Here is a 72089-nt window from a genome sequence, read left to right as displayed (position 1 = left end):
CATGGGTCTGAAATCTAATTTTTCTGAGATTAACTCCTGTGCTGGTGAGTCTGGTTGCAAATTCGATTTGGGGAAGATTTCAGTGTCTTTCCTGTTCCCCTGCAGTCTTTTCTCACTCCCAGTTCATTTTCTGCCATCCTGCTATTTGCCTGGTGTCCACTTGGGATTGGTATGTAGGGTGTTTAGTGTTTCATCTCTGACAAGAGCAATTCAAGTCCATTTGCTGCCTGTTCTTGATTCTGTATCTCCGACTCCCATCCGGGTTTTCTTGGCGACACCAAGGTTTATTCTGGGAGCTGTAGTTCTGTATGTGAAAAGCGAGCACACTGACCAGAAAAGTGGTTTGTAGGTATTGTGTGAAGGAGGGTAGTACCATAATCAACATCAAGGGCACGTGAGGATGTTTGTATAATGGCCCCTCTCCAGCTCCCTCATCCTATTTCTGGGTGGGGCCCCATTCTTCCAAGACCAGATTGTGACCATGACCATGTGACAATGGGTACCCCTTGTAAGTGTATTACACTGTTCCGTACTGTCCCATATCAAGACTCGACTGTCTCAAAAGTTGAGATATCACGGGGAGGCGCTTTGAATTTTGCATATCGGGTTCTATTGCGCTTTTCATACTGAGGTGTGCCTTTGAAAGTTTCCCATCTATTGTGCTCTATGACCTTCTCAGCACGGGATTCCTAACACAAGGCCTTGCATTATTTTACGCACTTTTCCGCGTCTGGGTATGCCCAATATTTCTGTATTCTGTGTTTATGGGGAGACTGGATTCCAGATACGAGTTTTGTGTCATGGAAAATTGTTGCTACCCCATTTCCATCCAACAGATGAAAGAGGCTTGTATTCCATGTTGGAAAGCGTGACAATCGGGGGGAAAGACAAGAAACGTTTGTTAAGAAAAAGAAGTTGGGCAGGGCCCCTTAAACATAATTTTTTCCGCACTGTACATGCTCCTCTTTTCCTTAAATATATACAAGACCTAAATATTTATTGCAAATGTGTGCAGTATTGCACGGCTGAGCACATGAATGCAACACAGAGTAAATCCACTTGCATCCTTCCATTTCTATAGTACTTGTTGAATTGCTCGGTATGCTAGATGCTGAATATCAATGCCCAAACTCAGAGAGAAATATGTTCAGAACAAAAATGAGGTTGCACACAGAGGCGTTGCTAGGGGGTGGGGACGCTGAAGGGGTCATATCCCAGGATTTTTTGGTTATAGCCCCGGATAGAAGCTCAGGGGCTCCAACCAAAGGGCTAGCTATCCCCGAGTCCTGACAATCCCGACATTAGCCAAGCCCCTGATTTTCTCCAGACCTGCAACACTCACTCCTGGTTGCACAATGATCCAATTTCTACTTCATTCTTGTTCAACTTTACACATCAAACAAATTCAATGTTTATATATCTTGGATTCAGCTAATATCCTCACATGTTAAAAACTGTTATCCCTGTTCATTCTGTATGGTTACCAGTTCTACTCAAAGTCTGTAATGTGCTAACACATGTAATTATATCTGTATCTTGAACAATAAAAATTATTTAAAGAAAAAAAAAGAAAAGAGAAAGAGCTTCAACAAGAAGGTCTGTTCATGAGCGCGAGAGGACTGTCAGATCAACCCCAATTCGGGCACTTAAAAATAGTCTTGGGTGCCCTTTTAGCAGCGTTTCATGTCAATTCTGATTCCAAAATTACAATCACTAATTTAAATGCTGAATTCCTAGTTTCCAGCCGCAATGCCATGATACTTACTGGAGCTGCACGTATGGGCACTCCTGGCCAGGGAACCCAAGGGCATGGTGCCATCAGCTCATCGTTTTAACACACAATTGGGCATCATTATGAGTATGGCGGTGTGGGTAAAGCATGGAAAATTGGTGCTATTTCCATTACTGCCACTTGACCGATGCCTTACTGCACCACTGTACGAGTTGTGTAGGTAAAATGTGGGATGCACATGAAGCAAAAGCTGCAGGTAAACCATCCATTTTACTGCCACAAACGGCACCTTTACCGTACAGAATTACCTCTCAGGGTAAATTCCCCCAAAATCCCTAGGGAGTTTTATGTACTCTAAAAATGGGGATTTACACTGTAGTGCCGCCACTCGCAATAGGTTCTGAGGTAATGCCTCAGAACCTATTGGCGGTACCGGTAAATGATTTTGGTGGTAAATCGGCAGACAGGTGGTCAGTTAGTGAGACAGTGTGACTCACCAGCATCTGAGGTTCTGCCTCTACACCTGGCAGTCTATCCTTCACATGTAAAATCAAAAAGGCCAGGAGGTTCAGCAGTGCATAGGTTTTAACAAAAGTACACATTGGCAGAACAATGTGCATTATGATTCTGGGGAAATAAGCGAAACGTGGCATGGTGTACAGAAAGGCCAACACACTGTCATACAGTTATTATCGCGTGCATTCAGTCTTTTGATGTCCAGGCTGCGCGTGCAGCTTTAGAGAAGGTGTGCACAATTCTTCATCCCTGACCTAAGTGATGCTGCACCTGAGAATGATTGCAAAGTAGGTCAGGCAGTGCCCACATCGAATGTAGAAAACTTTATCCCTGTGCACTTTATTTGATAATAAATTAATAATAGTTATGTTTCCACATAGGAAACATGTTAAATAGTATTCACAAATAAATAATAGATTTTTCCAGGTGTCAATGCTTCCATTGCTGCTGCTTTATGGGCCGTGTCCTACTTTAAAAAATAATGAAGCTCGCTGAAGACTGGTGTGCATTATGTCCCCAGTGCCGTGATTAGCATACTGGGACATTTTGTTGATGCATTTCAAACAGGCACTGAATTATATATTGCCCAAGTGTCTTTAGCATAGGAAAAAATATACTTTCAGATCATTGAAAGGGACAGGAATCGGTGAATGCGGACAGCCTTAACATGTGATTGGTGGGAGGGGGTTTTACGGCAACAGGCGATTGATTGTTGCTGTCATTCGCCCTTAAAGTCCAATCAATGCCCTTCCCGCGAGAGGAGGCTGTCATTACAGAACAACAGTTTGCTCAGACGCCGAGCTCGCGTGAATCCGAATTAATGAGGAGAAGGCCCCTCTTTATGAAACGGTCAATAAACACTGGTGAATACACATGAAGAACGGGCAAAACGTCCATTTCACACAACAGCCCACGCTTCTCGTAGCAGAAAGGGCAACAGGCGCATCACTACATGAAAGGCCGGGATGTGTTTCAATGAACGGATTTTCTGAGAAAGTGCAAATCCAGTGAGTAAGTGAATGCTAAGAAGGTAGACGCTACGCGTGTACATTAGCAAGGTTCCATGTCAAAACATTTGGCATCAACGTAAAAAAAGTGCCATATTAAATATAACATTTGGAATATTGAGCTGCTATTAGGGGGCCCGTTTTGAGATGATGGATTATCCGTTGAAAGGAAACATGTCCCCACTGCTTCGAGGGATTCTAGAACTTTCTTTTTCATTCTCTTCATGACCCAATATTAAGCATGGAAACATGGGCTGGGTTACCATAATTAACACTGATCGTTCAGTGAATCTTCAGTGAATGTGTCCATGGGCACATAGCAGTACTGCGCAATCACTGCTGCTATATAAATACATGTGATGCCGCCATTACCACAGATTCCTACAGACTCCTCATTCTCTTTTCAAACACAATGATGGAATGGCAGAATCTGCGAGGCATTATGCCTCTACACCGGCATCAAAATGTTGGCGCCGGCAGAGATGCCGGTCGGTCGGTTTCTTTCATGCTGGTGTGAACCACACAGAGCATCGTTCGTGCTGTGGTCCCACTCCCTGAAAGGAATCAACATGGAATGGGTGCAGAACAACCCACAGGGAGTTTGTCTCCACAGTTGCTCCTGTATCATGCCACTTCATGACCCCAACAATGTGTGGCCCGACATACATTGAGAATAATGGACACCTATAGATCTCTCGTCCATTTGAATGAAAATGGATGTAAGGTATCTCAGATATATTTTTACTAGCGATGCAGCATTCATTCGGTAATACAGCTGGGCATCATTTTTTCACATCTTCCTGGCATATTTCAATAACTATAAATTATTAGAAATGTACAAAGTAATTTGTAATCAGTAAATGAACAGTTTTCCTTTTTTTTTAATGGAACATGGATTTATGAATATGCAATGTTTGTAATTCGAGCCTGTTAAAATGGGTTTACACTTATGAAATAGATCCATGTATGGATTGAATAGCAAAGATATGTGGGATCCGGTACCCCCTCCTGTATGTTGCAAGTCATAAAGGAGATCCATGGCCCAATAGTGCAACACTGCTGAAGGCCCCATTCCTTTGTCAGGTCCATGAACTCCGCGCCCACACAATAAACATACTACAGTAATCAGTTGTTTTAATCAATTCATGACTCTAAGGCGTAAGGGAAAGCTATTTGACAGAAAGGAATTAGAAAAGCGTTTCACAGATTTAATTAAGTGCTGCAGTGACAGCTGGAATGCTGCTCTGTGATGTAATTTTCGTGTTACATGTCAGTATCCTATAATAAAAAAAAATAATTTACATTTACAGGTTTTCCGCCGTCGATGTTGTAGGCTGCCATGTACTATAGTGGTATTCAATCAAACATGTATTACTAGCATGCTTAGAAGAGCAGGAAACGCAGCATGACGGCGTATATAAAAAGGCGACATTTGCGTTATTTCTACTTTGAACAAACCACATTTATAGTTTGACAACAATACGTTTTACTCTATATTTTTAAGTAACTACTTCTTTTTTAAAACCCTTTTATTGTTCCACTTACGTTTCTGGCCTGTCATTAGCTGGGCATGGCATTAGCTTTCAAATGGTGGCTGCAAAGATGGGGCACATATTCCCTGGTTCCATTAAAGGATGGCATGCTTTTTTGAAGACATGTTTAGCGCACACAAGCAACCCGGGAGGATAGCACAGCGGCAGCGTGCGCGTCTTCGAAGCAAGACGACACGAAGCAACAACAGGTTCGATCCCCGGGTCCGCGCTTAGAAACCTCTGAGTGTTTAAGCGTATAAATACGTAACTAAGACACAAATTACGCAACTAAGAAAAAGAAACAATTCCTGTAACAGCAGGCTGTGTGAGCGCTTTATAAATGTAAAATAAATAAATAACCATCTACTGCAATAGAAAATGAATATGTGCCGGTTCCATTGAACCCACAACCCTGAGAAACATGCAATTCACCACAAACTGTGTAAACCCCATGATGCATGGCAAAGAGCATAGTGGGATGTTTTTATCCATGCATCCGAGCCTTACCTCAAAACTGTACAGTACTGACATGGAAAACATCATGATGGCCAGAGCTTCCCAGAAAATGCCCAGGGAAATGCATGAAGAATAGGCTGCCACTCATTTTTGCCGATGCTATGGGCACAGAAGGGCACTGCCTAAAACCACCATTGGACTACCCACACAGTAGTCTGAAACCATTGGGAATGGCAATGCTGATTGCCAAAAGCACCCTAGAATTTTGGGGAATTTATTTTCTTAAATCCCAAAAATGGTTGCATTACCAGTACTCACCACTATCAGAAAGCCGGCGTTTTTAAAACCACCAGACTTTGTGTAAAACTGAATAAATGAACCCAAAGCAGGCCAAAGAAAGACTTACTGAGAGGTGGATACAATGTAAAGTTATATTCTGAAGTGACTTGAAGGTTTATAACAAGACTGGCTGAGCTGTGGATTTCAGCAGTTTAAGTAAATTTGGACTGAAAGACACTAAAAATCTAAATGTTTAAAAGAAATGAGTGACCTACTTTTGAGTGTCACATAGGTTGCAATTGTTTAAATGTCATAGTTTTAAACTTAGAATCAGCATTTTAGCTGTATATGTAAAAAATGGTTAGTTTATTTGGATGCAGAAAACTGGGTAACTAAAAGTGACATTAGCTGGGGCCTGGTTTAAGGAACTGAATTCTGCCCACCAGCTACCCCCGACAGGAGTTGAGACTAGCACAACAGCTGTGTTCCCAGGCCTAGCTGCCCTTTTGCTGCTCCCACCAAAAGGGATATGACACTTCTCTGATTGAATTACCTGGGCTCGGCAGGAAATTGAACAAAGCCCTGTCCTGACTCAGGCAAATGTTTTATTACGGGGGCCGTAAAAGTAGCTTCCTCCTGGAAGTAAAGGGGAGGAGCACTGCCTGTGAGAGCAAGCTGGCTTGGCAGACTGGAAAAACCAGAAATTCAACCTTGTGCTGGGGGGAAACCACACCCCTTTGGGGCCAGAACATAACTCTAAAAAGATGGATCATTCATAGAGCGGACTTGTGAAAATTATTTAAATGATACCATAATTCTTGTGATTTTTCTGCCCCCATTTTGAGAGGTTTTTAGAACCGGTGGCATGATCTCGGGGCAAGCTAACAGGTAAGAGGGTATTACTTAAAATGTATGCATGTTAAAAATCTGACACTTCATCAATTAATGTCCATACTCCTTGCGCACATGTGTGTAACTTTGGGGTAATGTCCGATATTGCGAAACCAGTTAAAAAGTGCAAATGTCGCCATTTCTGAATGCAAGCTCCCAGGAAGAGCAGAGTTTGAACAGGGGCTACCATCAGTAAATGCATGATGGGTGCATGTAATTTCAAACCACTGTGTAGCTATGAAATATGTCTTTTGGGTCAAAATATAGATTGTGTGTAATTTGACAGGGGTGGGTTCTCTGTATCATAAACAGACCTCATCATGATGACACTTCATTTCATTCCCCCAATCAAGGGGAAGAGGATGAAGTGGCCAATGACAAGTGGAGAGGGGTAGAGCCTAGTGATGCTGCACACACACCCATTTTCAAAACACATAAAAGCAGACAGTCAGGACAGATAGGGACCTTCAAATCCATTTGCTGCGGGACGCTCTGCCGGGAAAATCCATACTTTACCTCCATCAACCTTCAGAGAGCCAACATAGAGACTTCAATCTATCCACATCCAGAGATCCAGACTTCAAATCTATCAATATCCAGAACCAGAGGCAGAGCAGAGCTGACCCAGACCACTGTTAGCGGAACCAGAGAGCTGACCCAGATCACTGTGAAGTGCCGAGACCAGACCAGAGTCCAGTCTAAAACCTGACCAGATCCGTGGCGAGGCCCATTTATTTCAAAAATATATTGTGAGTACCTAGCAGAACTGTGTAGAACCAATCTCTTAGTTAAAATAATATAATTCAATCTATTTTAATCTAAGTAGAACTGCCTCCTAACTGTCACCTGTCATTTTCTAGTTGCTAGCTGTCACTTGTCTTTTTGAACTTTAAAATTTCAAATCTGAAAAACGACCTTTACCATATCGCTCATATCTCTGTGACCGTTTGTCCTAGAGACTTGCAGTAACTTTCCTCTGAAAGCTTAGAATCTTGGCTTCCCTATAGTTTTGCCGCAATCGCGAAAAACGCACTCGCGAATTTGCCGTAATTTGCAAATTTCTCCACGTGTGAAAACAGAAGATTCTTTGCTTTCCTTGCTAAAAATTCGTTTGCCTCTTAAGAACCATCCCTGAATCATTGCTAGAGTAAGCCTAGACTAATATTAACTTGACACCACTCACCCGGAACCTCTAGAGGGAATTAAAAGCATTTTAGCATATTTTTCACTTCATTGCCAGCACATATAAAAGCATTTTGGGGCCTGTGTTTAAAACTCCGATCTGTAGTCTAAGCTTGCTGGGGTGAACTGAATTACATTTGATTGCATTTCTGAGAACTGTGTGCTTTCCTTCCATTTCCTTGCATTGCATAAAAGGGGGGAGTGGATTGCCAGAGAAAAGTGATTACATTGTTTTGTTGAAATCATATTGAGTATTTTCTGTATTGCATTTTTCATTCAACAATACATCCATCTGAACTTATATAAAGTATTCTCTACCACCTTATTCTTCTGTTCCTATTTACAAGTGTGCTAGTGCCAGACTATCCATTATTGATTACTGCTCAGATTAAGTGTGATATTCAATTATTAATTTATAATAAAGTGTGATATATATATATATATATATTGTTTAAATTCTCAAATAAACCTTTAAACTTGCAAAACAGAACTACTTCTTGGCTCAGTGGGGTCAAGGGGATTCCAAGAGAGGGGTGTTATATAGGGGTAGTCATCCAGAACGCATGAACTGGACATAAAGATGTATCAATAAGGGTTTCCATTCAGTATCCCAGACTAGGCATTGATTTAGCTGTAGTGTTGAATTGAATCCTCTTACAGCATACCATGTCACCTGCATGCAGATGAGGTGGCACAATCGTGCCCAGTGTGGCAGAAAAATGAGGGGGGAGGGGGGATGAATGCAATGCCGTGGGAAAATGCAGAATCTCGAAAACCAGTGACATCACAGTACCCTAGCTACACTACCTGCTCCCTTAAGTCACATACATCCATTCCTCTAAGTGCAGGCACACAGAAACCACCATCTGGTCAGTCGCTGTTGAAGGAGCCACACAAAGCAATCCATGTCCAAAACAGTCAGAGTAAACGTCAAAGACAGTCTCAAAGTTTATATCAATCTTATTTAAAGTCTTATAAAATATTATGCCACCTTATATAAAAATAATATAAACTCGTGACATCAGCTATATATTTGGAAGGCCAAACCCACCTGTTATAATATTAAATCGATATAAAAAACTGTTATAAAATCATGACTTCACCCAATCTGCCTCGTTTTATATTACATTGCTATTAAATCTATGTAAAATGATGGTTTCGACACTATATTACAAGACCAAACCCACTCCTGCGTCATCAGTTCGTCACCACAGCCTAACACTCGCAGTTTACTTCTTCACAACTCACTTCCGCCTCAACCAGACAACAGCGCACACATGCTCTCCAAGTCAAATTTTATAGACACTTTACATTAAAATCATTTTAATATACAGTTAAGATTCACTTTATAACAAGTCATCTCAACATCCTGTCAAAGTACAAAAAGATTTTATATAAAAAATATACATTTGATATATAATGGATACCTTTTTCATATTAAATTTATATCAAACCCATATCAAAAGGGCCGGATTAATACCGGAAACAGGGGGCGTTCCCACCTGTTAACATTGTATCACTTTAAAAACGGGGACCCATGTACTACTTCAGTCACACAAGAGGGGCAGGGGGATTGCAAGGGTGCTGGATTGAGATCCATATTGAGTGGTAAAATGTTTAAAGGGCTGCCCAAAAAATGCAAGCTTTGCACACTGCTTCCCTTTGCACACCTACCTTCTCAGAAAAGGGGATGTGACGAGTGCAAACAGTATTATCTTGTATGTATTTAAACACTTTCTTTAAATCAATGGGACCATTGCCTGTTCCTATGCAGTCCTCTAGTTCTTCATTGCCACTGCCAACACATGTTGGTTGTGTTTCATTAGAAAGAGAAGTGGTTATTTTGAGAAGCATAGGTATCTCAATAATTGAGACCATATGTGCTGCTGATAAATCTGCTCCAGCTGTACTGCTGACATGGCAATACAAATGATCAACCCTGCAGTGAAGTGACAGTGCTGTCACGCTAACATAGGGCAGCCTTACTTAGAAAAAGGAGCATAGTCCTACTCAATGTAGGGCTGCTATTGCCCACATGAATGTGTAGCAGCAGGGGCAGATTAGAGGTGCTGGCAAGTTCTCCAAATGGTTCATTTAAAAAAATTATATCACTTCGTTGTAATTCACGTTGTTGGTATTATTTCAAAATATTACTTTGACTTTTTTGGGGGGTTCCCCCCAGGCATCTTCCCCCTTCCCTACCACCTGCACCCCAAATCCCTCCTCACCCCCTTTAATCCTTACCCTAAGAATATATTAAAATAAAATCCAAGTTGTGCCTACAAAGTAAATTACAACAAAGTAATTTACTTCGTGGAAACAATGGGATATCCTCCAAACAGCAACCAGTTTGCATTACACCTGTAGAGGAGGCTAAAGGAGATGTTATGCTGCATGACCAATTGATCTCGCCCTCTCTCCTGAGAATACCAAACATTTCCTATTTTCTCTCTCACATAAACCCAATCCTCTTAAGCTATGCAACACAGATCTTAATATTCAACTACAAAGCCTTTCCACTCACAAAAAAAAAGCTAACTGCCTGTGCGTCTGTTTCAAGATATGATGCTTGTACAACTTCAGAGCTAAACAATTTCACAAACGTAAACTTCCAAACCGGAAAATGATGCTGGAGCTAAGCAGCTTTCTCTAAAGACAACAAGAACAAACAAGGAGAATGAAACAAAAAAGGGAAACGTCACACTCAATTTTACAAAGCACTGAAACCGTCTTGTACAGCAGGTTCAATACAAATGAGTACTGTTACTGCCTGCGTTGTTACAGAATAATATTGAAGAAAATCATGCTGAAAGTAGTGTCGTGGTTGTTAAAGGCCAGAAAATGGCAAGAAAATCAAGAATGCTAAATTCATCTTCCAAGTCCAACATAGGATGTGTCAGCCTTGTACACGAGCCTGTATCCTAAAAATGTAAGAGGTCTAAGGGGTGTTGTTTAATTATTTCCTTCACTGTGAGGAGGTTTACAAATTACACAGTCTCTGGTGGTTGCCAGTGGTTCCGGCCTAGGAAGCTAACCTCTGTCTCTATTTGCGGTTACACATTAATGATTAAAGGGAGGGCTGAGGACCTTTAACGTCCCGTGCTGTCAAAAGTTATCAGCCTCCATAAAGTATTGCATTACGGCAGCCCTTCGAGGACCCCTCCTTCCAGTTCCCCTGCATTTCTCCTGCTCAGTTGCTGCAGCACCAGAGGACTAGCCATTGGCAGTGGACCTTCCAGCTATTTTATTTTAACTTTGTTCATATTTTGAAGATCCTCAAGTGTGGCAATAACCTGCTGTAGTAGGTCTCTTCAGCCCGATGCCCACCTTCAGACTAATTCTTCAGGTCCTCTTTCCAGTTCTGTTTTAATTATTGCCAAGACTGGGGCCTCATCATCTTTCATAAATGTTCCATAAAACGTCAAGGTCTTCCAGTTAACCATTGCTATTCGTGAGGTGAGACCCAATACCCTTCTGATGACTTGAATGGGTGTTGATTTTGGGAGACCCTGCACGTTTTTCTAGAACATGCCCTATTGGGGAACCGTACCAGGGTGTCTGCACCATATGTCATGACTGCCACTACCTTTCTTTTTTCTCAGCTTCAACACCAGAGCTTGGTTCGTTGGCATCTTGATTGTAGATCTTAGTACTAGGATGTTCTGTGTTTCCACTGGGCTTTTACTAATAATCATCCCTAGATATTTAAACAATTCTACCTTTTCCAGCGGTAGGCCACCAGGTTGCCATTTAAAGGATTGAATTATCTTGCTCCTTTCACCATACAAACATAAGAATTTTGTTTTGCTAGAGTTTATTAGTAAGCCATTCTCAACAGTTTATTCCTCTAATCTCCCGAGCTGTCTTTGTAGTCCGATTTCTGTGTGGTCCAATAACACCAGGCCATCTGCATAAAACTTCACCCACTTTCAGTGGAAAGGTTTTACAATTTTCCATATAAGGGCACAAGTCAGAGAGGTAGAGGTTGAAAAGGGCAGGAGCCAAGGAACAGCCCCGTTTCACTCCCCTTGCTGTCTCAATCTCTTCCGTAAGCTGTCCTTCCAAGTTTACACATACTCTCATAGAAGTGTCGGTACATAGGGTCTTAATTTGAGCCACTAGGTCTTCCAGGCAATTCCAGTCCAGCATCTTGTTCCATAGCCACTGTCTATTTATGGTATTAGAGGCTTTGGCCAGATCGACAAAGGCTAGGAACATTTAGTTGTTTTTCCTTCCAGTTTTCTTCTTCACTATTGACAACAAGAAGACTGGTGCGGTGGTACTCAGTCCCTTGACAAATCCACACTGGGATATGTCATACATTTTTGTTCTGTGTGTCCACTTACATAACCTCCTCAGAAGCAGCGATGCGTAGATCTTCACCATAACATCCAGGAGGGCATTAGGGCGATAGTTGTTTGGGTCGTCCCTACGGCCTCTCTTGAAGATTGGGATCACATTCACTAACTTCCATGAGGAAGGGACTTTTTGGGCCACTCTCACGTTTTCTGTTATGTGGCATATCAATGCAGCCCATTGCTCTGGATGTTCCTTCACCATATAATTGATACACCACCTGGTCCTGGGGCACGTGAGGAGCTTGCTCGATTTATAAGGTTCACTACATCATTGTGTGCATATGTCAGACACCAGTTGAGAGCTAGTCGAAGGGGGATCCTCTGAGGATGGCAGTAAGTATAAGGTCTTAAAGTGGCTTCTCCGTGCAGCCTCTGATACGCCATTTATCTGGGATGCCTTGGGTGATCTTCCTGCCTCTTGTTGCACTAGTGTATTCTTGTACCTCTTCAACCAGTTCTTCTATTGGGTACATAGTTTCTTGACGGTCGTTTCCTTAATTGCAGAAATGACGCGTTTTGCTTTGTTGATCGCGAGTCTCAATTCGTGTCTCTCTGTAGTCAGATGTTGATCAAATACGTGCTGCTGGCTTGCCTTTCTCCTACCTCTTCTGTTATTTTTTTATCATAAACGAGACAAGGATTGGAGTGTAAACCACTGACCCTGTTGATCCTCTCGCCCCTCTTTCTGACACATTTTCTATGTATTTGGCACTCATAACCTCCAGATCTTTTTTTGTCATTTTTAGCCGGCAGCCATTATTTATGCATTCAAAAGGTATTGTCAATTTTTCAGTTGGGGTCATCACCTCGTCTTGCCATATCATTTTCAAGATGTTATGGAAACTCGCTTTTACTGGTAAAATCTCAAAAGATATATTGTCGATTATGTCTCTCACAACGAATATATAATCTATCACCAGGTTTGCTTCCATCTTTCCCATGTTAATTGGCTGAGTTTATTTACCTGAAAGTAACCATTTAGTACAGGGAGGTCGCTGCTTTTCATTAACTCCATCCATACCAGAGCTCTCCGTTTTTGTGGATTTCGTCCTCGATTGCTCTCTCTCAATGACTCAGACTGGCTGTTCACACATAGCGAGTTTAGATCTCCACATACTATAAGTGAAGCGTCCTCTAAACTGTATGTCTCATCAATTGCAGCAGAGATATTCTCCAACATGACGTTATTCTTTATTGCAGTTGCATTCCAATATAAGTTAATTACGGAGAGGTATTTCCTACTTCCCTTTGCCATTTTCGACCCTGTACCTCTCTTTCTGATGAATGTGTGTTGGATACAAGGGCTGAGGTTTTTTGATCCTACTGCTTCAAAAAACACTTCAATTTTTAATTAGGGTCAACATACCAGCGGAAGGATGACCTCTTTCTCCTCTCACTGCCGGATTCAGGAAAGTAGCATATCCATCCAATGTGGGCATCATGGTCAGACATGTTTCCTTTAGTCGTATAAGGTCCTGTGAATTCCAGTTTAACTCTGCTTCCTTTAGTCGATGTGAGTGCCCTGTGGTGTTCCAGGAAGACAGTGAGAAGGTTAATCTTCAGGTGTTTTTTTTGTCTAGTTAATGGTTCGAGCCTTTCCCTAGTGCTGTAGGCAGCCAAGACCAGAGGTCTTCTTTGTGTCCTTCCGGACGACCTAGGTTTTGTGCTCCAGGTTTCGCTTGGGGTGATTTCCGTCCTTTATAACGTATTGTGAGTGTCAGGTTCGTCATGGGCTTCCCCATTGCTTCTCCCCCTTAATAGTGGCCTGCCAGACCCACCTTTTCTGTGGGTCTGTTGGATTTCCTATTCTCTGTGCCTCCCGTAAGGACCCACCCTGAGGGGGTGGTGTTAGTTCCTGTTTTTTTGGACTCACTATTAGGGATTTATCGGCCTGGAGAGCTCACAGATCCTATGATGTTAGGTCGGCCAGCACTGTTAAATCACTGTTAAATCACTGTTAAATCAAACCCCAATAGTTGAAAGCTTATAGCAGAGTCTAATATTAAGAGTTTAAAAACAATTGAGTGCAGATGAATATAGACTAGGTCCATACGGTCTTCCAGTACAAATTCTATGATTAAAATGTCTTCAGAGTTTATTTGTCGTATGTTTGGAATACACTGCAATAGGGTTTAGATGTTATGTCTGTTCAGGATGAAATCCTCTTCCCTATCCACCACTCTTTCTAATCTCAGACACCGCCCAGCGTCTCTCAGGTTGTTTTGCGGTTGGTCTGAATTTTTATTTCTCCTGTTGTTTCCTGGGATATATCCCTGGTTAGATTTGTTTATGGTGGTACTTATGATACCTTTTGTTTTATCTAGGTGGGGGGGGGGGACTCCCGGAAGTCTCTTTCCTGAGTAATAATCTCACAAAGGGTTCCCTCTCGTTAGCCACGAAACTTTGTTCCTTTGGGGTTATTGTTTTTTCTGCCCTGTTACAGGCCATGTTCCTCAAGGTGTGCTCATATAGGTCATGCCATGGGTCTGTGTTATTTTCCAAAGCTATAATTTTCGTTACGGCTAACTCTCTTTTTTCAGCCAAGGTAAAAAACGGTTGTTCCCCTTCTTCAACCCCCCACCCCCGCAAAATGCTTTGGAAGACCATTTTATAGGGGGTGGGGTGTTAGATTGGAAAAACCCTGGTACTTCTTTGTCTTCAGGCAAAACAAAATATGATTCATAAAGAAATATATGAAAATCACAATTCCGTATGTCAATGGGGATGCATGTTTGCATGAACAAGCATTCGCAATGTGAAAATAAATGGAATGCAACAATATGGGGATAACAGAGTAAAGATACAGAGAGGGAGAAAGTGAGAGGAAAAATAGCATTAGTGTCAATAATGCTGAACCAGCGCGATCGTGGACAATCTTGCCAACAATGTGTGTGGACTATAAGAAAGCTGTAAAAATGTTTACTTGACTTCAGATTACGAGGTTTACAAATTAAGGAGGGAGTAAAATTGCCAGATAGGAGTAAGGCTGAAATCATAGATTGGAATGTTAAAATGAAGCCTAAACATGAGGTAGCGGTCTGATGGTAGGGCCGTAGTAAAAATCTGCACGTACCTCAATTACTTTGCAATTGCGGTGGCATCTAAAGTTAGACAAAAGTAAGCTTACTAGGATTATAGGAGCAATGCAAGAAAAATTAAATTATGAAAGAAACAAGTGGATATTGCTAATCAAAGTGTAATTACATACAAAGCACGCGATATACGCATAAACCTATGAATATGTAACAATAAAGCCCAAGATGGGTTGTATTCTTCTGACTCCATGCAGCAAAAACCTGCGTGTATATCTGCTGAAGCTTAACATATATAGTGAATTAATTGTGAAATCCATACGAGAGTGGTAGGTGGTAAATAAGCATGCTATTTGGAATGCTGAATTAGACATGCTGAGAGTCAATTACTAGAATCGCAAAATCACTTGCAGAGGGGCCTGCGATGGCCAACGTGCGGCAAAGTCCGCTAGATTAAAGAGACGAGCGGGGGGGTCATACAAATACGGCTTACCTGACGAGGACTTGAGGGGGACCGAAATAACAACAAGGTTTCAGCGCGCAGACGGCGCGAGTGAAGGGAGACGTAAATAAACAACCAAAGCTTCCCAATGCGAGCACTAGATCATGACCTGTGCTAAATGGATGTGGCACCATAGTATCCACCATCTTAAGTGAGGTGAAGACCTACTAACTTCAATGCACGGGAAATAGCAATTGTATGCAAAGGAAACGGCCCCAGGGCACATTAGCTCTGCAAAACCACTTGTTATGAAATAAATTGGTATGAAAGGTAATGAATGGAGGAAAGTAGTTCATGGGGCTGAGGAAAACAAATGATTGGAAAATAAATGTAATTTAATTTGTACAGATAACTGGAGAGCGATGTATGACCGAAATTAATAGAGTTATATCTGACTCTGCAGCTAACAAACGCATATACAGAAGGTTATGAATCACCACACACGAGTTTCACAGAGCATGACAACGAGCGCGCTGTTCAGATACATATAAAAGCAAATTTGCCAATACGAATTTAGTAGATATGTATGGGTATTAAGAGGGTATTAATAGAGTATTACACATGTACAAAATAAGGACATCGACCTTGTCTTGTAATAATGGCAAAGGATTGTAGCAGGTTATAAAAATACTGAAAATTCATGGTCCGAGTTGAGGCCTTTATAGATTGTGCGATATTTACAAATCAGTCTAGCCTCCAATTGTCTAAGCTTTAATGTCTGATTACCACCTCGTGGTGGTAGTGAGACTTTGGCCAGTCCTTACAATCTAATTGGTGTTGTGTTTGCCAGTGGCTGGCTAAAGGATATTTGGCATCCTGGCTACCAATGGTCGCCATATGTTCACAAATCCGTATTTTTAAAGGTTTAATTGTACTACCAATACATTTGAGCCCACAGATGCAAATAATGCAATAGACAAATTTGGTGTTGCAATTAATGAATGATTCAACATTATGCTCGCCCTGAGATCCGAAAGAAACCAATGTCGTTTCTAATGCATATTTACACATGCTACAACAACCACATTTGTGAAGCCTTTGACTCGAGCAGAATGAAGCCATGTGGTTGTGGGACTCGGCGTACTCATGAATGATGGACATAGCTTGTTTTTAAGGGACTTTCCTTTGCTGTAAGTAACAATAGGTTTAGGATCCAACCAATTCGAGATATCTGAATCTAAATGAAGAAGGTGCCAATGTTTTCTCATAACATTGTGTATTTTGTGACTATCTGAGTTAAATCTAGTGATCAGCGTGATTTTCTGTGAGGCTGGTGTTTTGAATCGAGGTTTGGGGGCTATCAAATCAGCTATTTTCAACTGACGTACTTCTTCTGCAGATTTATCAAGGCAAGTAGTTTCACACCCTCTTGCTAAAAATCTTGATTTGTTGAGATTACTTTCCAAAACAAAATCATGCATATGAGAACAATTTCTCCTGGCACGAATAAATTCCCCCTTTGGGATGTTGGTAATGACATGTTTGCTATGGCAACTTTGAGCATGCAAGGTTGCATTGACAGAAGTGCTTTTAAGAAAGTCAATCTGAGTTTGACTGCTAGTGGAAATAAATTCAATACCCCAATCATTAGTGTTCAAATATTTAACAAATTGGTGAAGCATATTATGTGAACCCATCCAAATCAGAATAACATTGTCAATATAACGTTTCCAGAGATGGATATATGTTGGAAAACAAGGTTGGTAAAGACAAACGTATATAAGGCCGGTCGGGAGAAGGGTGGTGGGAAGTAATTGACAGAGGCTCTGAGGGTGTCCCGGGAGAGGCAACAGAGGTTGGCAGAAGGGCACAGAGTGAAATTCATGTACCTATTCATGTTGCACATGAGTCTCATAGCAACAGGAGGTGCAAGATGGATTTGTTGCAAAAAGCCCATATAAAACCTTTCAAATCATCCACAGTTCTGGTCCAAAGTTTTTTTTAAATTCAGAATGTGCCAATAGTTGATCGAAATGTGTTCTTGTTGAATAAATATCAAGGTCTTGTGTACTTTTGTCTTTAACTGTCATATTTTAAACAATGATCCTGGTGCTTTAAACATTATTCGTTACAGGCACCACACATTAAGAAAAACATTGACTATGCACGGCCCATTGAGCAGAAGAAAAGCTGCGTGCTCTACGTATTCATGGAAATATCCATGCAGAACCACCTAATGCACAGGCCGCGAAAGGAACACCCACACGCAACGCCATGCCAGCCATGGAGAGGGACCTTTGCGCACACCTTTGACGCAACATTAATACACCCCGACAAGACTGCATGTGACCCCCTTCACAACCAAAGCCAGCACCCTGGCGGGGGTGCGTGGGGTCCCCAGAAACACACGCAGCGGCCCATCGACATGCAGAGCACTTACTGTAAAAGTCGACATTTGCCAGTAAATATGCATGCAAACCCTTGCAAAACACTCCTGCATCTGGATACACTTTTTACGCACACCCCTAAGTCCAATCGGAACCCTGATTGCGTGCACACACCCGAAACTCTGACTTGCGATCTTACTTTCGCACTGCGAATCCTATGCGCAAGTGCCTGTATGCCTGCCTTTCGGTGGCAGAGAGCATGAGGTCATAGCGTGGCCTTTTCCCTGCCGGGAGGTTGCGCAGTTGGCTCCATGAATACGCGTCGTTCCGCACAAATGTGTGCATGTGATGGACTGCCTGCGGGCCATCCCTCGTAACGCCCACATTTTTGCAAGTTCTTCCTCATTTTCTCAGTTCCGCCCACATCCCAGCCCTGTGCCCAAGTCTCACACAAGGCACTCAGCTGCTCGCAGAGACGTGCTGAGCTGACGCAAAATCCACGCAAGTCCAAGAAAAGTCCTGCACAGTCAATTCCATGAATCGACTAACAGGCAGTTGCACGCAGAATGGCACGCAAATCCCTGATTTTACACGCAAATATTTCCAAGAAACGGGTCCATATGGAGTTCAAGCTTATGGGTGCGCAGTTATACCATGGAAATCTCTGTGCCCCTCGCTGGATTCCAAGGGGGGCTCTTTCAGTTGGCGTTACCACTTAAAAAATCATCTTAATTTACCTCCCTTCAAAAATACTGCGGCTACACCTTCTTTATACTTGTAAGTAGTACAGATAAAGAAAATGTGGTCCCTGAGGGTAACCTGCAACGTTAAACATTGCCTGTAGTTGTCACGGGTAAAGAAAGTCTGATTAAAAAAAGGATTTACCTTTTATGTGTTGAGTGCATGCAGCACATATGCGTTGTGGTGCCGCAGACATATAGACATGTGAGAGAAAGGAATTCCACAGCAATGGCAGGTGGCAGGGACCCGTGCCTCTGTTTGCAGACACAATTGGGATGCTTCTGCACACCTTCAATGGGGATTTGGCAACTGCCCACATTGTGAATCTCATTCCATTTTGTGAATGGTGCTTCATTACTACCAAGGAAAGGGGGGTTCACCTTAACATTGGGCAGCTATGCTGACATGCAGAGAATCACTTTATCATCCACCATGCTTGGGGGCAGCCGTGTGTCTTTTGATCTTGAATTGATAAAACAACGAACCGTGAATTTGTCGCCTCCTGTAAAGTACTGTACTAATACTAATAGGTTAAGGAAACCTCATGCTGACAGCGCCCCCTGCTTCTCTTTCTGGCTGAGCTTGTATGGACCGAAGTCTGTCATTCTACGTTTCCGTTGTCTGTTTTTTTTTTTTTTTAAGTGAAACCCTTTGTACTAGAACCAGGAGACCTACAGTGTTCCAACTGCATATATTTTACTGCCAGTCAGCCTTATTGTGTCACAGATTTCGCCTAGCTTCTGTATAGCGTTTCTTTCAGTTCATCAGATTATCTTTGCACTCAATGAAGAAGAGTGGCCCTAGTCAGGCTTCTTCGGGGGACCATTGTGCGGAGGGAGCCTGCTCTTCGCAAACGTGTTGACATCTTATCTTGATTTTCTTTTTCTCCAGGTTCCCCCTATTCTCAATGTCACTGACAGGTTAAGAGTAATCAGATAGAGGCCCCCTCACCTGTGAATAATAGACAAGCCATGAATGATTTCCATTCACCTTCCCCGGTTATGAGGCAAGAGCGAATAAGGTCATGGGTATTTGCACAGGATTAATGAGCAGTTCAATCTTATATTAAGTGCTTGACATGGACAGTGGGAGAACAAAGATCTAATTTAAAACTTGAATTGCTTAATTGCCTAAAGGAATTAAGTGATACATTGCTTGCTATAATTGAAAGGCATACTGTAAGCTTGGCTTCTGCAGCCAATTACATTTAAATTATCTAATCTTTAATGTTAATATTGCTGTGTGATCCTATTAAAATGTACAATGTGCAGTTTCTAGAATGTTGCTCTTTAAAAATCAATAATTTAGATTATCTTGTCCCTTTCTGATTCAATTATGTGATAACAGGAAACGACTGCAGAGTTAACTCTAATATCAACCTTGATTGCAAGGGTCAAGAAAGCACCTATTGACGGGAACACAAGTGAGCATTTTTTTGTTTTTACATTTAAAATGACCACCCTCTGTTGCAAAAATAGTTGTTACCTACTATGTAAGACAAGAAATAGTGCTCTCCATTACCAAAACGCTACAAGTCAATTTGGGAAAATAAACATTTTCATGTTCTACTTGTTTCCAAAAAGGCAATTCAATTCATTTATAGTAGTAACACATGGAAAAAGTAAAATGTTGAGTGGGTGATGATAATCTTTAAAAAATAGTTAACTTAAAAAAAAAATGTAACACTTGGCTGCATGCATGAAGAAAATTGTCATACCGGGCGGAAAGCAACATTATTAAAATGTGCTCATGTACGGTATGCTGGCCTCACAACGGCGCAAACGTGAACAATATGGGACACATGTATATTCTCTCTCTAAACCGTGTGATTGATAACAATGTCTTTCAATATTATGCCTATATTTTAGAACCAAGCTGTGTTGACCGGTGCAAGGTGTAGTTTGCGTTTTTCAAACAAAACAAAGAAAATGTCATTATAAATGCTGATACCTTTTCTAGAGCAATATAGGCAGCTTACATGACCAGCATTGTCCCGGAAATGGGTTATGGCCCATACCACCCATGAGAGGCCCCCATGGTGGCCGTTAATGGTATAAGCACCAAGCATGATGTTCAGGGTGCTATAATCTACGGTCTTGTCAAGCAACTGCTCCCTTTGAAGAAAAGGAGCACATGGCATTTGCCTTTTCATCAAAGGGAACTGTTACCCAAACAAAGATGGCCATCTTGGAAATGCAAAGGGGTGCTAGGCGAGAGCCCCTTCATGCTTCATATGGTGGTCTCTGAAAAGAGGACCGTCATGATTGATTATGGCAGGTGGGGCTGCAGGAGATGAACTATGGGGCCTGGGAGGGAGGTGGATAAGATGCAGCAGACAGAGGTGTTCTGCAGTGGCGGAAGGCATCCTGATTTGCCGACCGTAGGACAGACCTTGGCAGACTTTTCCCCCAGAATGCAAGCCTACATCAGTGGATTCTCTCCATGTTTGAGGTATCTGATTGGCTGGCATCCCAATAATAATAATTAATTAACAATAATTTGGCACTTATATAGCACTACGAACCCTCAGGTATCTGAGGGCTGCTTATTATTACCCAAGGTGTGTGGTGCTCATTTATCGACCTCGGAAGGATGAAAGGCTGAGTTGGCTCTGCACGGATGTCAAAGCGAGCGCTCTACACGCTGTGCCACTTGACCGGCTCACCACATTTGACCAATGGCAGTTGCTAACATGTTCTGTTGTGTGTTAACACTTCTGAGATTGTTTCCATTAAGGGATTCTGGTTAGTAGCCCAATAGCTTGAGGGCAGGGAGTAGTTTTGGTTCTTGATGGCTCATAACATACACTAAAGAGGACAGTAGAACTGGTGATTTAAAGCATAGTGTTCCACGTCAGAGCAGATTGCACAATCAACACAATTTGCAAAGTATATGAAAAGCTGTCTTCTGTGTGTTGCCGTTATATGAACTTCTTTGTATTTGATGTTTATGACTTATTTTATACACTATGAGACAAAAAGGGCCCGATTCATAGAATTAAATTGCTCTGAAAAGTGGGGCTCGCGTGCACAACACGTGCCATTGCCCATTTGCTGATTCATGGAACACAATGCACAGGGCTTACCTGAGAATTGCGCTGAATCCCTGCAGGTCCAATATGTCACTGCGACACCATGAACGCCTTGCGCGAGACTCCAAGCGAAGGCGCATACCATCTTGCACAGTCACCTAAACAGTGGGCGGAACACATGCAATGGGGAACAACAAGCGTAAATGTGGGCGTTACATTGGAAGTACCACAGTAAAATACTTGCAACGCCCACACACGTGCTAACAACATGTATTCACGGAATTGAACAGGGCTGAGGAAAACAAGACGCAAATCCGGAAACACGTCCGCCACGGGAAAGCAGGCGTAAGCGTCACCACGCACTAAAATGCATGAAAAGGGTGCGCGAAAAACCAACGCACGTATCCAGCTATGATGAATGTACCATTTGTCACAGCAGTGATCGTGGGACACTGCAGGAGGAGGAGGATAGCCAGGGCATGCATTTATTTTTACCCAGGACCAGCCTTGTTGGAATGCCTGATGACCGGGTCTATGGCAGTTATAGGTTTCCACCTCATATCATATTAGACCTGGTCTCGGAGTGGGAAGATGACCTCACATAACCCACCCTGTACTCCCAAGCACTGAGCCCCTTGGAAAATGCACTCAATGTACTGCATTTTTTGGCCACTGGGTCGTTTCAGCAGACAACTGCCATAGTCGGGGGCATTTCACAGTCCACGCAGTCACGCTGCCTACACCAGGTGTTGGCAATAATGACTGCACGCCCCTCAGTCCACAGACACATGTACATGGTCAGACCACCTGCAGAAAGGCAGGCTGTGGTCCAGGACTTTTACAGGATGGTGCACTTTCCTAAAGTGCTTGTGGCCTTTTATTGCACCAATGTGGCCCTACGGCCCTAGGACCACGGAGCACATATATAGCAATCACAACCAATGGCATTCCATCAACGTGCAGGTTGTATGTGATGCCAAGGGATCCATTACCTCTGTATATGCAAACTATCCCGGGTCCACCTATGATAGTTTCATATTCAGACTGTCACCCCTACATCGGGCCCTGGAAGCTGGGAGGCATGGCAACACATGGCTCATTGGTGAGTACAAATGGCCCTGCAAATGCATACATGTCTCACACAGACAAACCACACCACTGACAACCCATGTCACCTCCACAGGGGACAGTGCCTACCCTCTGAGCACCTACATGATGACACCAATACGGAACCCCACCACACCACCCCAGGTAAGATACAACACAGCCCATATTGCAACTAGGGCCATAGTGGAGCACACATTCGGAGTGCTAAATGTATGCTTCCGCTCCCTTGACCACTCTGGTGGTGAGCTACTATATTCACCACAATTAGTGCGCAGGATCATTGTGGCAGCATGTGTCCTGCACAATGTTGCAACACGGCGTGGCTTACCGGTGGACATGGTGGTCCCCCAACATCCCCAAACACATGCACAGCAGTTGCGCATGGGAGGGGAAAGGGCACATGGTGAGACTGCCCGTACCAAGCTTGTGGCACAATTTGTCACATAAAACTCAACCCCTGCCGAGTGCACACAGGCGTGGCACATTCCAGGTGACAATCGATGATGACAAAGGGACAATCATCTGTCCCAACCTTACCACCCCAAGAATGTGTCTATGGAAGGGCCACATTGTGTACATGCCTTAGAGCTTAAAATAACTCAATCTGGTGTGCACAAAAGGAACACATGGAAGAAGGAGTATGATACGAACACCATGCCAAAGTACACATCTAAATGCTGGTATGTCACCTAAACTCTCCCACACTGCATGCCACCTGGTTGACACAACATGCCGTGGCACGCAATGTCAAAACTGAGAAATAAATGGCCAACACATAACACTACTGTCACAAAGCCATCAATGTTCAACGTAACAGGTTCAGAAATAACTCACTCTCACACATCAAAACAACAATGTACATATGAACATAAATTTTCCAGTACAACATACCAGAAACACATGACCCAACAGTGAATCTGTCTGACAGTGAGCTATCATAATTGCAGAAGTGTCACACTGTGTCTTAACTTGCACATGGCACCCTTTTATTTTTTGTGTGACTCTGCTAACTAAAGGGGGCAGGAAAGCGCATACAGCCGGAAGGCAAACAATAATGGAGACGGTCAAGCTAATACATGAAGATGGAACACGAACAAAGGATGCATCTCAATGTCCAAACAAAAAGGGATGCTAACCATGAACTGGACAAACAATCATGAATCCCACTAGGGGTGTATACACAGGTTGGACTTGAGCCCGCCCACATATATAATGGAATCCCAATGCCTCTGTTACTTTTACACGCTGCACTCCTTGCAAGCACATGGAAAGGGGAAGCAGGACTGGCATATGTGTCTGGACCCTAAAGCACAAACAGCGAGGGTACCAACATGAGGCAAGCCTGCATGGGTCCAACTGGAATCTACAGTGGATGCCCTCAGCTGCCACACAAAGCAAAACACTGTCACATAAACGCACAATAGACAAAAAACAAGTAAACAAAAATCAAAAATGCTCATGGGGGGCTGAGGGTGGGAGTCTACAGGGGGGCCACCCAGGAGGGAGGAGATGCAGGGTGCACATCAACACCCACATGTGTGGATGTTGCAAAGAAAAGAAAAACTCCATGGGTTAATGGGCCGCACAGCTAGCATGGATCGTGAGACCTGTCGCTGCTGTCACCACCCTCTGGTGTAGCATCAGAATGTGGTAGTGGTAAGGGAGGAACACCACACATAGCCCTGGCCTGGTCCTCCATGGCAGTGGCCATGCAGGACTGAGATGATTGAATCTGCAACATGATTATTCGGAGGGCCCCATGCAACACCTCACGGGATGCACAGAGTTCCTCTGTGATGGCATGAGTCAAATGTAGCATCTGCTGTTCAGACTGTCTACTGCTGGCTGCCCCAAGTGCAGCCAGTGTAGGACTGAGGGACCAATACTCTAACCTCAGGGCTTCCCTGTGGGCCTGACCCTATGCAGCCATGGATGCACGCAGAGTCCTCAGTTCTGCCCTTCTGCTCCTATTGCTGCCCACCATGTTCAGCCTGTGTGAGCAGCATGTGGACCACAATGCCTGCTGCTGGTGCTCCACCTGTCTTGCTGGGAGTATCATGGAATTGGCCACCCTATCCATGCCCTGAGCCAATGTTAGGGAGAATTCTCCAAATGTGCTAATTTCCCTTACCTTTTGAGACCCCCAGCAACTTTGCTGGATTTCTAGGATTTGATTTCTTGCCTGGGAAGACGGTGAACATTTTCCCACTCTTCCATGTATTTTGTGTGTGTTTTACTTTTTTGTTTTTTGGTAATGGAGTTTTTAAAACAAACCTCCATGGCACCATCTTTTTCTGTGTGTCACACACCACCTTCAGTGCAGTGGCACAGGGGTGTCCTTCAGACTCCCCAAGGTCTAAATACCTTTCCTGGACTGACTACTGTCTCCCAGGGCATTTAAAGTTAAATTGACTTTACTAGTCTCTTTAAATTTACTGACTAGGCACACCCTACCTTACTATAGAGTGCTGGAGGGGTTGCTTAGCTTGTAACTCATGTAACAGTAAAATGTTACCTTTTCCTATTTTAAATGGCTGGTGGCAGTGGTTTAGATCAACTACCGTGATTTTTCGCGACCACTAACAACGGTAGCTCAAAATCAGGGGTAGCCATGTTATTCAATATGCGCCAGACCTATCTGTAAAAACAGACTCCGGTCATCGTTTTACACCATTTCTTTTAGGAAAAGTCCTTCTTGTGCTTGTCTCTGCGTGTCAAACCAGGTTTGGTCCCTTTGTTCGTGCCCTTTGGCGGGCTTCTGTACTGAAGCCCTCCTCTGGTGCCAGAGTGTCTGGGGTGGACAGGATGTGAGGGAGGTGCCCGAAACTCCCTGTGCTTAGTCTCCTAGGAGACCTGAATGCACTCTGGTGTGATTGGCTGGCTGGCTGTCCAGCAAGGACAGCCACCCTGATGGGTGAGTGACAGCCAGGCGGAATTAATGGGGGGGAAACTGTTTAAAAGCAGGTATCTGGGACTAGGAAAGCAGAGTCAACAACTGGAACGATAGAACCCAAGAGAAGAGGAAGAAGAGGACTGCTGCAACTCCTGGACGACCGGTAATGCCCTGCTGCAGTTCCGAATTACCTGAAACTCAGACGACAGAGAAGCCCTTCAAGGTTAACCTCTTCCCTTGAGTTTGGTGGGAACAACCAACTCGCAAGCCACTTGGACACCATCCTATTCTGGTTGAATTTTTTTCAGAGTGCTGTTGAAAACTGGATAACCAGAGGGAAGGAAACCAGGGGGACTTTAAGGCACTCACACCTTCAACCGATGTCTTGCTACAGCTTTTGGCCTCTTCCCTGGGCATTGTAGGAACCTCCCAACGTCTTGTGCCCATGACTGAAGCTCAGGAACAGCAAGATCTACTCGAACTTCCAGGGACAACTGCCTCATCTACAGCTTTCTTCATTTAAAAGGTACTGCGCAAACGCGGTCCAGAAATCTTTTCGGCCATCGAGAAAGTGCGTGAAACTTTCCTCAACTACGAAGGTTTGTCCTTCCCTAAAAATTCATCAAACTTTTCGCCTTGCCAAATCCTATAAAAATCTGTGGCAAAGCATTAACCGCTACATACCAGAACCATGCGATCCTATACAAGAGACTCTGAACCATTGACCTTGGCCCAGGCCTATTGAGAAGAATTGATTGTTGGTTGTATTTAACGTAAACCCTTTGCCCTTTCTATGAATGTATCTTTTCCCTCCCTTCTTAAGTATCTGAAGTGCCATTTTGCTCCTACTTCATTTTTGAGCTAAACTTGTTCAGTTACTTACCGGTTGGATTTTTGTGGTGTATTAGTGTGTGATATTGAGCTGCTTGTGCTAGTGTAATGTTTTATAAATGATTGAGTAAATAAATGTATATTCTTTTACCAAGAAACCTTGAGTAAGTGTTAACTTGAATCACTGTATTAGTTGGTCCTTTGTGTAACTTGCTCTACTGCTCATTTAAACTCTTGAGATAAGTCTGGCTGCTCAGCCATTGCTACCACTTTACTGTGTAGTACAGGCTTGTACCAAAGGTGAAATTGTGCTTACACTTGTAGTCCTAATTACCTGTAGTGTTCCTAAAGGGTACTGCAGGTGATTCTGCCTAACAGCCAACATCTCATATGAAGCAGCCTGTTGTGCAACAGCATACTTGGACTGCTCCCACACAGTATTACCAGCTAACACACGGCCACCCAGTTGGCGGACCCCACGCCTGCCTGGTCCTAGGGAACCTGGCCTTTGATGTGATGGCGCTGTCTGTGGCTGCAGGACTGCATCCCCCTCTTGATCAGCTGGCCCTGGCCCCGAACCAGGAGTCAGTACTGTGGAGCATGATCCTGCAGCCGTAACCACCACAGATGGACATTCCAACACTGACTGGCCCTGTGTGGGGCCGTCCCCCCTTCAGACATTTGGGATACAACAGCACCCACACTCAATGCACTCGCCTGCAACAGCACAGAGGAATCAAATTCAGGTTCAGCACCAGAGCCATAGGTATCATCAGAGGCAGACTCATACTGAGTCAGGGCCGGGATGAAATGTAGCAATAGTGGTTGACCATGGGCTGCCACAGCAGTATCCTGGTCCTCCTCCCCCTCTGCATCCAATGCCTCATCACCTGTACATAGACATAAACATACATGAAGACCGATGTAACTAGCATAGCTGACACAAATAGGCATCACAATGTCGTCATGCTACACAATAAACTGCCATGTCACAAACTCCTGCACATACGCAGTGTCAATGGAAGTGATGGGTAGCATGAAAGCAGCCATGGATGTGTGTGGAAGGGCTAAATACCACATGTAATGCATGGGGCATAGCACCTGCTTCACATATGAGCACCTGACTGGCATAGTTCACTTACCAGCATCACTGATGCAAATACACAGATGCCACGTAGCATAGCCATGCCTGATCTGTCAAACTGCATGAGATGGAACCTGCTGAATGCTGTCCCTGAGCCATGTACTGTGGGATACATTTACCCACTCAGCAGAATTCCCCTCCATCTCCAAGCTGCATTTCAGCAGTTACCAGCAGAATGGCTGCGCTGGCTCCTTTGAGCACCATTGCCTTGCATCAAAACTGTGTTTTGTAGCTACAAAATGATGGCTGCACTGTCTTGACAAGCACCTATTGGGCAAGATGGAACAAGGAGCCCACTGAGAAAGGCTGCCGGTGAGTTTTCTTACATGCACCAAGGAAGAGAATTGAAAAGCAGCGCTGCTTTGCTGCTAGCTCCATACTTCTCCTTGAAAAAGGAAATATTTGGCGTTTAAAATGAGGGCACCCTGATGCTCTGTTTCATCTGTTCAACACTACACAGTTCTGATCCAGGGAGATCCGCGTGTGCCCATCCACATTCAGATTTTGCTACAGCCAAAGAAGCATTATCACTGAATGACAGGCTGTGTCAGGCAAGATCTGGGGAATCACCAGAAACGTTACTCTCAGCTTTACGGAAAAACAATTGACTTTTTGCTATAAAGTGTCAAAAATAAACCCTTCAAAAGAAACCCTAGCTCTCTGGGCACATGTCAATTTCAGTGGACATTTGCCTTAAACATACTTCTGTATAAGAGAAACTGACTAGGGCTGCAAACAATGTTTGGAATCCAGAGGGGAGAGAAAACCGAATTTGAAGGGGACATCCCAGCAGAATTCACCACGTGTCAAAATGTGCTACTTCAAAAGAAAAAAATGCCTGTTTTAAAAGTACAATGTTATTAAGGCCCTGTCCTTGCCCGGAAATGTAAGAGGGTAGGGGGTTTGGGTAAAATCTAGATAATGTTTTATTTTAACAGACTTGCTTCTGAGTCAGAACAAAATAAAATAAAATAAATAATTAAATGCATTGGCTGTACTGGGGAACCAGTCCAACAGGTCCTGCTCAGTTTACATGGACAGTTGTGTGCTGACAACAGGAGTGGCCTCCCCCCAAAGGAAGCCACAAAGCGATTTCTGGGACGCATACATGTTAATTTCTGCCCTTGGAAACTTTAAATGGCCAAGAGGAAGAATATAACACCCCCATCAGACTTCTGTCTGGGCTTCAGCTTGAGACAATAGATTCTGGGACACCTACGTGTTATTTTGGAAGTGACACTTGCGATTCACTCAAACTGGGGAAACTCCAGGGCAGCCCTGGGCTAAACTGACATTTTAGCCTGAAAAACATGGTCCCAGTTGAAGGACAAAGGCCAGCCCATTTTGGCTCAAAAGATTATTTAATGAATAAACTTCATAAGTACAGACCTGGGGGTGGGAACACCATGCTCTGTATGAAATATACAATTTGCCTGTGTAATTTACAAAAGTCCCACAACTGTATAAATGTGTGATTTATGTAAAGATTGATTGTAGGCAAAAATGACTGTGGGATGGCTTTGCACCCCATAAAACACAACCCCATAAAATGAGTCCCCTCCTAGAGGAGGCAACCAACATAGGCTGACCTATCCGGTTCTTTGGGGTAGGTCTGGCTTAGTCTTGCCCAACAATAAATCCTATGAGCCACCTGCCTTATAAAAAGGGGAAGCTGACAGAGACAGGCCCTCTCTTCTGAATTTTCCAGCGTCTGCGTATCCAGAAATACCAGATTCAACCTGTAGATTCCAGTCTCCACTGCCAGAAAAGGAATAGTCGATTCAGACCCTCCTATCCAGGCAGAACCACCCTTCATAACTAAACCCCATAACAAAATCCTACTAAGTCCAGGGCAAGGGGGAAAAGCTGGGGTACCCTTTTTGAGAGTATATTATGACAAAACCGGCTTTTTGCCACTACCTGCATGCCAGCTGTACCCTTGCAATACAGTGACCAGACTTGCCCAATTGTTTGCTTTTAGGAGAGTCCGCCGCTGTGCTGTGACCAGAGCATTTGAGTCCAGAACCCGGTTGACTGTCCCAAATACCAAACTCAAGTGCGGATTGTGAGTATTTCCCCCTCCCATAGCACCACATAGCCTATCCCATCTTGATACTTTATCTTTGTTCCACTCCCTAAGTAATCCTATCCATACCCTGGTAACTTGTTTTAAAACTGTCTGAATTCCATGTGCATCCTGTCCTTGATCTCTAATCGTTAGCGCCAGTCTTCTATTAATTTCTGTCTTGCAGAGATCCTTAGTCATATTTTGAATAATTGAAATGAATTCCCACATAGAGCTGAATGCGGGGTGAAAACTTTAAGTTGTAAATTAACCTTGGAGTGTACCATGTCTTCTTTAACAATTTAGTCTTGATAATCTAGTGTAAGTAAAACTTGTCCATTCTTTACAAACCGATTTTCTCTGTTAACTGCGCTTATTTTCCGAAAACCGAATCTCTTTCCACCTACCTTGACAATCTCATCCAATTATTCAGCTAGTCACTCTTTCACTTTTATATTATCCCTGCGATGTGCATCTATCACCCAGCCTAAAAACCACATTCCGATTCTGCCTATTTCACCCGTTTTTAAAACAAACCGTTTTGACATTTAAAACTGCAAAAGTGTAAAATGCAACTTTTCAACGTGTGATTTTGGCTGCATTGTGGTCTTACTTTCAAGTTGCTTTCTGCACAGTATGCCCTTTGTTGATACCTTGCCTTGTAGTTGCTAGTGATACTATATCCCTGATACTGTGATAAGTCATATTTATCCTATTTATTCAACCGCACATAAATCATTTAATTACCAATTCCGAGTGTCATTTATGCAATTGCAAAATGTTTTTAATTGCCTCTTATTTTGAGAGGGAGGTTGGATTTTAATTCTGTTTCCTGCTTATATCCCTGATCCATTGCTGCTCCTTTCTATCCACTCAAAATCCGATTAATTGGGGTTTAAGGGAGCATTGCAGGGGGAAATCTTAACTCAGGTGCTATCGAACCCAAACTGTAAAATTCTTCCTAATCATCTGTGCTTTGGATATGTTCTTGTAGAAGGTCAACCAAGTGTATTTCATTAGTTTACATTGTAATTGTAACCCCATTGGTGATTGCTGGCCAATATTCAAACTGTGTGATTTTCTTTGAATTTAAAATAAATAAATATTGTATTCCCACCAACCGGCTTGGTTCATGGTCCATTGTGACCTGGGGCATCTGTAAAAGAGCGTGTGATACGAGTTGGGTTCCAGCTCAATGCGAATTTGTTGAAAATAAAGAAAAAGTGATCTAATTGAGCGCTACATTTTAGGCTAAGGGCAAGAGTCCTGGTCCGGTGTGAAGCCCGATTGGAATCCTTTACAGTACAATGGATGTGACGTGACATGACATGTAATTCACAAACTCTATACACACAAGTGTCACAAGGTGCTACAATGCAAGGATGGTGGAATAGAGTAAAGGCAGTCACACCCATCCCTTGATGCCAGGTCACATTGACATCACACGAGTGAATAAGCATTGTGAAGGTGAGACCTGGGGTTAGAAGTGGGAGTGGGCAGTGCAGTACATGGGAATGGCATCCAAATAAAATACAACTACATGATCAGTAATGGAAATGCGGCTGTCTAGCTGGTGGCAGTGAAAGTGTATGTACAGATATCAGGTGTCAATTTGTGCTAGAGGTTTGTAGGGATACAGTTAACAGCCAACGACTGCAGTGAATGGCAGGGAGGCAGTGCATGGTTTCAACTGGTGGATCAGAGGGCCAGGTCGGAGATTAGAGTGTGGGCAGGTGACTAGTGCATTCTCTCAGTCATCCAGGACTCCAGCAGGTGAGAGGAGGAGAGAAAGCACAACACATGAGTAAGCATCAGAAGTACCTCCAGACCCGGAGAAGGTTAACCTCCAGTTCCATTGAGACAGGGAGGCTGTACCAGAGGGAGGTCCCAGGCGAAGTTAGACATTAACCACCAACTAATTGCTATGAGAAGTAACTGATCCTGAGGGAGTAGGAAAGGGATGATAAAAGACCATGAGAAGGAAGCGAATTTGGAAGATGGAGTTGAAGGAACTGCAGCCCCAGGACCCATAAGGCCCTGTGAACAATGCACAGGGATTGCACATTAACAGTCTTAGCCACTGGGAGCCAGTGCCATCAGCACAGTCATACAGAGATGCAATACCTGGCCACAAGACAAAAAGACAATTCCCACAGTCCAGTTCTGGGTGAGTTGCAGAGGGAAGAGAGTAGAAGCACAGAAATCTTGGTAGAGTCCGTTGCAGTACCCCACCATAGGAATGACCAGTCCTCTGGAGACAGTGAGCTGCCAGGGGAAGGAGAGGAAAGGAGGAATACCCCTAGGGAGGTGCAGCTGGCAGGGTGACCTCTCAGAGACGTCAGAGATGTACGGAGAGAAGGCGAGTGTGGATTGGAAGATTGTCACAGGCTATCCGCCATCACAGGTTGGAGCAAGAAGAGGGCGAAGAGAGGCTGGACAGAGAGTGACATGAAAGGAATGAGCAGGTGTGGTGATGGGGGTTGTCACGGTGTGCAGCACATTATGTGTATGCAGTCTGCAGGACAACAAGCATGTGTCAGTCCACCATGACATGGTTCACCCATGGCAGTAATGTAAATGCACGCAGGACTGCCAGACAATCATTACACTTCATCCAAGCAACATAAACTTCATCCAAGCAACTTCATCCAAGGACACACACGCATCATCACTCACCAGACATTCCCTCATAAATTGGCAGGTCTCCCACACCTTGGATCTGCTCCACATCAATCATATCACTAATGATCTCTTCATGTGGAGTGAGTTCTTTGTCCTCTCATGATGACGCACCTCCAGTCACCAGAGTAGAGGCGTAGTTGGCCCCCAGCTTATCTTTGGCTCGGCGCCTGAGGTCATTCCAACCCTTCCCTGCCTCAGAAGCTGTGTGCCTCTCATTTCCCAAGACGTTGATATGATCGGTGACACACTGCCAGTGGGCCATTCGCTGGGCAGGCGTATGTGTGCTCCCTGCCGGCACAAGCCTGTCATGTTCGTATTGCTGCACGTAGTCCACAAGGATCTGGAGTTCCTCATCACTAAATCTCCTATTCCTTGATGTGTGGGTCTCCTGTGCCATGCTTCAGGACTGATCCAGTTCACCTACTGCACGCTTTGCCTTCTTGCAAGGTCGTGCAGACCCTGAGTGGCTGGGACCACTTGGGTCAGTAGGGTCTGGAGCACTGGTGGACTAGGCTGTGTCATCACCCACTGATACTGTGACTGTAGGTAGCCTTGCAGGCATCTGTAGCTGGGTGCTGGTGGCTGGACATTTGTCCGCACATCTCTTGCCCTTGCAAAATGAGGGCACCCTGATGCTCTGTTTCATCTGTTCAACACTACACAGTTCTGATCCAGGGAGATCCGCGTGTGCCCATCCACATTCAGATTTTGCTACAGCCAAAGAAGCATTATCACTGAATGACAGGCTGTGTCAGGCAAGATCTGGGGAATCCACCCAACAGGGTCAGGGAGATGCAGCTGATGTCCCTAGCACCCGGGGTACTGGACCACTACAGGCCTGGCTGGGCGACCCTGAGACTGGGTGGTGGTTGCTGCAGCTTCCTCCCCCTGCTTGGTGTAGACAGCAGATGGTAATGCTGCTCCCAGTACCCCGGGTGCTAGGGACATCAGCTGCATCTCCCTGACCCTGTTGGGTGGAGGCCATGGCTCTCACTGCATGGGCCTGGGCACCTTGTCCACCTCAGCCACCTCGGCCAACTTAGCCACCTCGACCATCTTTGCCTCCCTTCCCACTTGTTGCTCTCCCAGTCATGGCAGTGATGAATTAGTGCAATGGGAGGTGCAGCTATCAATTGTCCTGGGCAATTTGAGTGAGGGGGCAATGTACGTGATGTTAAACGCACCAGCGTGCCCCAGCAAGGCTCAATGGAACCCCTGGGAAAAAATAAATGTGGCGTGTAACGCACAGACACCCCAAAAATGAAAAATCCGTGTATGCGACCCTTGGTACCTCACATGAAAATAATAAATGTTACGCAGTATGCTTTGGCACCCTGCAACATGAATAATGCGTACGCAAAGCACACATAAGCTACTGTGATGTTATGTATGGGTGTATGTGGTACACGGGGACACCCAGAGTGGGATTAATGCACACGCGCCTCAACGTTTGTATCTGGCAAAAAGTAGAGGATAAATGTGCGTATGCATGGATACGCGAAATGAGTGTGTGTATTTCCCCATCCCACCTGTTCCGCAATGCTCACCGTGTACTGACCCACACGACATGGATGCTAAGAGGGAGGCCTGTGCCTGCCCCCAGTGACTTTCGTTTGTTCCCCCCTCACTCCCCATGTCCCTCGTCATGATTTTCGTTTGTTCCTCCCTCTCTCCCCATGCCCCCAGTTGTTCCTCCCTCAATCCCCATGTCCCTCGTGATTTTCGGTTGTTCCCCCCTCCCTCCCCATGCCCTCAGTGACTTTCGTTTGTTGCCCCCTCCCTCCCCATGCTCCCGTGACTTTTGTTTGTTCCCTCCTCCCTCCCCTTTCCCCCAGTGACTTTCGCTTGTTGTCCCCTCCCTCCCCATGCTCCCAGTGACTTTTGTTTGTTCCCCCTCCCTCCCCATGCCCCCGTGATTTTTGTTTGTTCCCCTCTGCCTCCTCATGCCCCCTGTGACTGTTGTTTGTTCCCTCCCCTTGCCACCCGTGATTGTCATTTGTTCCCCTCTGCTTCCTCATGCTCCCTGTGACTGTCGTTTGCTCCCTCCCCATGCCCCACCGTGACATTTCGTGCTTCAGTGCAACTGGAGTGCTGGGGGCAATCCAGGTCACCCACATTGTTCTTCAAGTTACATGTGTGGCGAAAATCTATTACCACGGTGCCACAATTACCACGTGGTCCTCTTCCATTGTTAGCGATTGTTTGGTATTTTACCATTGCATAGTTTTGGCACAGGTGTATGTGCGCGGGTTTAAGTGAGTTTATGACAATTTATTTTATTGTGTATTAAAAGGGCTGAAAATAAAGCGGCAAATAGATCTTTTGCATCTTACAGTTTACCATTCAGGATGTGGGAAATAAAGGTATACTAATATTATTTTGGCCCAACATGCTGCTATAAGGATTTACATGTTGTCATGATACTTTACTATGCAATTTATGTATTTTGCAAGTAAACTCTATAGGACAGTATTATTGTGGGTCTTGTTGACACCTAAAACTTAAATATTTGTTCCATGTAAAGCGTGGAAGAATGTGGCTGTTCTGTTCCCAAATTGCAGAGAGGGTTAAAATCCCTACTTCGCTGTTCAGCATAAGTGTGTGTGATCCCGGGCAAATAATGTAATCTCACCATTACTTCAACTGCACAAATTGGAGTGCTTATATTATTAGTGATTATGTTTCCACCCTTAAGTTACAATAGGACAGTTTTAATAAGTGTAGGGACACATTGATGTACCCTGGTCCTCCTCTTCTACTGGCTCCAATACTGTCACATAGAATTGCATTATTGCTGCACTGGCCCTCTCCCAGTCTTGGAGTCGTAACACTTGGATTGACAGACAGACATAGTCTCACCAGCCAGTCATTGCACCAGACATTCTAGTGTAGCGGACTAACTGTGGTAGAACCAACATTACATTTTCTCCCTTGTTGCTCGCAGCCACGGAAGTTGCGTGGCCCGTCCGGTGTCCTGCCCCAGACTCTGAAATGTCCTGTTATGCTATGATATTGATATTGATATGTCTGTGGGTGCTGTGATGGAGGTCAGTAAAATATTAACGCCCTGTCATCTTAAATTCACTCAGCCATAGAAACTGGGCCCTGTTAGAAAAATGTCTCGTTTGCAGTACCTACATTTGGCTCAATCTCTCCTATGAGGCTTTGTTTTTCCTACCCTCGCCATTTGCTGCATACAGTTCAGGAGCCTTTTATGTGAACCAAAATATCCCAATTCTGCCTCCAGCAGTTGAATTTCCTGTTGAGCATACAAGGTATCACACCAGCGCTTTGCAATTTCATTGATTTAGTGACTTTGCCCCCCTTTAAGTTTGCAGTGAGCGACTTCATCAGAGGTTCAACTTGGTGGCAGTCAGAGTCTGAGAGTCTCAGGCTGCTTTGTGGTATGCATCCTTGTCCCTGAAAACAAGGTAAGGCGTACGTTACCAAGCATAAGTCGGGTGTCAATGTTTTTGTGAATCAAGGAAATTAGGTGCCAAACATGTGACATGGAGCAGCAGCAGTGTGATGGGCTGGTGGTGGGCCGATTTAGGTCTAGCAGTGAACTGGCCCGGGCTGCCCGCCCCGGGGCTGGCATTATGGGGCCAAGATTTTGTGGGCACTGGCACTTATTTTTTTTTACAAATTAAGCACTGCTATAACCCAACACATTTCAACATTCACAATCTTGCCTGGTGCTAAAAGTCATGTATCTAATGAAGCATTGCAAACATACAAAGTTCTAATATGAAGAGCAATAAATTCATTCATCAGAAAACTGGATTGTCTGAAAACTGACAGCCATACCAAAATCTGGGTGCAGTACCCTGGGCCGCCTGAATGACAGCTGTTTGAGGAGAACTGAGGAAGCTTCTATTTGACCTGAAACTAAAAGTCTGCTGCTGAATTAGCAAACCTACACAGGATTGTTGCCAAAAAGAAATACAGATTTTAGTTGTGTTTTGATTCCACAGATTTTAAGGCCAAGAAAGAAATTTATTTGTATGTGATGCAACAGATGTGGGTTTTGTTAAATTTAAAAGTTAATTAGTTTGGCTGAAGCTGCAAAACTTGAAAAGCAGCTTTTTCTCCCAGAAGGAAGGCCTTCTCTCAGCATCAACTTACGGGGAGGTGTTAATTTGCGGGGTTTGAACAGAATCTGATCCAAAGGCCAAAGGAACAATGACCATCCTCCACCCAGGACATTGAAGGTATGAAAGGCCGTAAAACTGCTGCAGCACAGGAAACTCATGGCTGACAGAAGCAAATTCCAAAGGAGGGGGCCACAACATGCTTCAAGGAGTGACAAAGACTGACAATTTGGTGTTAACAGGATATGTAATGGACATTTTTAGAAGGTGTAAAACATATTATCAAAGGGGTGCAAAATCTGAAAAAGGCAGATTAATTAACCTAAATTTTAGCACTACCTTTGAAAATTTAGTACAACCGTGTAGCTTATTCTGAACAGGAATGGCAATAAATGTGGGTTTATGGGGTCTGTATTTCAGTTAGAATTGTGAAACTTTATACACTCATTCCCATGTTAAACCCGCACATTTGTGGAAACTTGCATACAAATTGAAAAGTGTGTTCATAGCGAAAAGGGCCGAATTCCGTAGAAAGGGGAAACATGATCCCACAGCTGCGGTGTTTTGAGGAATAGCTGCTATGTAAAATATGCAATCTGTATATGTGATTTTTATAGAGGTTGCACATGTGTACATATGTATTTTGCCAAAATTAGACTTTGTGTTCCAGTGGCTAGCGGTGGATTCTCAGCATCCTAATATTATACCATAAAGATGACACTCTGTTTCTCTCCTCCTATCAAGGCAGAGAGCAGACTCTGACCCAATCATCTTTCAAAGGGGCAAGCTCAGCTAAGCCGGCCCACACACCCCTTTTGTGATGTCATTGTTAAGGCATAAATAGAGACAGCAGAGAGCAGATAGGGACTCACTGATCCAGCCACCTTCCTGATTCCGGCGAAGCACTCTGATCCAGCTTTCTACATCCAGCTTAAATATTCTTCCAGATCCAGATGCCAAATCTCTTGCCAGCAATAGAGACTATTGATTTCCAGCAAGGCCCTAAATCCTCAAATTCATTCTCCCCACTCAGAAATCGCTGTGTGGTGTGAGAAGGCCATTTTGAACCAGTATCCAGAAATTATCTGGCTTGTCACCACTAGGCTTGCGTGAGGAACTCACCATCCAGCTGATTCAAATACCCACAGACTAGGAGAGCAGATCCTGTGCCAATCCGGCGACCGGCCCAGATGATCCAGTCCTGTACCTGAAGTGCTGCCTGTCTTAGACCAGACCAACTCCATGACGAGAGCTGACGGTCCCATTTAAAAACATATCCAGTGAGTATAAATAGGAAGAATTGTGTCACATAGCATATGTACTTTGCATAGTCTTATCCCTATTTCTAACCCATCCTATCTTTCAGTCAGAACCAGTATGGTTAGGAGTATCGTTGCCTTGTCTCATCCCTACCAAACCATCCTATCTTTCCTTCAGAACCTGTATTGTTAGAATACCTTTACCCATTTTCTCATCTGAAGAAGTCGGGTTTCCTTATCAGGTGATCACCCTGATACAGTGACTAAAATCCCTGTATGGTATTCACTTCTTCATAGTCATCCCCTAGTGTAAGCAAACTCAATTGTCATTTTTAAAAGTGCATTTCTGTTTTCAATTTTCGCACCTATTTTACAAAAATAACCTTTACTAAAAACTCAATGCGATTCTCCCGTTATCGCGAATATCACGCAGTGAAAAATTTGCAGCGAATTTTACAAATCTGAAAAGTTACACGTGTAAAATAGCTTTTAACTGTTTTGCTTGTTACCTATTTCTAGTGTACTAAAGATATTATTCAGTGTTCTGTCACCCCATTGGTGATTGTGATTCAATTTTAAATACATAAATAAATATTTACCTTTGCAAACCAGCCTGATTCCTGGTTCAGTGTGAACGGAGGGTTTCAGGAGAAGGGCATGATATGAGTGGTATATTGTTCAGAAAAATAAACTTTTAGACAAAAATAAATAAGCATTTCAGTTGTGCATTGACTTGGGTGTGTGCCGGATTGAAATCACTTACAGCTTGGGGGCTCGTCGCGGGATCCTGAATTAGACATACCACTCGTGACAGTCTAACACAGCGTGCTAACTGACAGGGTACATACACCTTGTTGGGTTACCATACTATGCTACACTGTATAAGCACCTTTCAAAAGAAATACTCAAAGGATTTGGGCCTGTTTGCAAAAGTAAAGTAACCCTGAGATAAGTCAGAAGGAAATTAATATTTCCGGAATGGCGATCCCAGTGGAAATCAATATTGAAAGGGAACACCTACTGCAAAAATTGTTTGTCAGGGGTAAATGGGTAGAACAGGACAAACAGGTATGGCTGCAGGTAATAAAACAAGAAGTCACTGAAACCAACCTTAATAACTGGCAGGATAAGGGGCCATTACATCAAGCACTCAGTGAGCTGTACATGACCCCTAAAATAAAAGAGGAGCAATGCAAAATTGCCAAAATAGCGGCCTACCTGTACCTCCACATAGGAGTTATACAGGAAAAGTACGCAGACCATGTGGACTTCACAAAGAGGCAAGGTGAAGCACTGCAGAAATTCCAGACTAATCTGGACTCTGGGTGTTAGTTTTAGCAGTGCACGGTGGTGGCGCTAGTTATGGTTGGTTAGCTTACCACAACTGGTGAATTTCTGGGGTTTTTCGATTTTACTTGAAACCATAACGTCCCTTTAACAAAGTTTTTTCATTGAATTTCATAGGTTTTCATTAGTGCAACTTAACCATAACGCCCCTTTAACAAAGTTTTTTTCAGTGAATTTCATAGGTTTTTACCAGTGCATGCTATTTTCCTACAACTTACTAATATCATACTTACCCAAAATAGCAATGTTTGTGTCCAATTTACAAAGTGTCACCTTAAAACTCTGCCATTTCCCACCTTCTGGAATCATTTTTAACACTTCCATACACTTTTTGCAACTATTTCAACTAGTTTTGTATCCGTAGACTTCTATGAACATCTGACTTCATAGCGGACCTTCCGGACAGTGCCACATGACCATACGCTGGCGCGTGGCATGATGACGTGTCCGAGAACCCATCCGCACTTCACGATAAGATCTCTGCTTCGTAGACAGTTCAGAACTGCAGTTTCTACTGATCTAGGAACTTTCAACTTCAAAATGTTCCTTGCACCACTCCAACACCTATTCCTACTCATTATCCATTAACAATCTAGTACACAGTACATACATTTAGCAAAACTACTATTTATCTTAAAATGGCATCAGTTAAATCCCATCCCTCCTCCCCAAGAGCCACCACCACTGCTGTAATCAAGGAGCATGAGAAACACTGCCCCCTACCTTAGAAATAACACACGTACAACATTTTCCCTTGTCCACCTACCCCTCCATATTAGTGTTTGGTTCCTCTTCCCTCATTTCCCTCCCCACCTTTCGTTTAAAACATCCAAAAACAACAAAAGACATATTCCTTTAGGAACCACCTTTCACAGTTAAAAAACAGAACTAAAAAAAAGTGTATAGACTTCATTTACTTTGTATTTCTCAGTAAAGTACATAGACTCAATAAGATTTTCCAGCATTTCCATTTGCATTTTGTGTTATGCTAATGGGAATATTGTGGCGTTCATCCTCCGTTCCAGGGACTGGAAAGTTGGATACCGACCCAGCAGCCCAAGTTATCAGCTCAAGCAAAGCGAGGGTGGATAATGATGTCTCTAGACCATTATCCCCCCATTCCAGCCCCTGAAATGGGGGATGAAGGTCATTAGCACCCTAGGTTTCCAAAGCGGGAACCCGGGGTGCTAAAAAAGAGGATTTTTCTTCCTACACAGGGACGCCTACGGCGTCCCGGTGTAGTAAGGAAAATCCTTTTCCAAGATGGCCACCATGGAAAGGGAAGGCGAGGGTTCCATACATGGCCCCTGTTCGCTTTCCATGGCAGCCTGCAGAAGGCAAAAAGAGAACCCTATGACCATAATACTATGAGCACATTTTTCTTCCCTTTCATATCTATCCTAATTTGGAATAACTTTACCACAAAGCCAGTCCCAGGTGGACATGGCCACTTTAATCCTATGTTTTGTCCCTTGTGGTCATGGCCAGTAGCCTGATTGTCCGGATCATGACCTTATTCCATGACCCAGACAATCTTGCCACTGCCCATAGCCAAAGGCTACCCCTCAGTCACTAAAGGTATACCGCTATTTTTTGTAGCTACATTATGACACTTGTCAAATAATAAAACACTGCCATATTTGCAAAACCATGCTTGTAAATCCTTGCCAATGCTCCTTACGCAAGATTTCTGGAAATCCACCCCTGTTTTATTTTTTCAAAAGTGTCAAATGTATACACATACAATCGTCATATAACCTAGCTCCCACTTGACAAAATATATTCAGACTTTATGAAAACATCTATATCTAGATCTATAATCGTTTTGCAAACCTTTGTGTAGATTTGTCAAATGGCACCACATTTGTAAGCCTTTACAATATTTTGGGACCCCCCTCTAATTTTGCTCCCTCTTGACAGAATCTCACCAAACTTCACACAAACATGTATATCTAGATCTATTATCAGTTTGCCAAATTAAGCGTAGATTTGTCAAATGGCACATCATTTATAAGCCTATAGATTATTTTGGGACCCCCCTCTAATTCCCCCCCCCTCTTCACAAAATCCTTCCAAACTTTGCAAAAACATTCATATCTAAATATATTATCAGTTTCCCAAATTAATTGTAGATTCGTCAAATGGCAACTCATTTATAAGCCTTTACATTATTTTGGGACCCCCCCCTCTAATTTTGCCCCTCATGACACAATCCCACCAAACTTTGTATACTCACTCAGAATCAGGTCAGGAATATATATGCATAATTTCATGCAGTTCCATTAAGTGTCGCCAAAGTTATAAGCCATCCAAGAACTGCATTTCACCAACCCTCTAATGTTGAGGTGTCCACAAACTTTTCAGGACTGTTCGCGAACATCCGAACTGTTCGCAGACTTTCGCAGCAAAAAAAAAACCAATTTATTTGCTTCTTCAAGCCATATCCCATCCCATCATCATCACCCCTCTCCTCCCCAGAGATTATTTGATAAGTTTGACAAGTGCAATGTTGTGTTTTTTAATATGTTTTTACTGTGATGTCCGCGGACACCGGCCACTGTCCAGGAATCCAAGATGGCGGTCAATTCCAAAAATCTGACACACTTCACGCTCTTCACCATCCAATCAGTGAAAACGTTGCATGTCCGCGGACATGAAGCAAGCCGATTAACCAATCGGTGTCCTGTCCGCGGAGCGGACATAGATATCACTCATTTTTTGTGACCTACTTTTTGGTCATTTAAAAAAAAACTACTGGACGGATTTTCACCAAATTTACAAAAGCACACTTTCGGGACCAAGCCTCTGCTCCTGTCGCAAATTTGGTGAAAATCTGTCCAGCGGTTTGGCTGTAGGTGTGAGCAAAGTTTTTTCCCAGTCAGTCTATGGGTAAAAAAGACATTTTAGGAGCCCCCCTATAACTTTTCCCCCCCCTGGACCAAACCTCACCAAACTTTGCAAAAAAATTCAGAGTGGGCCATATACTTTTTTTTTGCAAAATTTGGTGAGGATTCGGCCAGGGAGTGCTAAGTTATAAGCCGCCCAAAAAGTGGTCTTCCTGTGGGATTAGCAATTTAACCATAACAACTACACAGATATATATATATATATATACATAATTTTCTTTGGATGTCTGTTCAATCGGAATGGAGCATGTGCACATTCACGCTTACCCTCGGACGGATCTAAACATCTGAGAAGTAAAAGGAAAGAAAACATGATCTACGCACGACCATTGGACCACAGTGAAGTGACTGTTAACAGCCTTTTTCTCTGCAGAGCCAAACACTGACAGTGTATGACTCAGTGCATATGCTTCAGTGCTCCTAACATTTTAGAGTGAACATTGTGAAAAATTCAGGCATGCAACATTTTATCACATACATATTTGTCAAATATAAAAATCGGTGGTCATTGTTCCGTTTCAACATGCCCTTTGGTTTTATGTGCAGCAGGCTGGAACCCCACTGGATTTCTTTCCCTTTCTTGTGGGGCATTTCAAAAGAGTACAATAGGCGTGTATCAGACACTTTATCTTGGAATCATAATGTATATGGTTATTCTGTGCTTTGCTCAGTAAGACAACTGTAACTTTATGACAGCAATATTTATTTCGCATGGTCGTGGGAAATGAAAATGGTAAAATAGTCATTTAACTGTGAATGGATTCCTTTTTTAGTAGCTGGTTAAAAAAAAAAACACTGTCTCCACCCCCTCGAGATACTTGTTTTTTCCTCTGGTCTGACAGCTGTTAGAAATGGCTGTAATGCTTCTGGCAAATGCGCATCTGACTACAAGACTCTCATCTTCATAAGATATATGACACATTGCGTAGAAGTGTGCTGCATGACACAGATGCACTGAGCACTAGCCCACTCAAGGGAAAATTCACCTTCAATTTGAATCTGTGATGTATTCAATCTAATGGCATTTATCATGCTGGACCTTTCAGTCTTTGAGATACAGGGACCTCTGAGGTGGCCTGTTTAATAATTTGATATCCAATTATGAATTTCTTTCATTTTAATCAGTCAAGATATACATGATGTTATGTCTGATGCCATCAGTGATTCCATATATGATGTAATTAGCGATGTCGCACCTGATGTATCAGTGATGTAATCTCAAATGTCATCATTGTGGCCATACGCTGCAAAACAGGGGGTGAATCGTGAAGGTGGCTTTTCCTGAAATGTCTGCCGAATTTGAAGTATTTTGCTAGGTTACATTTTCACCTTAACATCTTTTTAACAAAGGTTTTTTCAGTGAATTTGAAAGGTTTTGTAATGTATTTTTCTTCTTAACTTTTTTAAACTAAACGTTTTTTCAGTGAATATTATACATGCATACATTACAGAGACAGCAAAGAGTTGATTACTTTAGTGCCATTTGTCAAATCCAAACAAAACTCTGTGACAACAATATAGACCTGACGTTGGATATCTTTGCAGCGTTTGGTGTGGTTTCATCAAGGGGAGGGACAAAGTTGTGGGGGGGGGTCGGGGTAGGTGAAGAACAGCATTTGGACATGTTGTTTGACGAATCTGCCCGAATCCTAGCAAAACAACATAGACCTGACTTAGAATAATTTTACGTTATGTGTGGTTTTGTCCAGGGGAAGTTGTAGGTGGGTCAGTGCCAGTAAAGAGCAGTTTTTGTGCAGCTTATAATGTTGGCTTCATTCAATTAATCCATGTGAATATTTGCGCAAAATAATATAGAACTGACTATTCATTTTGTTGCAAAGTTTGGTGCGGTTACGTCAAGGGTGGGAAAAGATGTAGGAGGGTCCAAAAAGTTTCAAAATCTAGATAGACTTCAATGTGGACAACATTTTGCTGAAGCCCGAACCACAGGATGGATTTGCACCAAACTTGTGTGAGGATCTTTGGTCAGGTCCCAAAAGCATGTTTTTGCTCATTTGAAAATAAACTGTCCAGTGTTTTATTTTTCAAAAGTTCCAAAATGTAGGTACAGTCTTTAGTGGCATAACTTAGGGGCCTGCGAATGTCGCTTATTGTGTATGTTTTATTCTTTAGTGGACAGTAGTAAAGGCATAATTAGAGTTCTAAAATATCTTCTTTACATATGGATTGTTTTAGGACAAAGTGATAATCGGGCTAGAGTATCCCATCCTGGTCAATGCTCAATCAATACAGAATAACTGATGTGTAAGAATACCATGGTTGTAAATGTTTATTTTTTTCAATGCAAACTCCAACCAATATCTTTTATGAGGAGCCTTTTTGGTTGGGTTTCCCTACATATGGGCCTCAGCGCCCCTTCTTGGTAAATGTTGGAGAGCCAGTCACGGTCGCATGAGCTGTGTAACAATGGAGTTCCCTTGGCTACTTTACTCCACTTGAATTATGAGCACAAAAAACTTGGTTACTTAAAATATTGTTATGCGCCCTTGTTATTAGAGAGCAAAAGCAGACAAATGACCTCTTTTCTCAGGTTTATAAGCATTTAACTTTCAATTGAACATAGTTTCTGAGGTGCCCTTTGTGATAACATGAGTTTTCGACATCTACATCGTCTTTTTCAAATCAGGGCTAATCATGTCCCATTTTCAAAATTTGCATTACATTTTCAAAAACAAAATAACCCCAATGGTTATATGCGAATTCTGGGTTATGCCATGTTTGTCTTTAAAGATCACTGCATTGTTTAAAGCATGTTTGCACATTGAACATGTGCCACATTTACGAAAACCTGTTGGTATTGGGATTTCTTTCTTCACTTCCGGAAGGAGTGAAGGGCTCAGAATGTTTTTAATGGTTTTTGCTCGTCTGTACGTTAATGTTGGATTGTCTCCTATATATTTCTTCACATTTTCATCCAGTTGTAACAGGTGCCAGTTCTTCCTCAAAATCTTTCTCAACACTTTATTGTCTGCACAGTAACTGGTGATGAAACTTATTTCTTGTCTTTCCACTGGTATAGGTTTTGTTGCCATGAGAGTGCTCTCCCTATTCATTTTTGATGCTTTCTCCCTTGCTTGTGCTATTGTTTTGTTTCCATAGCCTCTTATTTTGAATCTGCTGGTCAGTAGTTTACATTCATCTTCAAAACTGCTCTGTTCGGAACAGTTCCTATGGGCCCTAATGAATTCACCCTTTGGTATGTTCCTGATCACAGAATTAAAATGACAACTTGTAGAAAATAACGTTGAATTTCCCACAGTAGTTTTCCTGAAGGTTTTGGTTTTGAATGGCGTGTGCCCAAATTGTTTCTTTTTTGTTCCGAATCTGCAAAGTGATTTTTAAAAACTGCATGTTTTCTGCATAACAAAAATTAATGGGAGTAGGCTGAAAACTGTGTTTTTGTGTTTTCCTAATCATTTTTTCATTATTTAACACATTTTTCCCAAGCTTTCCCTTTTGGGGGCCCTTGACATCCTTTTAGTTTGGAAAATGCCATCCAAATCCTTCCAGCAAGTCAACGTTATTTGCCTTGCTTAGCCTCTGTGCTGCAAAGAACCAAGTCAAATATAAAGGTTTTAAGGAGCGGGAGCACCCATTTCTGTGTCAAATATTTTAATAACTCCAGGGTGGATTTAGGCCAAGCAAGTCTTGGAAATTAATTCAACGCTTTGTGCCCAAGGTCTTTCTTATTTGGTTCAAATTTGCAAAGCGGTTTTCTCACTATGGCTGTTCAAAAATTGCACCTTTTCTCTATGGGAAAATGAATGGACTGAAAACTGTGATATTTTGTTTTCTTAATAACTTTTTCTTTTTATAATGTATAGTTCCCAAAATGTACAGTTTGAGGGAGGGTGGCATGACAAGCTTTCTGGTTTGGAAAATGTCATCCAAATCCATCCCACAAGTCAAAAGTTATCAGCAATAGAAGTTTGTTCAAAAATGGCTGCTTTGTCATTTCTGACAATACTTTGAAGCTCTCTGCTACATGGGAGATATAGCTATAATTCTGGGAGAAGGGATCATCCTCTTCCTCGTCAAATATTTTAAAAACTACTGGATCGAATAACCACAGACCCCTCCCGGAAATCGAAAAACCGAGTCAATGCTTCATGCCCAAGTTGTTTGTTATTTGGTCAAATTCCATCCAGTGGTTTTTGCTCTGCGCTGCACAGAAAGTTTGACTTTTTCTCTATGGGAAAAAGAAGGGGATTAGGCTAAAAACATTTTTTTTGTTGCTTTTATGTATAACCTTTTCAGTTTGTTTATGAATGTTTCCTGAAATGTCCAATTTGGGGGGGGCTTTGACAAGCATTTTGTTTGCAAAAAATACGCCAAATTCAGCATGCGGGTCAAAGATTATTAGCAATTCAATGTTTGTTTCTCCTTTGGAACTTGATACTTACCTTAACTATAGTGCGGCAACCACAATACTATAATATATTATAGTGTGTAACAGTATTAATGAAACTTTCAATGTTGCTAAAAGAGATTAAGAAATGTCATATTAACACAGAAAATAAACATACCATTCTTATAATTCACTAGAACATGCATGGTAACAATTCAATTCTTGAACATTTCATGAGCACAACTATCAAAATAAATGTGTCCCCCTTTCAAATAATGGATTGAAAGGGTACATTTTGTGCCACACAGTTATGTTAAACATTAGGTTCGCTGTGCGAAGTGTGCACAAAGAAAAATAATGAGGCCTGTATCAACAATAAGTTGTGCTATGTACACAAAATTGCTGCTTTGCATTCAAAAACCTAAAATTGATCTCTCATCTCTAATTCACTTTTGCTTGGCTCATCAGCACTGGGGCAGACAAGCAAGATTCACAGGTCAAAGGGATAATGATATATTGCTAAAAACAGAACAAAGAACCCTAAAAATAAAAAATAAATTCTGAAAAAAACATATTCATAACCTAGCATTCAGAGGGACTAACTCTTGTACAAACATTCTGCAGGCCCTTCTTTACAATGTGCAAACTTCTCAATGGATTTCCCGTTACAATCCAGAATTTCTATCCGTTCTATCTATCTATCTATCTAAAAAATGTATATGGCATTACTCTCCCAAAGTGCTCACAGGACTTACAAACATAAACATTATTTTTAAATTGACATCCTGGCCAATGGGTTTACATTTTCCAACATCTTTATTCTCTTCTGAGTACGGAATCATTGCTCCACACCTGCTGTTGACATGAGGCACTGATGAAGAGTCTAAAAAATGTACTTTTCAAATTGTTATGAATAAAACATTTGAACTGCACAACAGTAATTCATGGAATTACTTGTGTGTAAAACAGGGATTTGCGTGCCTTTTTTCCCGCAACCCCCCATTCGTTAAACAGGGATTTGTGTGCAGAAAAACATGTAAATCCCCGTTTTAGACACAAATAATTCCATGAATAAGGGTCAATGGAATTCTGGCGTTCCATGAATAATCATTAGCTAAGTGCGCAATATTCCTTTAGTTAGCATGCACTTGTTTGTCAGTGCTTCAGAAAGAAAAGGTTCACGTTGTTTGAAAATATTACTTTGGAAAAAAAAAGTGTTGCTCACGAAATGTCCTGTGAATGAGGTCCCATGTCTCTTTCGCTGCTTGGTTCGGGGACTTGAATTCGGTACAATAGTTTGAACACTTAGGGCCTGATTCACAGAAGCATTTTTATAATGGTGCACTCCCATAGGAAAATGTTCTGTCAATCAGGTCCACTGTTTCTCTTGGTAGTCTTGAATTCAAATATTGAATTGCATCCCTCACCATGTTGATGATGCTGAGAAAGTCTGCAGTGGGTTTTCGTTTGTGTAGACTGTATCAAGGTATCATTTCTGTTGGCTCCACCAGGACACCCTATGCCAACCTGCTCTCAGTACCCAGGGTAAAAAGAGTTGGAGCAGGTGGCGCCAGCTTCCCTTACCTCGCTGCTCTACACTGGAACACCCTTCCCACCTCACTGCGAGCTGAACCTTCACTGCCTGCTTTCCGCAAAGCCATGAAAACTACCTTGTTCACCTAACCAACTTCACATGCTCATACTTTAATGACTGACATGATGTACCATGGTGTTTGATGTACCTTGCTTGATGATTCTCCCTATTGCTCAACTCAGGAATGGCCTCACTGTAACCCAAGACAAAACATGTACCTGTACCTGTAACTAAGTTCCCTTACAAGTAACAGCGCCACAATGCCCCTGGGCTGCCTGCGCGCTATATAAATGTAATAAATAAATAAATAAATAAAAATGGCCATATGGGGCATCATGCCATGAGGTGAATAAAGAAAAGCAAGAAATGGGGTGAAATTTCTGACAGGTTGCAATGTTATGCAATGTTATGCAGCCATCTCATATGTTCTCTGTTCTCGTATGGACGTCTCTTAGCCACTATTTTATGGAGAAACTAATTTCTCTTAGGAGAATGGGCAAATCATGTGGGAAAGACAGCCATCTCCGAAAAGAAGACATAATTTCAGTTACATTTGACGCAGTTTACTGCATTGCCAAATTCAGTTAGTGGCAAAGCAACGGATCCAGTACAATCTGGCCAGAGAGTCCCTACGTTACACAGGGAATACTGTATCTTTCAGCATTTCTTTTTGTCGCAACACTCTGGGAAAACAAGCTCAAGTTCTTCAATTTAGTTGTGGTAATGGTTGAAGCAAGCAGTCAAATTATTCAACTCATTAAAACTAAAAGATCTTTCAACTACTTTGTATTTCCCATCTATTTACCGATAGATGAGCACTGAGTCAGAGTAGATGCATTAGTTATTTCATCACCTTGGATAGCAGTCACTGCTGTTAAATACACAGTCAATACATTTTGATAGAATCCATCAGTTTGTATTGCTTCATTGTGATGGCTCTCATCCAACTGTGTTTCAATAGTCACATGTCCAAACATGGACAGTCCTACTGAAATGTCATGTTTCTTGATAGTCCAGATAGGTGTGGGACCCATAAAAAATTACTGGTGCATGACTTCCTGGGCTACTCCAAGTCGGGCGGTAGGGCGGTCAGGAAGTCAGGCGTCAGTAATTCCGTTAATCCCCATTGCTATAGTTTCCTATGGGACTCTATGGGAGTGGGGACACAAGAGTATTGGCACCATTAGCAACAGTGCTGGTGCGCCTGTGACAAGTCTGACAACTGTGGCCGCTGCGCCTGGCAGGGTCAGAGCTGTCGGGCACAGAGGCTCTGGCAGGCAAACTCATAGTTTGCCAGTTCAGAAACAATGGTGCCAGTAGGCTTGCCAGTGACATGGTTTCCAGACCGGCAAACTTATAATGAGGCCCCATAACTCTAATTTTTGTCTGCTCTGTTACTGTCATAAAGCAAAAAGGGAAAACAAAACAACACATTTCTAGAAGTGCTTCCAGTCAGCCACTCAAATTTACTAGGCTAGATTGAAGTAATGTTGCAGGTATTTATGTTACCACTATCATGTGCAGAGTGTTACATTTTTAATTCAGGGTGACGAGGCCTGAAACTTTTCAACTGTACTCTATCTGCATATATTCATCCCAAAAATAGCATTATGAGCAATTGATCAACTTGAAATATTTGAACAGGTATCCCACAGTTTCACTGGGCAACTAAAGTAAGGAGGCATCGACTGTACGGCTTCACTGCAGAAGGCTCCCTCTTACTGACTCATGTGGCCTATTGCTATAGTGGGGAGCTTTAAGAGTTATTGACAGTGCACATTGCAATATAAGCAAGGTTATATAATAACCATATAAGTGAGGTTTCTTTCTGTGCCCTCCAATTTTGGAAACAGACTTCACACATGCCTGCAACAAAGCCTGCACCTTTTCCACACGTCAATGATAAAGCACAACAAGCCAGAAACATGTGCCTGGTGTTGCCATTGGTACTAGTGTTTAGTGGAGAATTCAGGTTTTTAGCACATTTGTTCTAGAAAGTCCTCATTCTATTAAATTGAAGACACAGTGGCAAAGGATTATGCTTCTCTTTCAGATTTACCACTCAAGCAGCAAATGACATACCAATACTATCCATAACAACAAAGATCAAAAACTACAACTCCCATTGGAGATAGAGTCTTTGGTAGTCCCTTATTAATGGTCTGTTAACTGACCACGTGAAAAGAAACAAACAAGTAGTCCAGTCCCTAACCATGACCACACTGAACATCCCTCTCCACTTCCTCTTTCTTTGCTTGATAAAATTGCTTCCGCAGTTAACCACAATCCTGTTGCAATGATCGCGGTCTTTCTTCAATTCCCCAGTTGCTTGGTATCCACCATCGTACCCAGTAAAACAAAATACATTCAGTGACTGTAAATCGAAAGAGGGTGGGACAAACGTGTGCTTCCGACAGTTCAAATTTGATGTACCTTCATGCATAAAAACATTTATTATCTATACATCATTTATATCTTCATATCCATTTATGCAATTATATACTTTTAAAAACATTTTAACACAATGCTCAACATTCCTCATAGTTTATACAATTGATAGGGTGGGATAATCTTTCTCCTCTGTGTCTTTAATAGAATTATGACTTTCTGGAACAAATGTGTTGAAAATCTGAATTCTATGTCAAGAACAGAGGCTCAGATTTTGCTTTTTGAAAGCTTACTCACCACTAATGATGCAATACTCTCCATAGGTATAAAATAGAAAGTCTTAAAAGTAGATTCATTTGACCAATCTGCCGATATCATAATGTCCTCTGCTGTAGGTCCTATGTTAACGGCCTTGGTGGCCATTTATCCCCTTGCTGAATGAGCACAGTATCTTACTCTGGCAATACCTGCTTGATCCATCACCCATCTCAGCCATCAGGCTATTGTAGCTGGGGTTACGGCCTTATATGGTTTGCAGAGTGCTATTAATAGCTGGGATACCCCTGGTTGTCTCACTTCTCTCATTATATCCTTGTATGTTGTCAAACATCTAATCAGGCATAATTTAGGATGCCCTGAAAATGAGTCATATGATATAGATTTCAATCCTATCTTAGTCCTTTTCGTTATGAGGAAGGTCACCCCATTCGGTGATAAACTCTTCTTGTTGATCTCTAACGCTCTTCTGTCCGAAGATCTCTTACAAGACAGCAGACATAGAAGCAATTTGGCTGAAATGGCCTTCCTGGATTGTTCTTGGTTGTCCGGCTATGATCGGAAAAGTTTCAGTACCGTGCCAACATCCTATAGTTTAGTGTATTTCTATCTAGGTGGTCTAGACATTTTCAATCCTCTTAACAGTCTGCAAACTAGGGGCTGTTCACCTATAGCCACCCCTTCAATCCAGGGGTTTCCTGCCGATATTGCAGACCTGACCGTATTGATCGTCCTATATGCTTTCTCTTGGGCTGTCATCTGGGCTAAGAAATTGGAAACATGGACTACATCTGTTCCATCGGGATGTATGTCCCCCTCCATACACCAGCTATTCCAGTAAGCCCATGCAGATTTGTAAGCACAATGTGTTCCTGGTGCTAAAGATTCATTAATGATGAGCTCAGCCTCATACAATAATCCGGGCCTAACCCAAGATCCCCTGAAATCACCCATGCGATCAGATTGAGTTTGCCTATTCTCACTATTGGGTGGTTGAGGCCTTTGGGGTCCCGTACAATGCACTTGTACCTGGATAGAGCTACCGAGTCATGATATGATAGTTCTTATAGGCTGGGGAACCACACCTGTCCCCTCCAGTCTGGAGTAATCAGGACTAGTGATGCTTTCTGCATCCTTACCTGGGCTAGCATCCTCACAATTGTGCAGAAGGAGGGAAACGCATAATTCATTTGCTGACCCCATGCTTGGTGAAAATTGTCTGTTGCTTCTGCCCCTGGATCTGGCCTCCAGCTGAAAAAATGAGGTAGTTGGTTGTTCAATCTCGATGCAACGAGATAGACCTAGCATGCCCCCCACTGGATCACCAATTCTTGGAATACCTCTTCATTCAGCTTCCAATCGCTGGTGTTCCTGAGATCTGGATTTTGAGTCGGCCACCTCGTTCTGATGGCCTGACACTTGTCTCTGAAGGCAGAGTTCCCAGAATTCCTTCGGATTTCTGCCAATAAACTGGACCTCATCCCTCCCAGTCTGTTTATATATCTGAATGCTGAGATGTTGTCCATCTTGAGTAGGACACAACATTGTGCTTTCTCCTGAGACCAGCATTCCACTGCGAAGGACCTTGCTAGTAATTCTAGACAGCTGATATGAAGAGCTGTCTCCTGATCCGACCACTTACCCCCTGTCAACAGGTTCCCGCATCGGGCTCCCCAGCCCCATCTGCTGGCATCAGATTCAATGACCAGGTCCAGGGACAAGCCAAATATGGCTCTCCCATTCCATGCATCCATGATATGATATGATATGATATGGCATTTATAACACACCCATACCCAAGTGTTTCAAGGCACGACGAGGCAAGAGAGAGGAAACAGCGGGAAGACAGAGACAGCAACCCTACTAGGCCAGGTGACATTGAGAACGAGCAAGTGCAGGGGAGGGGGGAAGGGCAAAGTGCAGGGGAAAGGGGAGGGGGCAGTGCAGTACATGGGATAACAGCAAAATAAATAAAGACAATACATAATAAATAAAAGTGCAGCAAGTGCAGGGAGTAAGTGCAGACATCAGAAGTCAAATGCTATTAGGGGCTTTAGGGATACAAAAACAGTCCCTGAGTGTAAGGGTTGCCAAGGAGGCAGTGCAGTGTGCAGCTGGCAGGGAGATGACCTGGGCCCAAGATCTGAGGGTAGCCAGGTAACCAGTGCAGTATCAGATTCAGACAGGAGATCAGCAGGGGAAAGGAAGAGAGAAAGAAGAAGCAAATAGGAAGGTCTTGAGGTGCTTCCGGAACCGGAGAGGGTTCTCCTCAAGTTTCAGTGAGGAAGGGAGGCGGTTCCAGAGGGAGGCCCCAGCAGAAAAAAGAGATCTACCACCAACTCACTGCTTGGAGAAGCGGCTGACCCAGTGGGAGTTGGAGGCGGATGAACGAAGAGCTCGAGAAAGAAGATATTTAGGAAGAGAGAGTTGAAGGTATTGAGGCCCCAAGCCCCAGAAGGGCTTGTGGACAATGCAGAGGGTTTTGAACTTCATCCTGACTGCCATTGAGAGCCAGTGCAGAGATTCCAGTCCTGGAGAGATACGATCCCTGGGCTTGAGGCCAAGGTCAAGTCTTGCAGTCCTGTTTTGGATGAGTTGCAGAGGGCGGAGAGTAGAGGCAGGCAGATTTAGAAAGAGGCTGTTGCAGTTGTCCAGCCTAGAGAGAACCAGAGCTCTGGAAAAAAGTAAGCTTCTGGGGGAACGAGAGGAAAGGAAGAATACCTCTGAGGAGGTGCAGCTGGTAGTGTGACTTGTTAGAGACATCAGAGATATGAGTATAGAAGGAAAGGGTGGAGTCGAAGATGACCACAAGGGTTTTAGCCTCACAGGTGGGAGCAGGAAGAGGACCAAGAGAGGCTGGCCAGTGAGTGACAGGAAAGGAGGGGGCAGGTGTGCCAATGAGGAGAATCTCGGTCTTACCTGCATTAAGGCAGAGATCATTGGCGGCACACCACTCTTGGATGGCGGACAGACAGTCAGAGATGAGAGAAGGAGAAGAGTGGCAGAAGGGAGCCTGAAATGAGTTGAGTGTCATCCGCATAGCACTGAAATTGGGGCAGAGAGCAGCAATGCAGTGGGCAAGAAGTGCCAGGTATTGGTTGAACAACCAGGGAGAGAGGTTAGACCCCTGGGGAATACCAAATGTAGAGATAAAGATAGAGGAGAGGAAGGACCCAAGTTGGACCTGGGAGGGTCGATCGGAGAGGAAGGAGGCCAGCCAAGCTAGGGCCTGATCGGTGATGCCCAGGTTATCACAGAGACGGTTGAGCAGGATGACATGTTTGACTGTGTCAAAGGCAGAAGAGAGATCAAGTAAGATGAGGATACACGGGGTGGCAGAATCAAGGATGGAGAGCAGGTCTTCACGGATGTTCAGGAGAGCAGTTTATGTGCTTTTGGCAGCTCTGAAACCAGACTGATGGTCATGGAGCCAATCTACAAATTATACCCGCATTAAGCCACCATTGTAACCATGTAGCCAGCATTCTAACTCTTCTCTTACTTCCTAGGAGTTTGTAACTTTCAATACGATGATGCGCCCCTTCTGAGGTGTCTGATCTTTAATCTCTGTAGTGCTCTGTATTGTAGAAGCCCTGGGGAAAAAAAGCCTGGATCAAAGAAGCTAAACATCCCGAGAACCTTACAATGTCTCTCAGCAACATCTCTCTCCTTGATAAGGTATGTATTATCTGTTTCTTGATGTCATTCACCTTGGTAATCATTAAGCTGAGAGAGCCTTGTATCGAGTGTACTATGAACTGCAGAAATTCCATTGTTTGTTCCGTGAGTACTTTGGATTTCTCCCAATTTATTAGGAAGTCCTGATTCTGCAATAGGTTCACTGTCCTCTGCACTTGTATTCAGAGTGTCTCCCTGTCTTAGCACATTATGCTTATATTGTCCAGGTATATTATGAGTCTTATCCCCTGACGCCTCAGGTGGGTCACCACTGGTTTCATTACTTTGGTGAAACACCATGTCACGGATGCCAGTCTGAAGGGTAGGCATCGACACTCCCATGTTGACTCCCCCAGAAAATGTTTAGGAATTTACGGTGTTCTGTCGCTATTGGTACTGTCATATATGCATCTTTCAGGTCTATCCTGGCGAGCTAGTTGCCCTTAAATAAAGTGTACCGTAGAAGGTGTATCTCTTCCATTTTGAAGTGTCTGTATACAACAAATTCTTTTAAACCCTTCAGATTTATGATTGGTCTTACTTTGTGTTTTCCCCTTGTAGAGAATGTGCCAAAATCAATTCATAATCCAACCATCCATTTTGAAGTACCAGAAATGTTCATGCTGAAATATGTGACATATGATGATCAAATAAACCAGCAGAGAGCCGCAGTTGGGCTCTGTCCAGTATCTATCAGAAGAACAGCACCTGTTGAAGTACCGACACTTAAGAAAACCTGGACAGTAAGGTACCCATTGAGAAAACCATATGATGATTGTCAGAATGCAATCACTGAAGAGGCTAAAAAGATACTAAAGGAAGGCAAATGGTGACATCACAAGGACCTGGACTGACTCACATATAGAAGATATAATGACCTGAGAATGATAACAAAGACGAAACGCCATGGATAAGTGACATCCTGAACCCAAAGTGAAATAATCAATGTCAAAGATGTCAGAAATTATGCCACATGCACGCTGAAGATATTCAGTTAGTTTAAACGTGTACATACGCAAGGAACCGCAAGAAGCACAGAAATGGTGAGGCGTGCTTATGCTTAGTAGTAAGATAGATTGCGGCAAGCGCCACCTATGCATATCGACCTCATAAGGAGCACTTTATATAAGTATACTTCCACTATGCACAAGAGCAGAATCAACAAAAGGTTATTAAAGGTATCAAGAGGAGAGCTTCACAGCGAACAAATCGAGAATTAAAGACAGAGAGAAACTCAGACGAAGGCAAATCGTGCCAAGAAGCCAAGGTCGTATCAGCTGAAATATCCCAACAGTGGATACAATTTATGAAAAGAAGAACAGAGTATCCTGTTCAGAAAGGTCAAGATATGCCACAGAAGCCAGATGGCTGGCAGAATTAAATCAAATACATGAATTGCATGAAGAATAAGACAATTTCACTGTGCCGGAATCACGTGACCAGAGTATGATATGATATGATATTTTATTTCTATCGCGCTCGTACACAAGTGTTTCACAGTGCGACAAGGCAAGGGAGGGGAACAGGGGAGAACAAAACAGCGATCTTACTAGGCCCAGTGACATTGAGAAAGCGCAAGTGCATGGGAGGGGGGGGAGGGGAAAAGTGCATGGAAAAGGGGAGAGGTGGAAAGTGCGAAGCAGAGGAGAAACAGATAAATAACAATAAATAAATAATAAAGGCAACAAGGGTTGAAACTTTCACACGTACGCCTGGACTTGTGCCATGCCCAGATGTTTTAACTTTTCCAGTCCAAGAAGCAGTCCCGAGGCCAGCCATAAAGAAATAATTGACACATGACCACTGAGGTGATGATTGATTGTAGCAATAATTGGAGGGAAGCTGGGGGTGCAGATGAGCTCCCTGCACCTTGCCAGCTATTCTGCACGCTGCTAAGCAAGTGCAGAAGTATGAGTGGGATTATTGCCAACCCAATCATAGTGGACCAAGTAATCTAGGGTCCTATAGTTAGTAGAACCAATGAGACGTCGCACTTTTAGTGATGTTTACAGTAGCCATTTTGAAGGAAGGGCTTAGATGCCCCACCTGACAGCGTTTGTCCTATCCCCACTCTCAGTTAACATATACAGATATAGCACCTATATTAAAGTTACCTTCCTAGAACCAATAGAATTGCATGCCAAAGTTTTGAGAGTTACACGTCAGTGATGAAGAGTTTTTAGCATAAATTATGTGTTTTTTCTAAAATTAAGTGGAGTTGAAGCGAGAAGGAAGATCCAACAATTGCTGATATTCATGAACTCTCCGTTTTTTGTACTTGTCATTAAACGACTCCCTTTGCCAAAATATCAAGTTGTTATTATTGATTTGATGTGAGAGTATTAATCTGCATCCCCATCCATCTAACGGGTGCTGCTGCTCATCTTAAAGTACTGGGAAACCCCCAGCTCTATGGGCCGGCTGGGGTGCTAGTGCACACTTGGTAGCAGAGATAGGATGGTTTATCGATTATCGATTAATTAAGACACCCATTGGCTGTTAACATAAGTAACTCCGAGTCCTCGGCAATATCACAAGTCCTTTGCCATCCGGCTAAATAGACCGAGAGGCTCCCCGTGGATAGTGGATAGTCTAAGTAAAAACCCTGCACGTTGAGGTCTGAAGGAACCTGTGCTTTCCCCCACAAACCCCTTCCCACTTCTACCAGCAGCCGACCGGGTGCACAGCAAGGAGAGGCGGCAACGAAGGCGGTGAGCCCGAGCATCCAGAGAGGTAAAAAATGCAAACAGTGAGTGAAAAAGACTAAATACTTTGGCAAAAAAGTTGCATGTTTTAGAACAATTAAAAGGGAAAATAAGGGAGGGAGGTGGGATAACATAATGTCAGAGTAAGAGTATAATGTAACTGATTTAGTTCAAGAAGCAGGTGCCTGGAATCTCAACTGGGACTTAGAAGATGTAAGAAATACCATCATGGCCTTGAACCCCTCTTGAGCCCCTGGACCCGATGGATTATCAAATGCTGACCTCAAAGCAAGTCCAAATGAATGGGCAGCCTTCTTCACACTTCTTCTTCAGCTTATTGAAAATACAAAAGAAATCCCTCATAGTTGGATGCTGGCTGTTTTCATCCCAATCTTTAAAGCTGGTGATCGTAAAAGCCTGGTAAATTACAGACCGATAGCGTTGCTGGATCCCTTAGGTAAACTATTTGCGGGTTATCTGGTAAAAAAAACTTAATAACTGGGTAGAGGAGAATGGAAGACAATGAAAAAGGCAAACTGGTTTTGTCAAGAAAATAGGAACAAACGTCAACCTCCTATTATTGAACTTGATCAAATATGAGGCAATAAGCAAGAAACACCAAGTATATGACATCTTTATAGATTTAAAGATGGCATTTGACTCGGTTAACAAGCAAAACCTTTGGTTCCAACTCACAGCTTGGGGATGTCCATCTTCTATTATGAACCTGATCAAACAACTTTATTCAAACACCTCTGTCAGAGTCCGGTTAACTAATGATGGAATGGTGACAAACCCCATTCCTACTTGTAACGGCTTAAAGCAAGGATGCCCCTTGGCAGCCTGTCTTTATCATCTGTATACTTACGACTTCAGCAAACAAATCCAAAATTCAGCGGCTAACCCTCCAAAGATCAACAACAAGTCTATACAGACGCTAATAAGCCGATGACATCATTATTTTAGATAAAACTGTATCGGGTCTACAAAAATCTCTTGACAAAGCTCAAAATTACATGCTCGAAAACGACCTATTGATAAACAGCAACAAAACTAAGGTAATGAAACTCGCATCGTGAAAAAATAATAAAAACCAACATACCCTAAAGATATACCTAGAAAGAGAAGAGATTGTAACAACCAAGGCAATGAAATACCTGGGTGTAATGATTAATCCTTCTTTAAATGAACAAGAGTGGAAGAACCATATTGAGGGAAAAGCCAGATCCCTGGCTAGACAAGCCTGCTTCTTCCATAGAAAATACAGAACGTAATCAATAAAAGCCACAATAGCCTTGTATAAACAAAAAGTAATCCCGATCTTGACGTATGCAATCGAAACTCTGATCAATCAACAAACAATGAACTGGCCCAGGTATGAAACATTATTTTGGAGGAAAACTCTATCTCTTCCAAGGTCTTTTCCGATGTCGAGAATTCGCTATGAATTAGCCATCCAATCCATTAAATCAATAGTTCTTTGGAAGCAAATGGATCTTCTCAGAAAAATAATTTCCAAAGACAAGATCCCATCGTTGGAAATCCTGAGAGAAAAGACTTCAGCAGTTCATATCACAGCACTGACCAAATGGTCTTCTGAAATCAAACTGAAAATGCAAGCTGAAGATATCTCTGAGGAAATGTTGATTAACAGACCACAGTACGCAAAGCATAAAATGCAGACTAATGACTGGATCAAAACCATCGCTGATCAAAACAAATACAAACGATATCTAAAATGTAATATTGAAACAAGAGGTCTCCATGAATTGCCTGCCTATCCAAACGAATTCCCGTATTGCAACATACGTGATCTGTTTCTACGCTTTCGGTTTAACATCCTACCGACTCAGGAATATCAATCTATGATGGACAAATCAAACAAAATAACTCCTGATTGTCACTTTTGTAAAGATACAAACATCAAGGAAACTCTATTTCATTTGATTATGATCTGCCCGGCACTGAAGGAGCAAAGATCCTTGTATAGAGACTATTTCAGGATATCACATAAACAATTGACAACTCAAGAAAGATGGGACAATTTATTAAGAGGACAAGACAAACACCTAATTTTGACAATAATTAAATTTTGGTTGGAAATCACCAACGAAAAACAAAATGAATGAGTGAAATGCAAGCAAATAATGATCTGTGATTGATGTTCTTTTTTCTTTTTTTCTTAATAATGTTATACTTTGTAACACAAAAATGAAAAGTTTGTAAAATCAAACAAAACATTTTAAATAAAAAAATAAATTAATAGAAAAATAAAAAAATAATGTATATATAAGGGGAAAGAAGTATTGACTCGAGGGTACCCGAGTGATAGAGAGATACGGGGAAGGATACCCGAGCAATAGAGAGAAACAGGGAAGGATACCCGAGCAATACAGAGATACCGGGAAGGATACCCGAGCTAGAGGATACGTCCAGATACCGATGCTTTAATATAGCGCTAGAAGAAGCCTGCATTCAAAATCCTGAATTAATAGGACGCTATAGGATACCAAAACGATTAAGAATATGTTTTGAAAGGGATGGGCTTACATTCCATGTCGGAATAGTGATAGGGGCAGGAGATTCATGTAGCTGGCTGGAGTCTATCTAGTCTATCAATTCTGTTTTGTATCTTTCTTTTTGCTGACGTCACAAGGTAAGAACATTTTTGGGGGAATTAGCATGAAAATTGTGCAAGGATGTTTTATGATATGAATTGATGGTTGTTGTTTGAAAAAGTAAATAGACATTTTAGTGAAAAAACGGGATTGGAGTTTGCGACGATTGGTGCTCGCTCATATTGTTAATTTTGTTTGAGAAACGTAAAGCATAACAAAGTGTTATATGACGAGCACATAAACAGAGTGAAGCATGGAAGACGTTACACTGTTAGTACACTTGTGCAAACAGTTGCCAAAACATGCACCTAAGCTGAAAAAGTACAGTGCAGAATGGGTTAAAGGAACCACCCACAAAATGTTTATGCCATGGCCCCAGGGCGGATCGCTATCTAAAATGATCCTTCAACACATGATGACATATTTACACGCCACGTACACTGGCAAAAGTTAGACAAACGACTTTGGAAGATGTACCAAGAGGAGAAGGAGGAGGAGCAACCGTTAGATTGGATACTTAACATATGCCCAGAGGGGTGGAAACGCCTTCTGCACCACCCGCCCTGTCTGAAATGAAAAGCAAAGTTAGGAAAGACGAAGGATTATATCCGTTGAGGCAACTTAAAGCAGCCACAATATATAGCAACCAGTCATGCGAGTCAACGGTCTATAGTGACATTTTTTAATTTAATAATTTCGAATGCATTAATTTCAAATCAAAAATGTCGAAAAGAAATTTCTATTTTTTTTTAATTATTATTTTTTAATGGGGGGGTTTGAGGGGTGTAATGCATTCGAAATTATTCATGCGACATTTTAACTGGACACCCGAGTCAACTACGCAAAGTAGTGACAAAAGCCCAGAGAAGGATAGAGACAGAGATATCACCTCCAAAGTCCTGAGGGACAAGGAGAGTTGCTAGAAAGGAAAAGGAGACCAGGCACAAGCAAGTACATCTCTAGATACAGATAGAGAGGGAAAGAGATGGAAAAGAGAAGAGGACAGAACTGATGAGATGGCATTCACACAGAACGAATGTATGGGAGGTCAGATTCTATAGAAACTCGATGGTAAAGGCATTGAGGACATGAGACAAAAGGGAGAGCCAGACGATTCAAAAAGGAAAGAGAAGGAAAAGGAAAACGGACTGAGAAACGAAAGAATCGGGAAAAAGATAAACAGAGACGAGAGTAGTTGTATCGCAAAGAGCAAGATAGGAAATGGAATTATAAGCAGAGAACAGCTGATGATCAGGATAGACAGGAACAAAAGAGAATAAAAGAAGAAGAAAAAAATATACAGGAGAAGAGAATAAAGAGACGAAGGGATGAGGAAATACGAAGGGCAAATGAATGTAGAGATATGAAGAAACAGAAAGAAGATAGGGTCAGAGAGGAAGCGAGGAAGCGCAGAGAGTTTGATGATGACATAGAATGTAAGTGAAGACAGAGAGCATGGGATCCTGAATATCTGGAGAGAGAGATTAAAAAACCCGATCCAGTGGTAGACTGGGAAGACACAGAAGAACTAGATTAAATATAAGGGCACCTGGCAAAGCCCTGAAAAACCCAGGTGGGTATACTTAGATAAACAAAACCAAAGATTTCAGGGTGAGAGGTCACACCACTCCAGCCTACTAACCTACAACACCAGTATTATCCAGATGATATTAAAACACATTTATGTTATAAAAAAATGTATTTCCAGTGACTGTTGTGCATGTTAGTAGGCTGGAGTGGTGTGACCTCTCACCCTGAAATTTTTGGTTTTGTTTATCTAAGACATAGAAGAATACTTTCCTGAGTACGGTTGGGCAAATATTGAAGGTGACTTCGACACCAGAAGCATTGGAGAGACGATTGAATATATGATGAAATGGGGCTAGAACAAGTACCCCAAGGGAAAAGAGATGACAAGCGTCTGGAGAGCACTCAGTTGTACAACACTGAGGACGCCTCCCGAGGTAGCAGAAATAGAGAGCTATCCCTAGATAGGTTGACGCTAAATAGGAACAAGGAAGATGAGAGGAGTTGCACACTTTGGGCACAGACAATATCAGATGTGGAAAGAGAAGACTATGAGGAAAAGGAAAATGAGAGAAGACACAAAAAATGTTTCTCTGTAGGAAAAGGAATAAGAGGGTCAGATTCTAGTGGATCTGCACTTAAGGCTTCAGAGTCAGCCACACAATCAGATCGACCTGAAGGAGTATCTTACGGTCAGAGGGGGGTGTCTCCACCACCCTATATGAGCAGACTAAGGACATTGCCAGGTAGACGGCGATGCAGGAATATTACCCCTGCAGTGGATAGGAAAATGATGAGAGAAGAAAAGGAGTACCATGTGTTACAATTCCTGTTGCTCGAAAAAGGAGGAACATGGCCACAGTATATACCTTGGCCACACATGGATTGAGGAAATCTGAAAAATAAGCTTCCAATGTTAACATCGGGAGCCGGAAAATGGATACATGAGTTAGAAAAAATGACAGGAGGGAACACGTGAGCTATCAGGGATATTAATTGTCTTTTAATCGCCATACTTGGTGATAGAGCGGACGATGTGTGGATACGTGCAGGTTAACCTGGTGTGACTACAGTTAATATTGCGCATGATGGAGCGCCATTTAACAATTGCAGAACCGCGTTATGGAAAGCATTACGATTGCTATACCCAGACACTTCAGACATGGGAGCTATAATGACACGTAAAATGATGGAGTCAGAAGATCCTTTGCTTTACATTCAGAATTTCCAAGATGCATGGATGCTGGAAACTCGCAAATCTTGGGGGGAATCCAAACCTGTGTTTTACTATATATTATGCCAAGGGCTGCCAGATCAGGTACAGAAGCAGCTCATGAAATTGGTAAGAATTGAAGCCAAACCATGCTCTGAAATACAGTTGACCATAGAACACTATGGCAGGCAGCTGCAAGAGAAGAATCGCAAAAAAGAGTTGAAGAGGCAAAATTAGTGCAGCAAAAATGGTCAAAATATGCCATTGAAGGGGCAATGATAACTAGCACAGATGGATCAAACATGCAGCCGGCCAATAATCAAGGGGGAGAGGCTTTAGAGGAAGAGGATGGCATAGTAATCAGTGAGGTTTCCAGAGTAATCAGGGAGGTTTCCAAAACATGCAACACGGCAATCAGGATATGTCAAATGGGAAAATAATCAGACCACCGCCAATATGTTGGACGTGTGGAATGACAGGGCATCTGGCACCCACGTGCAGAAGTCAAGGCATGTTGCAAAACGACCAAGGAACAAGAGTAGGGGTGGTCAATCCACCTGTATTTTTGCAGCAGGGTGGAAATGGAGTTTGTCAAAACCACACAGTACAGCAGCAAGCGCCGGGAGCACAGCAAAGCTTGCAACCTCAGAATATGACACATTTTCCGCAGGGACAGTCCCAACAGTCGCCGATACAACTGTCACAGATAACAAGTACAGGACAGGTACTGAATTCTTAATTTGCAGCACGACAGAGGAAACGTGCAGACACAATTCTATTCAGCTATTGATTATATTGGCTGAGAAGGGATATAAAGTTGACAAAGAAAAGTTACAATATTGTCAGCAAGATATGCTTTGCATAGGCCAGCTAATCTCACATGAGGGGAAAAGGGTTGAGGCCATATTAAACACAGCCAAGCCACACACGATAAAACAGATGCAGAGTTTTCTAGGATTATGCAATTATGTCAGGGCATGGGTCTTTGACTACAGCTCTTATACCAAGCCTTTATTACAAGTCTCTGGCATACTACAGTGGGAATTTGGACCAAGTGATGACAGGTCACTTCCCATGTGAACAATGTTTAGCTGCTGCAGCGTTCACCATAGAGAAGGCTACAACCATTGTGATGGGATGCTCAATGACGTTGTTCGTCGAGCATGCATTATTTGCCATGCTAGAGAAACCGAAAGGCACATTGACATCTCAGAGAGCTTATGCTTATGAAGTGATCATATCAAACCCATCAATTAAGATAATTCGATGTAAGATAGTGAACCCAGCTATTCATATAGCAGAGCCAGTCACCGAAGGAGAGCTGATCCATCACTGCGCAGCGAACTATGAAGAATTCTATGAAGAAATTCCCAGAGTGAAGGAAAATGCATTGGCAGAAAGAGAAATTGTCTTCGTTGACGATTCTTTGAGAATCAATCAAAATGATGGTAAATATATACAAGCACCGCTGTGATGAAGCACATGGCAAATGGAGAATTTCAGGTACTTATTAGTTCACGATTACCATCACATTATTCTGTGCAAGCTGCAGAATTATTGGCGTTGATGCTCGTGATCGAGAATCACACAGACCAGGAAGTGACAGTGTACAGTGACTCCGCCTATATGACATCGACAGTGCACGCAGGCCTAGCATGTTGGAAAAGGAGGGGCTATCCCTCAGCGGACGGCACACCAGTGCAGCACGCAGCCTTATTGGATAGGCTCATTAAGGCATTACAGCTCCCAGTGGGCATAGCGGTCGTGAAATGCGCCGCCCCCCCCACGAAAGGGACAGATTTTATCTCATGAGGAACTCAAGGAGCAGACACAGAAGCCAAACGTGTGGTGACCAAGGCCGAAAATATAATGAAGGTGGAAATAACTGATGTGCATGAGAGAATGATTGTTGCACGAAGTGCACCTGAAGGTTATAGTAACATGGGGCAAACCTAGTTAATGGAACTCCAAGGGGAGGCACCACAGGAGAAAAAAAAATCTTTGGAAGTGGCAAAGGTGTTCTTTAAAACCCTCCCAGAGCTTGTGGGAACAAGACAGAACTGGTAAACCGGTGATGCCTATGGCCCTATTGAAAATGGCATTGGAACAGTTGCATTTTCCAGGCACATGGCAAAAGAGAATCTAGCAACGACAATTGCTGAAGACTGGTTTATACCGAACTTAGCAGAGCACGTTGCATTTTTATGGTGAACTGTATAATCTACCAACAGTTCATGGCTGGGCATACACTACGTGTAATTAGAGGAGTCATCCCAAGGCCAAATGGACCTTTTCAGCACTTGCATGTCGATTATGTCGATATGATTCAAGTATGTAATGGGCACAGGTATCTCATTGTTGTGGTGTGTCCATTGTCTAGAGGGATAGAAGCAGGTCCATGTACACACCCAGACTCTACCTCAAATTTCTGGTGAGAGAGGTAGTTCCCAGATGGGGAGTATGTTAGGTCATAAGGTCAGATAATGGTCCTCACTTTGTTAATGCAGTATTCAAACAGATTAGCTTGCTGCTTGGTATAAAGCACAAGTTCTCTTTGACGTATCATCCCCAAGGTAATGGGATATGCAAGAAGCTCAACAGCTTGTTAAAGGAAAGGATAGCCAAGTTGAAGCTTACCCTAAAGAAGGGATGGCTACACTGCCTTGTACTGGCACTGTATGCGCTCAGAAACCAGCCTGGTTCTGACCACCCTCTTACGCCGCATGAGATAGCGACCGGCAGAAGGATACACACTCCATTGACATCGCGAGATAGAGCTAGTTGTGATGCTCAGGGGAAGTTTCAGGATCAGAAATGCTAAATTACTTGAGTTGTATGACATATTGTCTTACTATAATTTCAGGACAGCAGCAGCGACAATAAAAAGGGTGCAGGGCAGCACAGAACACAGAAGGAGATACTACATCAGACCCAATTCAAGGTTTACGTCTACCACCAGTTTTCCTTGGGGACACAGTCCTGGTGAGAAACCACATGAGAAAAAAGTGGGACGAGCCAAGTTTCAATGGACCATTTAGAGTAGAGGACGTTACTCCCTCTGTAGTCAAGCTACAAGGAAGAAGAGCTTGGATATTCCTGGGTGATGTCAAGCCATACAAAGGAGAAAGCCCCCTGCCCACACCCCAATGCGTAGAGACTACAGATGATGGGGTAGAACCACAGCACGTGCAGACGAGATCCATGACGAGGAAGAAGGATGCATGACCAGCAAAGCAAAGGCAAAGAACTTTTATGCAAAGTTGTGGCTTCAATTTGGACATTTCCTCTGAGCAAAAAAAGGAATAAGGACATCAGAACTGACACTCTGTGCATCCTAGTTTCAGGGTGAAGAAGATAAATTGCACATAGAAGCCACAACATAGGTTATTGATTTTGAACTTTGGACTGAGGCACACTGAAGCCTTGATGAGAAAAGGATATGCCAAATGTTGATTGAGGACACATAAATTGGAAGAAAATACAGTATCCAGACCGTTTCAAACAGGAGCATTATTTGGACTCACTTATGGTGTCCCACAGCAGTGACATCACTAAAGACGTTCCAATTTACTTTGAGCTAGTATTGAGATCATACCCATCGTTAGTGAGAAGGCTCACTAACATCACTGAATTTCTTCAGAATCCTGAAAACGAAAAGACAATAAGGAGGCTGCTTATTGTGATTGCCTAGCAGTTTCTTTTGCTTCAGGAATACAGCGAGGACAAATCAAATGTCCACGGCAGAAAAACAGTGAATAGGCTTATCAGCGTGCTATTCTTTCGCTTAATTGGAGACTGTCCAGATCTTGTTGGAAGACACACTGACATCTTGACGTTTCTTCAAGATCCAGCAAACACAGAACGTTTGAATATAATCCTGAATGGAATCATAATCCAGGTTGCTCTTCACGCTCATCGAAATCACAGAGGCTGCTCATCGTGATTGCCGAGCAGTTCCTTTTACAGGGAAAACAAGACAAATGTCCCTGTCACCAGAAGATAGCAGACTAGAAAGCAATGTGTTTTTCCACCTGATCGAGGACTTTCCAGAACTTGTGGGGAGGCCTGCTGGTGTTGAAGTCCTCACAAACATCAGAGACCCTGCAAACTCTGCACAGATGAGCATGCTCCTGCATGGTATTGTAATGCAAGTTGAACTTTCTAACCATCAGCAGAGTTATCTGAGAAGATTTGAAACGTTCCGCCGAGGGAAAGATCGAGAAAGTGTTGCCAGAAAGCTTCACTCTTGTTTATGCTGAGAAGGACATGACATGTCTTCTGGAGTGAGACAGATAAGAAGCATTGACTGGGAGCTTGTCTATTTTGAACACGCAAACTAGAGACTTGTTGAACTTATTACCTTATTTTGACATTTTCGTATACAGCAAAGAGAACTGTGTCCAGAGGCAAGAGACAATCTATTATTCAGGCAAAGAAGGACAATCGTTCCAGTACCTGCAACCAATGAGCAGAGACAGCAGAGTCCAGAGATAATATTGCGTAGAATGTATTAAAGAGTTTTGTTTTCTTTCCTTAAATGATCAAGATGGACAACCAAAGCAGTAATGTTGTCATCCCTCAGGAGGAAAGCCGCACGCATTGTCCCGGAACTAAATGTTGTAGGTTGACATATAGAGGAATCATGTACCTATGTATTGTATTCGTCATTTTTTTTACTGTCACTGACGATTCGAACTGCATTTTATATTGGTGCACAAAGTGTTCTGATCCCAGTGCACCCACCTAATGATGTAGGCATGAAACCCATGAAGGCACCCAGACCTTTTATAGTCATTCTGGTCCCTAGAAGGTCTGACAGAGGAGTAAGTGAACTTGAAATGGATGTGATTAGCAATTCCGCACACACACACACACACATGTGGTAACAAGCAAATTGAAAAGCTAGAGACAAGGTCGGCAGAGTAAGCATGAGGAATGGTTAATGAAAGACACACACACGCAAACAATGAGTGCACACACCAGGTCTAGTGGCAATAACTGCAGAACCACAATCTAAAGAATGGGAGAAGGTTGGACAACCAACGATCAGAAGTTCCACCACAAGTGAAGTGAAAAGACAAATGGAGAAAGTTGAACTTCTGAAGGGACAAAAGACCTTAGAGAATAAGCAAACGAAGACAACACCTGCAACCACACATGATCCGGCGAGGCATGAGATCATTTCAGGGCCCGGAGAGAAGACAAGAGCAGAAATCATAAGAGACCTTTTCATGCCTGGTTGGTATCTTGAAAGGATGAAGCAAATTGTGCAAACTCCTGAAAGAATAAGTCAACATAAGGAAACACCTGGATCACTGATGGAGATACCTGACAATCCTCCAGTAAGAAGAAGCTACATGGATGCTATTAAAGATGTCATGATATCAAACTACATGAAAACCTTGAGAATCAAGAGAAGCACACAAGAAGATAATAACAAACTAAACGACTACCTGGACATCACCGCACACTTGGGAAATAACATCTGGTACCAACATATGAAAGAAGTTGGAAGTCGAAATTCCGAGGAAGAGTGCTTTGTTTGTGCACTACTAGATTACAGCATGGGGAAGTCAAAGATATTTGTAGCTGTTGAATATATGTGCAGACGGTGCACTGTCTATCACACGTAGCAATGTGCACGACCAGAGGCCAGTTCATGGGAAGTGATGCTTCACTCAAATGGGCAACTGAAGCAACAGATCCAAATGAAGACGATTATGTCCAGGACATAAAGACAAGAAACAATGGAACAACAAAGCACATTGTGATCAGATATTAGAAGCCTGGAGTTAAAGGAGCAGAGATCAGAAGAGAGGCAAGTGAGAAACTGAACGTTCAAGGAAAAACTCCAGAAGAAGCTCAGAGTTAGAAGAACAGAGGTCAAATGCAAATCTGGGGAACAGTGCTTTCAACAGACGGATGGGAAAAAGGAGTAGTGATCTGCAAAGCCTGGATGGTCTTTGGTCATTACTAGCCTACCATTGACATAGTACGAATTGGATGTAAGCCATTATGGACAAAACTTGCTAAACTATTGACATGGGTTGAGGACAGAGGAAGGCCCTTACAGATAGTGCCATTGGACAGTCCAAAATTCTGCTTCAGGAATAATGGCACAAGAAAAATGGGAGAAAATCAGAACTGTGGGTGAGTGTTTGATGCTCCAGGAATGGTACATGGTACTGCAGTGATCATTATTTGGCATGTGGATCCAAAGCATATATCAGGCTGCCGAAGAACTGGGGAGGTATATGCACACTGGTGAATGTCCATGTTCCAGCATTGGTAAATCCAAAAAGTGATCTGAATATTGACAGGTTCCCGAAAGCAGATGCTCACCTGAGGAAAAAGAGATTGGTGGAACTGATGAGCCGAATGATATGATATGATATGATATGATATGGCATTTATAACGTGCCTATACACAAGTGTTTCAAGGCGTGACGAGGCAAGGGGGGGAACAAAGGGAGGACAGACAGCGATCCTACTAGGGGAGGGTCATTCAGATTGCGCAAGTGCATGGGAAGGTGGGAAGGAAAAGTGCGAGGGGGAAGGGAGAGGGGAAAGTGCAATACATGGGAAGTGGAATAAATAAGAGAAATAAAACACATAAAACAGGCAAGTGCAAGGAAGTGCGGACAAAGTGCTGGAAAGGGGACTGAAGGGATACAGAAAACAGTCCCCAAGTGCAGGGGTTGCCAGGGAGGCAGTGCAGGTGGGCAGTTGACAGGGCCTGGGCCAATGATCAGAAAGAGTGGCCAGGAAATCAGTGCAATTTCAGTCAGGAATTCAGTAAGGGAGCAGAGGAGAGAAAGCAGAAGCAAAGTGGAAGGTTTTGAGGTGTTTCCGGAACCGGAGGTGGTTCTCCTCAAGTTTCAGGGAGGCAGAAAGGCTGTTCCAGAGAGAGGCCCCTGCCAAAGAGAGTGATCTGCCACCAACTGGTTGCTTGGAGAAGCGACTGACCCTGAGGGAGTTGGAGGCAGATGAGCGAAGAGCTCGAGAAGGAAGATATTTAGGAAGAGAGAGTTGAAAGTATTGCGGCACCAGACCCCAGAAGGCCTTGTGTACAATGCAGAGGGTTTTGAATTTAATCCTCGCAGCCACTGGGAGCCAGTGCAGAGATTTCAGTCCTGGAGAGATACGATCCCTGGGCTTGAGGCCCAGGACAAGTCTCGCAGTCCTGTTCTGGATAAGTTGCAGAGGGCGGAGAGTGGAGGCAGGAAGATTTAGATAGAGGCTGTTACAGTAGTCCAGCTTGGAGAGGACCAGGGCTCCGGAGACAGTGAGCTTCTGGGGAAAGGATAGGAAAGGAAGAGTACGTCTAAGGAGGTGCAGCTGGTAGTGTGACCTCTTAGAGACATCAGAGATGTGAGGGGAGAAGGAGAGTGCAGAGTTGAAGATGACCCTGAGGTTTTCTGCCTTGCAGGTGGGAGAGGGAGGAGGGCCAAGAGAGGCCGGCCAGAGAGCTGCAGGGAAGGAGGCCCTGAAGAGAGAGAATTTCTTTTCTGCCAAATCAGAAGAAGCTTTTCATGCAATCCCATATGAACACAGGCTGTTCAGCTTGACCTCATCAGTGTTCACGACAATCCTGATGCCAAGAGTTCAGGGTGGAACAAATACTAAATGGTTGCAGATAACCAGATGGGAGTTACTGCAGACCATCAACACGACTATAAAAGGATTGAATGCAATCAAGGAAGAGTTAAGGGCAATTCGACTAATGACTCTCCAGAATAGATATGTCCTTGACATGATTAGAGCTATGGCTGGAGGTGTTTGTGCAAAAATTTCAGGATCACGTTGCACATTTACACCAGCTCACGATGACAAAAATGGAACCTTAACAGAGGCCATAGGTATGCTAACGAAACCACATAATGAGATGATTGATGAAACAAGGAAGTGGATGACGACAGTTGGTTTGGATCAGTATTCTCATGGGTTCCACAATGGATGGCAGATGCATTCGAATTCCAAGGAGCCCTGCTAGTGATGATATTACTTGGATTTTGTCTTATAAAGATAATAATCTCTCAGTACCAGAAAACTGCGAAAAAAGGCCATAGGGATGAAGATCATGATTGATGTCGAACCAGGATGAAAACCCAAGGACCTGACTGATGAAGAAATCAGAGATTTTGTGAAAGCCAGCATTTATGCACCAGAAGGAACAAAGTTTCGATATCCAAGGAAACATAGAAATTATGTGAGAAAATGGATCTATTGTAGTCCAAATGTCAACTAATGGTCTGAAACAAAGATGAGCACATGAGAACAGCAGGACATTTGAAGGGAGTCTTAAAGATATGGACCCCAATTATATATTTCTTCAAACCTCTATGTGTGGATCCAGAGAATGAAGTATACGTAGATCCAAAGGACGAAGTAAAGGTGGATACCAGGGAGGAAGTGAAAGTGGTCGATGAATCACCCAGAGGGGGGAGTGTAGAGGAGGTTCCAAGTTCAATTCGCACTCCAACTGTCCATTTTGAAGTACCAGGAACTTTCACACCAAAACATGTGACATATGATGAACAAGTAATGCAGCAGAGAGCTGCAGTTGCGCTCTGTCCAGTACCTAACAGAAGAACAGCACCTGTTGAAGTACCGACACTAAAGAAAACCTGGATAGTAAGGTACTCATTGAGAAAACCATATCAACAAATGAGACAGAATGACGATTGTCAGAATGCAATCCCTGAAGAGGCTAACAAGATACTATAGGAAGATGAATTGTGAAGTCAGCAGAACCTGGACTGACTCACATATAGAAGATATACCGACCTGAGAATGATGAAGAGATGCAACGCCATGGATAAGTGACATCCTGAATCCAAATATAGCAAGTACACTAGACACAAGTACTCTTCGACCAAGACTGAGTACTAGTTTTAAGTTTATGTGTCATTTTCTAGATGATCATTTCTTGATGATCATTGTTTTATGGGTTTCTTAAATTTTAATGTTTTGTCACACTTCTTTTACTTTTTTGTTTCTTGGAAGGTTTATGGTGAGGGCCCTAAAAAACATTTCTATGTTTGTGGTTGTGAAGTATATAGGGGTGATTATTCGTTTTTCAAAAAAACTATTTTGCTTTCGTGTATACTTCATCCTTTTATATGTGTATTGTAATGATTATATGACTTTTTTATATATTAAAATATGTTGTATTGCTTAAATATTAAAAAATACAAATTCATAGAGAGTTTATATTTATAAAACTGACTCTCAGTGTGGTAATGTCCATAATATTTTAAATAGTGTGCTTCCGATTGCGTGGTACTGACAGTTCCTTGAAGGGGTTGGTCCCCAATACACGGGTCCCTGACCTTGTAGGTTGTAGCAAAAAGAGGTGACAAGACTCTTTTGGAAACATAGTTTGCTTATTTAAGGGGCATAATGTTGTCCTCTGTTTGAAATTAATCCCAAGGTCCTTCTTAAGTCTATAAGTGAAATAATCAATGTCAAAGATGTCAGAAATTATGCCACATGCGTGATGAAGAAATTCAGTTAGTTTAAATGTGTACATATGCAAGGTACCGCAAGAAGCACAGAAATTATGAGGCTTGCTAATGCTTAGTAGTAAGATAGATTGCAGCAAGCGCCACCTACACATATCTACCTCAAAAGGAGCACTTTATATAAGTATACTTTCACTATGCACAAGAGCAGAAACAACCAAAGGTTACTAAAGGTCTCAAGAGGAGAGCTTTGCAGCAAACAAATCAAGAATTAAAGACAGGGAGAAACTCAGACGAAGGCAAATTGTGCGAAGAGGCCAAGGTCGTATCGGCTGAAATAGACCAA

The sequence above is a fragment of the Ambystoma mexicanum genome, chromosome 4p, assembly GCF_040938575.1.
Source record: "Ambystoma mexicanum isolate Mex_15411 chromosome 4p, UKY_AmexF1_1, whole genome shotgun sequence".
Classification (NCBI taxonomy): Eukaryota; Metazoa; Chordata; class Amphibia; order Caudata; family Ambystomatidae; genus Ambystoma; species Ambystoma mexicanum.
This window is presented reverse-complemented; position numbering follows the sequence as displayed.